The following is a 72,089-nucleotide window of genomic DNA, read 5'->3' as shown; positions in this document are numbered from 1 at the left end:
AATAGAACTAGTAAGTGTTTAATGTTTCACCTATATATGAACATATGTTAGATATTAGATATAAATTATATGTTAGATATATATTTCATTTAGTTATATGATATTTCATTATCTAATTAACATTTTATTATATAGAACTAGCTACCTTATTTTTAGTAGGAAAATTAATAGAACTAGTTTAGTTGAATTAATTAGTTGAACTAGTTAGTTGAATTAGTTCAATTAATTAGGTATATTCTTCGTAAGTGCTTAGTTGAATTAGTTCAATTAATTAGTTGAACTAGTTGAATTAATAGAATTAGTTGAATTAATAGAACTAATAAGTGTTTAATGTTTCACCTATGAACATAGGAATGTCGACTGACGACGGACACGATTTCATTATGTGCGAATACTGCGAAGACCAGCGCGGCCTGTGCGGCAGAAATTTTCTAGTTGATGATAGACGCTTCAGCATCAAGCTGGATGAGAACTTCGAAGTGGATACAGTAAGTCACAATGACAAGTCTTTTTTCGTAATTAAGCATGACTTATGCTTCATTTGCTTCACCTTTTAATTTTAATTTTTCACTATTCTACTAGCGTATCCCCTGCCATGCAAGAATTTTTGTCTTGGATAAGATATGTTTCAGTCCTAACGAAACTATAGAGGTAAAAAGAGTTTACTTGAAGACCGAGCATGGTTATACCTTCAACGTCAAATTATACAATGCAGACACATACACCTATTTTGAATGCAAAACTTGGCAAGCACTATGCAAGGCTTATGCATTTGAGCCTGATATGCTTATCACCTTTGATATTCGTCCGGAAGATGATATTGAAGGTAATAGAGACATCTGGGTCGATGTGCAGATGCCTCCAGTTCTACCATTATGTGAGTTTCTCAACCATATTTATGTCTTCGATATGAGATTATTTGAACCAGTTGAATAATTAATAGATCTCAATTTATATTGACAGCTTACTTCCAATCAAGCAAACATGTCCAGCGCTTGGTAGACAGGACCGTCCACTGTCCCGGGGCTGAACTAAACTGCGAGGAGACAAGTCATTATGTTTCATCGCTTGAGGATCTTGATGCTGTCAAGACAAATTTCTTTCCTGCACTTAGAAATTTTAGTACTCAAAACGTGCGACCAATAGTGTTCGTACTGAACTACGGTCACATATATTTAGGAAAGATGGTAAGATTTCTACTATTTCTCCTCAGTGCATCTTTTGCATACATTATTTTTTTAAGCTAAACTTCATTGCTAAGTATGTTACTATACGATGTTCTTCAACAGGGACTCCTGATGAATGTTGTGCCTGATTGGATCGAGACTAAAGGTACCATGAATATTGTTAGCTTACGTCCAAGATATCCTACAATGCACTTTAGTGCATTCAGGATTTCTAATAGCGAGGAATGCTTAATAGTAAAAGACTGGAGCAAAATTGTGAACGATCAGAGAGAAGTACTAGGGGCAGCAATCGGAAGCGCAACCCACGATTAGGAGACAGGTTCATCTGCATGCTCCAATATGATGAATCAGCAAAGCTATACATGTTCTATGCTATTTTACCTAAGAGATATGGCCTCGGAACACGGAGACCGAAAGGTCGAGCGTGAATCATATAGTAGATATGATCAACGTAGTGATGTTCACCATTGAAACTACTCCATCTCACGTGATGATCGGACATGGTTTAGTTGATTTGGATCACGTGATCACTTAGAGGATTAGAGGGATGTCTATCTAAGTGGGAGTTCTGAAGTAATATGATTAATTGAACTTTAATTTATCATGAACTTAGTCCTGATAGTATTTTGCAGATCATCTTGTAGATCAATAGCTCGCGTTGTTGCTTCCCTGTGTTTATTTTGATATGTTCCTAAAGAAAACTAAGTTGAAAGATGTTAGTAGCAATGATGCAGATTGGATCCATGATCTGAGGTTTATCCTCATTGGTGCACAGAAGAATTATGTTCTTGATGCACCGCTAGGTGACAGACCTATTGTAGGAGCAGATGCAGACGTTATGAACGTTTGGCTAGCTCAATATGATGACTACCTGATAGTTTAGTGCACCATGCTTAAACGGCTTAGAATCGGGATTTCAAAGACGTTTTGAACGTCATGGACCATATGAGATGTTCCAGGAGTTGAATTTAATATTTCAAGCAAATACTCGAGTTGAGAGATATGAAGTCTCAACCAAGTTCTATAGCTAAAAGATGGAGGAGAATAGCTCAAGCAGTGAGCATGTGCTCAGATTGTCTAGGTACTACAATCGCTTGAATCAAGTGGGAGTTAATCTTCCAGATAAAATGGTGATTGACAGAATTCTCTAGTCACCATCACCAAGTTAGTAGAACTTCGTGATGAACTATGATATGCAAGGGATAACGGAAACGATTCCCAAGCTCTTCGTAATGCTGAAATCGACGAAGGTAGAAATCAAGAAAAATATCAAGTGTTGATGGTAGACAAGACCACTAGTTTCAAGAAAAGGGCAAAGGGAAGAAGGGGAACTTCAAGAAGAACGACAAGCAAGTTGCTGCTCAAGTGAAGAAGCCCAAGTCTGGTCCTAATCCTGAGACTAAGTGCTTCTACTGCAAAGGGACTGGTCACTGGAAGCGGAACTGCCCCAAGTATTTGGTGGATAAGAAGGATGGCAAAGTGAACAAAGGTATATTTGATATATAGATTATTGATGTGTATTTTACTAGTGTTCGTAGCAACCCCTCGATATTTGATACTGGTTCAGTTGCTAAGAGTAGTAACTCGAAACGGGAGTTGCAGAATGGACATAGACTAGTTAAGGGTGAAGTGACGATGTGTGTTGGAAGTGGTTCCAAGATTGATATGATCATCATCGCACACTCCCTATACTTTTGGGATTAGTGTTGAACCTAAATAAGTGTTATTTGGTGTTTGCGTTGAGCATGAATATGATTTGATCATGTTTATTGCAATACGGTTATTCATTTAAGTAAGAGAATAAATTGTTGTTCTGTTTACATGAATAAAACCTTATATGGTTACACACCCAATGAAAATGGTTCGTTGGATCTCGATCGTAGTGATACACATATTCATAATATTGAAACCAAAATATGCAAAATTAATAATGATGGTGCAATTTATTTGTGGCACTGCCGTTTAGGTCATATTGGTGTAAAGCACATGAAGAAAATCCATGCTGATGGGCTTTTGGAATCACTTGATTATGAATCAGTTGATGCTTGCGAACCATGACTCATGGGCAAGATGACTAAGACTCCGTTCTCTAGAACAATGGAGCGAGCAATAGATTTGTTGGAAATTATACATACTGATGTATGTGGTCCGATGAATATTGAGGCTCGTGGCAGGTATCATTATTTTCTGATCTTCACAGATGATTTGAGCAGAAATGAGTATATCTACTTGATGAAACACAAGTCTGAAACATTTGAAAAGTTCAAAGAATTTCAGAGTGAAGTGGAGAATCGTTGTAACAAAAATGAAAGTTTCTACGATATGATCGCAGAAGTAAAATATTTGAGTTACGAGTTTGGCCTTCAATTAAAAACAATGTGAAATAGTTTCACTACTCACGCCACCTGGAACACCACAGCATAATGGTGTGTCCGAACGTCATAACCATACTTTATTAGATATGGTGCGATCTATGATGTCTCTTACCGATCTACCACTATCGTTTTGGGGTTATGCATTAGAGACAGCTGCATTCACGTTAAATAGGGCACCATCTAAATCCGTTGAGACGACACCGTATGAACTATGGTTTGGAAGAAACCTAAGCTGTCGTTTCTTAAAGTTTGAGGTTGCAATGCTTATGTGAAAAAGTTTCAACCTGATAAGCTCTAACCCAAATCGGAGAAGTGCGTCTTCATAGGATACCCAAAAGAAAATGTTGGGTACACCTTCTACCACAGATCCGAAGGCAATATATTCGTTGCTTTGAATAGATCCTTTCTAGAAAAGGAGTTTCTCTCGAAAGAAGTGAGTGGGAGGAAAGTAGAACTTGATGAGGTAACTGTACCTGCTCCCTTATTGGAAAGTAGTTCATCACAGAAATATGTTCCTGTGACTACTACACCGATTAGTGAGGAAGCTAATGATGATGATCATGTAACTTCAGATCAAGTTACTACCGAACCTCGTAGGTAAACCAGAGTGAGATCCGCACCAGAGTGGTACGATAATCCTGTTCTGGAGGTCATGTTACTTGACATGACGAGCCTACGAACTATGAGGAAGCGATGATGAGCCCAGATTCCATGAAATGGCTTGAGGCCATGAAATCTGAGATGAGATCCATGTATGAGAACAACGTATGGACTTTGATTGACTTGCCCAATGATCGGCGAGCCATTGAGATTAAATGGATCTTCAAGAGGAAGACGGACGCTGATAGTAGTGTTACTATCTACAAAGCTAGAATTGTCGCAAAAAAGTTTTTCGACAAGTTCAAGGTGTTGACTACGATGAGAGTTTCTCACTCGTATCTAGTCATCTTGCCCATGAGGCATGGTTCGCAAGCATCAAGTGATTCATAATCAAGTGATTCCAAAATCCCATCAGCATGGAGTTTCTTCATGCGTTTTACACCAATATGACCTAAACGGCAGTGCTACAAATAAGTTGCACTATCATTATTAACTTTGCATCTTTTTGGTTTCAATATTATGATTATGTGTATCACTACGATCGAGATCCAACGAACTATTTTCATTGGGTGTGTAACCATATAAGGTTTTATTCATGTAAACAGAACAACAATTTATTCTCTTACTTAAATGAATAACCCTATTACAATAAACATGATCAAATCATATTCATGCTTAACGCAAACACCAAATAACACTTATTCAGGTTCAACACTAATCCCGAAAGTATAGGGAGTGTGCGATGATGATCATATCAATCTTGGAACCACTTCCAACACACATCATCACTTCACCCTTAACTAGTCTCTGTTTATTCTGCAACTCCCGTTTCGAGTTACTAATCTTAGCAACTGAACTAGTATCAAAAACTGAGGGGTTGCTATGAACACTAGTAAAGTACACATCAATAACATGTATATCAAATATACTTATGTTCACTTTGCCATCCTTCTTATCTGCCAATCACTTGGGGTAGTTCCGCTTCCAGTGACCAGTCCCTTTGCAGTAGAAACACTTAGTCTCAGGCTTAGGACCAGACTTGGGCTTCTTCACTTGAGCAGCAACTTGCTTGCTGTTCTTCTTGAAGTTCCCCTTCTTCCCTCTGCCCTTTTCTTGAAACTAGTGGTCTTATCTACCATCAACACTTGATGTTTTTCTCGATTTCTACCTTCGTCAATTTCCGCATTACGAAGAGCTTGGGAATCGTTTCCGTTATCCCTTGCATATCATAGTTCATCACGAAGTTCTACTAACTTGGTGATGGTGACTAGAGAATTCTGTCAATCACTATCTTATCTGGAAGATTAACTCCCACTTGATTCAAGCGATTGTAGTACTCAGACAATATGAGCACATGCTCACTAGTTGAGCGATTCTCCTCCATCTTTTAGCTATAGAACTTGTTGGAGACTTCATATCTCTCAACTCGGGTATTTGCTTGAAATATTAACTTCAACTCCTGGAACATCTCATATGCTCCATGACGTTCAAAACGTCTTTGAAGTCCCGATTCTAAGCCATTAAGCATGGTGCACTAAACTATCAAGTAGTCATCATATTGAGCTAGCCAAATGTTCATAACGTCTGCATCTGCTCCTGCAATAGGTCCGTCAGCTAGCGGTGCATCAAGGACATAATTCTTCTGTGTAGCAATGAGGATAAACCTCAGATCACGGATCCAATCCGCATCATTGCTACTAACATCTTTCAACACAATTTTCTCTAGGAACATATCAAAATAAACACAGGGAAGTAACAACGCGAGCTATTGATCTACAACATAATTTGCAAAATACTACCAGGACTAAGTTCATGATAAATTTAAGTTCAATTAATCATATTACTTAAGAACTCCCACTTAGATAGACATCCCTCTAATCCTCTAAGTGATTACGTGATCCAAATCAACTAAACCATGTCCGATCATCACGTGAGATGGAGTAGTTTCATTGGTGAACATCGCTATGTTGATCATATCTGCTATATGATTCACGCTCGACCTTTCGGTCTCCGTGTTCCGAGGCCATATCTGTATATGCTTGGCTTGTCAAGTATAACCTGAGTATTCTGCGTGTGCAACTGTTTTGCACCCGTTGTATTTGAACGTAGAGTCTATCACACCCGATCATCACGTGGTGTCTCAGCACGAAGAACTTTCGCAATGGTGCATACTCAGGGAGAACACTTCTTGATAATTAGTGAGAGATCATCTTATAATGCTACCATCAATCAAAGCAAGATAAGATGCATAAAAGATAAACATCACATGCAATCAATATAAGTGATATGATATGGCCACCATCATCTTGTGCTTGTGATCTCCATCTTTGAAGCACCGTCATGATCACCATCGTCACTGGCGCGACACCTTGATCTCCATCGTAGCATCGTTGTCGTCTCGCCAATCTTATGCTTCCACGACTATCGCTACCGCTTAGTGATAAAGTAAAGCATTACAGCGTGATTGCATTGCATACAATAAAGCGACAACCATATGGCTCCTGCCAGTTGCCGATAACTCGGTTACAAAACATGATCATCTCATACAATAAAATTTAGCATCATGTCTTGACCATATCACATCGCAACATGCCCTGCAAAAACAAGTTAGACGTCCTCTACTTTCTTGTTGCATGTTTTACGTGGCTGCTACGGGCTTAATCAAGAACCAATCTTACCTACGCATCAAAACCACAACGATAGTTTGTCAAGTTGGTGCTGTTTTAACCTTCACAAGGACCAGGCGTAGCCACACTCGGTTCAACTAAAGTGGGAGAAACTGTCACCTGCAAGCCACCTATGTGCAAAGCACGTCGGGAGAACCGGTCTCGCGTAAGCGTACGCGTAATGTCGGTCCGGGCCGCTTCGTCCAACAATACCGCCGAACCAAAGTATGACATGCTGGTAAGCAGTATGACTTATATCGCCCACAACTCACTTGTGTTCTACTCGTGCATATAACATCAACACATAAAACCTAGGCTCGGATGCCACTGTTGGGGAACGTAGTAATTTCAAAAAATTTCCTACGCACACGCAAGATCATGTGACGCATAGCAACGAGTGGGGTGAGTGTGATCTACATACCTAGTAGATCGACAACGGAAGCGTTTGGTTGATGTAGTCGTACGTCTTCACGGCCCGACCGATCAAGTACCGAAACTACGGCACCTCCGAGTTTTAGCACACGTTCAGCTCGATGACGATCCCCGGACTCCGATCCAGCAAAGTGTCGGGGAAGAGTTCCGTCAGCACGACGGCGTGGTGACGATCTTGATGCACTACTGCTGCAGGGCTTCGCCTAAGCACCGCTACAATATTATCGAGGACTATGGTGGCAGGGAGCGCCGCACACGGCTAAGGAATAGATCATGTGGATCAACTTGTGTCTTTGGGGTGCCCCTTGCCTCAGTATATAAAGGATGGAGGAGGAGGAGGAGGCCGGCCAAGGCAATTGGTGCGGCTAGGATGTGGAGTCCTACTAGGACTTGGACTCCAAGTCCTAGTAGGAGTCCACCAAGAGGGGAGGAAGGGAGAAGGAAGTGGAGGAGAAGGAGAGGTGGCCGGCCCCCCTTTCCCTAGTCCAATTCGGACTAGAGGGGAGGGGGGCGCAGCAGCCCCTTGGCCCTTTCTCCTCTTCCCACTAAAGCCCATCAAGGCCCATTGCTTCTCCCGTAACTACCCGGTACTCCAAAAAATACCTGAATCACTCGGAACCTTTCCGATGTCCGAATATAGTCGTCCAATATATCAATCTTTACGTCTCGACCATTTCGAGACTCCTCGTCATGTCCCCAATATCATCCGGGACTCCGAATTCCTTAGGTACATCAAAACTCATAAACTCATAATATAACTGTCATCGAAACCTTAAGCGTGCGGACCCTACGGGTTCGAGAACAATGTAGACATGACTGAGACACGTCTCCGGTCAATAACCAATAGCGGGACCTGGATGCCCATATTGGCTCCTACATATTCTACGAAGATCTTTATCGGTCAGACCGCATAACAACATACGTTGTTCCCTTTGTCATCGGTATGTTACTTGCCCGAGATTCGATCGTCGGTATCTTAATACCTAGTTCAATATCGTTACCGGCAAGTCTCTTTACTCGTTCCGTAATACATCATCTCACAACTAACTCATTAGTTGCAATGCTTGCAAGGCTTATGTGATGTGCATTACCGAGAGGGCCCAGAGATACCTCTCCGACAATCGGGGTGACAAATCCTAATCTCGAAATACGCCAACCCAACATGTACCTTTGGAGACACCTGTAGAGCTCCTTTATAATCACCCAGTTACGTTGTGACGTTTGGTAGCACACAAAGTGTCCCTCCGGTAAACGGGAGTTGCATAATCTCATAGTCATAGGAACATGTATAAGTCATGAAGAAAGCAATAGCAACATACTAAACGATCGGGTGCTAAGCTAATGGAATGGGTCATGTCAATCACATCATTCACCTAATGATGTGATCCCGTTAATCAAATAAAAACTCTTTTGTTTATGGTTAGGAAACATAACCATCTTCGATTAACGAGCTAGTCAAGTAGAGGCATACTAGTGACACTTTGTTTGTCTATGTATTCACACAAGTATTATGTTTCCGGTTAATACAATTCTAGCATGAATAATAAACATTTATCATGATATAAGGAAATAAATAATAACTTTATTATTGCCTCTAGGGCATATTTCCTTCACTAGTTTCTTTTGTTGAGCTTTCATATATTTATAGCTCTAGTGCATCCGTTTCATGGCAATCCCTACTCCTTGCATTAACATCAATCAGTGGGCATCTCCATAGCCCGTTGATTAGCCTCGTTGATGTGATACTTTCTCTTTTTTGTCTTCACCACATAACCCCCTCATTATATTCTATTCCACCCATAGTGCTATGTCCATGGCTCACGCTCATATATTGCGTGAAAGTTTATATGTTTGAGATTACTAAAGTATGAAACAATTGCTTGGCATGTCATCGGGGTTGTGCATGATGATAGCATTCTTGTGTGACGAAAATGAAACATGACTAAACTATATGATTTTGTAGGGATGAACTTTCTTTGGCCATGTTATTTTGAGAAGACATAATTGCTTAGTTAGTATGCTTGAATTATTATCATTTTTATGTCAATATGAACTTTTGTCTTGAATCTTTCGGATCTGAATATTCATACCACAATTAAGAAGAATTACATTAAAATTATGCCAAGTAGCACTCCGCATCAAAAATTCTGTTTTTATCATTTACCTACTCGAGGACGAGCAGGAATTAAGCTTGGGGATGCTTGATACGTCTCCAACGTATCTATAATTTTTTACTGCTCCATGCTATATTATCTACTGTTTTAGACATTATTGGGCTTTATTTTCCACTTTTATATTATTTTTGGGACTAACCTATTAACCGGAGGCCCAGCCCAGAATTGCTGTTTTTGCCTGTTTTAGGGTTTCAAAGAAAAGGAATATCAAACGGAGTCCAAACGGAATGAAACCATCGAAAACGTGATTTTCTCATCAGATAAGATCCAGGAGACTTGGACCCTCCGTCAAGAAAGCCACGAGGTGGTCACGAGGATAGGGGGCGCCCCCTGCCTCGTGGGCCCCTCGAAGCTCCACCGACGTACTTCTTCCTCCTATATATATCCACGTACCCCCAAACGATCGGGGACGGAGCCAAAAACCTAATTCCACCGCCGCAACTTTCTGTATCCACGAGATCCCATCTTGGGGCCTGTTCCGGAGCTCCGCCGGAGGGGGCATCAATCACGAAGGGCTTCTACATCATCATCCAAGCCCCTCCGATGAAGTGTGAGTAGTTTACTTCAGACCTACGGGTCCATAGCTAGTAGCTAGATGGCTTATTCTCTCTTTTTGGATCTCAATACAATGTTCTCCCCCTCTCTTGTGGAGATCTATTCGATGTAATCTTCTTTTTGCAGTGTGTTTGTTGAGACCGATGAATTGTGGGTTTATGATCCAGTCTATCTATGAATAATATTTGAATCTTCTCTGGATTCTTTTATGTATGATTGGTTATCTTTACAAGTCTCTTTGAATTATCAATTTGGTTTGGCCTACTAGATTGGTTGTTCTTGCATGGGAGAAGTGCTTAGCTTTGGGTTCAATCTTGCGGTGTCCTTTCCCAGTGAGAGAAGGGGCAGCAAGGCACGTATTGTATTGTTGCCATCGAGGATAACAAGATGTTTTTTTTATCATATTGCATGAAATTATCCCTTTACATCATGTCATCTTGCTTAAGGCGTTACTCTGTTTTTAACTTAATACTCTAGATGCATGCTGGATATCGGTCGATGAGTGGAGTAATAGTAGTAAATGCAGAATCGTTTCGGTCTACTTGTCTCGGACATGATGCCTATATGCATGATCGTACCTAGATATTCTCATAACTATGCTCAATTCTTTCAATTGCTCAACAGTAATTTGTTCAACCACCGTAGAATACTTATGCTCTTGAGAGAAGCCACTAGTGAAACCTATGGCCCCGGGTCTCTTTCTCATCATATCAATCTCCATTACTTTATTATTGCTTTGCTTTTACTTTATTTACTTTGCATCTCTATACCAAAAATACCAAAAATACCAAAAATATTATTTATCATCTCTATCAGATCTCACTTTCGTAAGTGACCGTGAAGGGATTGACAACCCCTAAGCGCGTTGGTTGCGTTGAGCTATTGTTTTTGTGTAGGTACGAGGGACTCGAGCGTAGCCTCCTACTGGATTGATACCTTGGTTCTCAAAAACTGAGGGAAATACTTATGTTGCTTTGCTGCATCATCCCTTCCTCTTCGGGGAAATCCAACGCAGTGCTCAAGAGGTAGCAGTCCTCGTGAACAGTCCGGTCAGGGCCTGAACAGAAGAGAGAAGGAAAAAATTCTAACCAAACTCCTCACTTTCCCTTTATATATCCGAAATAACCGACACTCCAATATATGTGTCAAAATATGGGAAGGCCCGGATGCGTCTGGACACGTCATCCACATCAACACCCCCCCTTCTCATGTCGCCGCCGCTTTGAGAGGACACCGTTGTGCGCCGGTTGGTGAAGCGCCGAATCACGCCGCCCCCTGCTGCGTGCCTACATGCAAGCTACCTAGATGTTGTGTGCGTGTGCAGCCAGTGGCAGAGCCAGAAACTCAATATAGAGGGGGGGCCAAGCATGTTATATAATGCTAGACAGGGCCAAATCATCTAAATCTTGCTAATTTTCTTTGACAAACGGAGGATTAAGAGCACATATAGTTGTGTTTCTGAGAGCATAGGGGGGGGGGGCTTGGCCCCTGCCAGCCCCCCCTGCCCCCGCCACTGTGTGCAGCCGTGTGTTGGAGCTGGGTGGTGCTTGTTGGGCACGAGCCAGCGAGGCGCTGCGTGCTCACCGCAACTGTCGTGCTTGTTGGTCGCGTGTGTGCGTGCATGCTTGCGCCCGTGCCCGCGGAGCTCGCCACCAACACCGCCTCTGTTGGTTACAGGCTGGAGGGTCGGCCATCCAATGTTCATTGTTGCCACGTGCTTTGGAGAGGTAGCACATAACATGCTCATTGGAATTCCTTAAAGTGGGGAGGAGAAGTTGGGGGTAGGGTGGGGTTAGTAGAGAAATGGGGGCTCAATACGGACACGCCAGGTCGGTGTTGAGACGTAGCCGACAAACGCTTGAAGGGTCAGCTTTACCCGTTGTGGTTCTAGGTGCCCTTAGTCGGTTCAATCCCTAAAGTAGGTTGCGCATTACTGCCTCACCCTTATACTAATCCGATTTGTGAATGATAGGTGTTTTCTACATCCTTCTGACTTTGGTTTCGTAGGAGCAAATCCGAAAAATTGAGAAACATAACCATTTGATTTATTTAGTTCCCAATAACTATGTGATGAGCAATTTAGGATGATCCTTTTTACATGTGTAGTATTTGAAAGATGAGAACCCATCATGAACTATTGGACGTATGCCCTTTTGTGGCAAACATTGTTTCACGCTCGCTACATCAAAAAAAAATTAGGACTAAGCTAAGCTTTATTGATCATAATCCACATGAAGTGGGATACAAGTCGGATTGTGAGGGTTAGCCAACCATATATGGCGCCCCACACCGAGAGAGAGTGCATGCTTAGCTAAACTATGAGCTTCATCGTTTGAAGAACGGTTTTCAAAAACGAAATTACAAGTAAAGTCCACAGATCGAAGTTTAATTTCTGTTATCACCGAACCATAAGATCCCTGGTTCCTGAGCTTGATGTCATCAACAACCTGCTTGCAATCCGACGCCACAATTATGTTCCCTTGGAGAAGATCTTCAGCCAAAGCAAGGCCTTCTCTGCATGCGATTGCCTTCAATGTAGCTGGGTCAATGCTTCCTGGCAAAACCAAAGCCGGACTCCCCAGATAGTTTCCCACTTAGTCCCGGCAAACCGCCGCCACAGCTCCTCGTCGGTCGCGAAAGACCGCGCCATCAACATGTATCTTTGCAAATCCAGTTGGTGGCGCTTTTGGCCTTGCATGTGTTGCTCTGATCATCCGAGGGGCTCCCTGCAAATTACTGTGGGGTTTTGCATGGATGAGCTCTAGTTCTTTGATGAACCTGCTCACGAAAAGAGAAGTGGCCCGCGGGCTTTGTGTCATTCCCTCGTGTATGTACTTTCGCCTAGCCGTCCAGATAGACCACAAGGTGACCGCCACCCGAATGAAACTGATGTGATTCAAAGACGCCATTAGAGTGAAGATCCATTGTTTCGCATTTGGTTCTGTCGTGGCAATCAACTGGTCCAGCGTCTCACCATCTTCTAACGCCCAAACACATCTAGCCACCGAACACTCGAGCAGGTAGTGTCTTCATGAGTCATGCGAGCCACAGAAGCAACAAGAGGCGGTGGTAGACATATTGCGGTGAGCTCGTACGTCTTCTGTGGGGAGAGATTGTCTTGCTAATCGCCATAGAAATATTCTGATCTTTGCTGGTACCTGAACATGGAAAAATATATATGAGACCAGGTCTCACGGTTAGCAGGTGAGACCCGCTCTGATGAATGACACGTGGCATTCATCAGGATGGGTCTCGCGTGAGACCTGGTCTCATAGAATTCTTTTCCCCTGAACATGCCTGAGTTGCTTCCACGACTTTTCATCAGTATGCACATTCGAGGGTCCTGCCGCTCCTACAAGCCACCATCATTCTGTATGCTGAGCGTACTGAAAACTGGTCGTTCCTCTCGAAGTGCCAAGCCCAGTAATCGTCAAAGTTGTGTGTGCATATTGGGATCGCGCTCCTCTCGAAGTGCCAAGCCGAGTAATCGTCAAAGTTGTGTGTGCATATTGGGATCGCTAGGATTGCTTCAACGTCCATAGGCATAAAAGTTTGCTTAACTTTCTGCTTGTCTCATGATGCCGTTAGCTAAGTTGAAGTGGTCGGACGCTAGCCTTGGTGGGTTGGCAATCTTGCTTCGATATGCTCGCTACATCAAATAGCAGGTAGATCGCACATGTAGGCAACGATGGGCCGGGGCCTATTAACTTTAGATGGTTTCTTCTACGGTGGGTTTTTTCTATTTTTTAATTTGTTATATATTATCCTGCAATTTTTTTCTTTCTGTCTTTTTGTTTGCCTATTTGTTATTGGGAGGGGGGGGGGTTCATTCTTTCTTTCAGTTTCTTTCCTTTTTTTGTTTTCTTATTCTCCCCCTTGCTTATTTTTCCGTGACCATTCTGAAAAGGGGCGTGCTACGCGTCCGTTGTTGATAGATCGGCCAGGCCGAGAATAGTTAGATTTGACCCGTCAAGTGGCCAAGTGTTACCTTCCACCATTGCAACACATGCCTTGGTTCAAAAATTTCTCGCAACAGGCATCTTGTTGCAGAATTTTTTGCAATAAACATCTTGTTGTAGATTTTTTTTTTTTTTCAATAGAACTCTTATTGCAGATTTTTTTAGAATGTTTTTGCAACAACCATCTTGTTGCAGATTTTTTCTTGCAACTGAGTACTTGTTGCGGTATTATTTCTACAAAACGAAACCGCGTCGCATCACAGTAGTCGTTCACCGCCAAGATTTACAACAACATCGTTCTTGTTGAAACAGGCACCTGCATTTGGTTTCGTGCTGAGGGCGTGGCGGGCAACGGAGGCGGCGGACACACCGTAATTATCAGTTGGCTGAGGGCAATCATTTTCCTTCTCAAAATGTGTATTATTCTAAAATTTATAAATACTTTGAACATTAGTGATATTTTTAGAACTGGTGACATTTTCAAATACAAAGCTGAGATCAATTTTTAAATTGACCAGTATTTATAAAAAGTCTCAAACGTTTTTTAAAGTTTGATAAATTTATTAAATTCTATAATAGTTTTAGAAAATAAAAAAATATTTCGTTAAGATTGTAGTTTTTATGAAAAATAGCAGGAAACTAATAGAAAAACCAATGCAATTTAAAAATGTATAAATCGCCGAAAAACTATACGACAGAGGGGTTTGGTAAGGCACCGACTGGTCTGTCCTAGAGATTAGGGGTCGGTCCGCTAAATATGACTTGTTCGTCCATTTGCGATAAATGCAGGCCGAGCCCGCGCTTGTTGCATACCGGCCTTCTTCTTGGGCCACTTCCAACACCACGCCGAGATAGTGCGTGCATCTGTTATATTCATATTTCTCAAAAAAAAAATCTGTTACATTCTTCTTCTCAAAAAAAAAATCTGTTATATTCATGTTCCTCAAAAAAAAATCTGTTATATTCATAGTGATTTCGTCTAGTGTGTACATTGGTTCTCAAGCCCTGCTTTTATTTAGAACACTCAGGCGCTGCTTTTTTTTTAGTAAAACTCAGGCGCTGTTTCTTTTAAGGGGTAAGGCCGAACTTTATTAATCAAAGTCCACAAACAGTGAGATACAATTTGTGTCATGTGGTTCCAGACATGACGACGCGGAGCTAAAAAAAGGCGAAAATCTAGCTAAACTATGTGCGTCAACATTAACCGCACGACCTTCAAAATTAAAGATACAATTAAACGCCACCCCTGCAAAAAAAAATTAAACACCGCTGCTCTGGTTTTGATCTCTGTGAGTATTACTCCAGCTTTTTCATGACTCCCTTGGTTGATCTCTCCTACCAGTCGTTTTGAGTCAGATGTTATGACAAGATTGTATAGATGAAGGTCTTGTGCTAACGAAAGAGCTTCTCGGCATGCCATTGCCTCGAGCACCATTGGGTCGTAAACTCCTGGTACTATCAGGGAAGAGCTCCCTAGATAGTTTCCGTCACTGTCTCTACACACAGCCGACGCGGATCCATCTCTGGCCTAACAGAACTCAGGCGTTGTTGTGTACCCATTGTTGCTAGCCATACGCGGGTGTCGCCTACATCTCCCACGCGTCGCTCGCTTCTCTCGCTTGAGATGGGCCTGGCCTAGCTAGATAGTGCATGTATGTTTTTGTTCCGTTTTTTTTGGCTCAGTTTGAATTATAATTTGAAAAATAATGCAAATAAAAAAATTGTCCATTCAGAAAAATATATTCACGCATATTAAAAATTGTTCAAGAATACGAAAAATGTTTTGGCAGATGGATCGGAACATTCCCGGAGAAAGACAAGAAACTTGTTCTTGTTGTTACTTCGGCCTTGTTCCGTCCATCTAAAATTTTAGAAATAACATTGTTTTTGATAGAAAGAAATTCTATGGCCCAATGGTACTTGTGAAGGTAATGCGTAACTGGTTCACTGATTGGTCTATACAAAGGACCTAGGAGGAAGACTACTGATCCTGGAGCCTGTGGGCAAAACTCATCGAACAAGTAGCAAGTGAAGTTTATTGAGCGTCTCCAGTGTGGCGTCCAAGAGTGCCTAGACTGCCGAGGAGTTCTCTAGGGCTTCGCTAGTTGCTCTTCATTTGGGGTGTTGCGTTTTGGTTTATGGCATACTTGTTTGGCAATGGCAGTCTCTCGATGGTTATCTTTCCCTTGGACTCAGTTGCCTATCTGCACTAGAACTTAAATCGAGCTCCCGGAGTTGGAGCTATTTTCTGTTCTGTTTTCTTTTTCGGGATTTAGTGTCGATTAGTAGGTCCCTGTGAGGAAGCGGATTAAGAGCACTCGGGTGCTCCACCCTCTATATTCAAAAAAACATCAAAAAAATTCTGGATATATTTTTGAACCGAATATGACTAGATATTGTACTCATATAAAAAGTTTGGTCAAGGAATGATTCTCGTTAACTTCAGGATAAAAAAGACAAATTTATGAAGGCAATATAGCATGAATAGTTACTTGTAACTAGCATTTTTCAGGAAATCTTTAAACCCGGATACAATAAAAGTCATTCCTTGTTTAATCTTTTTGTACGAGTGCAATACTTGGTCATGTTTGATTCCATAAAAAGTTTCGGGATTTTTGACTTTTTTTAATTACTAAATTATTTTTGAATATAGGGGGGCATTGCACCCGAGAGCTCCTATGCATTTTCGGTCCCTGTGACTGCTATATAACAAGACCGTGTGGTTTCATTATGGGTGTGGCTAGGTCTCAGTCGACTGAGATTTAACTAAGTCTCAGTCAAGTGGCATAACATGCAAAAAAGAAACTGAAAAACTGGAAATAAAATTCTACACCGATCTCAATGTAACATATAGCGGATACAACATTGACTGAGACTTCGTCAAGTCTTAGTGGACTGAGACTTAGCAAGACTGTTTCATTATATGGAATCGGAGAGGGAGGCCTCTCTTTTGCTGGAAAAAAAAAGGCCACGCGCCCACGCACCTTGCTATCCACCCAACTGATCACTCTGAGTCTCCGCTACTCCTGCACCAGTCCATGGTTGACTTGACACACTAGCCAGCTAGCCTAGCCCCCAACCAAATAGGATTCGGGTCAGCTCTCAGCTGCATGCCAAATTGGACCGAAGAAAAGTGCAGACGGAGGCGACGACGAAGTGCGAACGAGGAGCGAGAACATGTGGTTCGGACGGCGCGCCGCATGCGAGAGCCCGGCCGGCCGGCCGGCCGGCCTTCTTTTTCCAAGCTAGTGTGCATCTCTGCAGTTCACTCCAGCGATGACCATCCGTCCACAGGAACGGACGGAGCGTCACTCTCTTGAGCGCCAGGTCGAGCCGCCGGACTTGAACCGCAGGTCCTTGGTTGTACCCTTAACCGCGCCGTTTGATCTGAGGCAGGCAAGAACATGGCCGGCACATCACATGCGGCTGGAGCTGGACGAAGGCCAGCCTTCTGATCTTTCCTGTTACTCCGTCGTCGATCCATTCTCATGCATGGATTCTTGATTACGCCCAACCGCCCCCGGTGGATGCGTAGACATGTCGCGGACCAGCCAGCTGCACCGCACCGCACATATTATATGCGGTCGATGCTCTATCTTTTTTTTTTTTGAGAATCAATATAATGCTCTATCTGTGTCTAGCTAGCTGGCTGCACATTGCCGCAGCTGAATCGGATTCCGGGGGCGGGGCACTGTTGTCCAGCCAATTCGGGCGTCTCGTGGTTACGCGTCGAGATCATGGGCACCGGAGCACGTCAGAAAGTGTATAAATAAAAAGTCGATGCAAGCCACGGCCGTGCACATGCAGCCATGTATATATGATACGCACCGGCCGGCGTACGCGATGCGATCACGTACGATACGTCCGTCGCTCTCATGCATCCTGGAGTGCTACCTTTGACGTGCTACGTGATGGTGATCTGCAGCTAGCCTCGATCGTTCGTCTCTTCCGGCTCCGTTCAACCTTGTCCGGTTCTCCTGGCCCGGCCGGATCTGCTACAGGAGCTACTATATCTATCTTCTGACGACCTCAAATTTCAGCTGAGCGGTGGGGTGCGCTCCAGCTCTGTTGTTGATTCTTCTCCGTTCGGCAGCTGGCACCAAAACCTTGACCAGAAATAACATGGGTGACGCTTTCCTCCATCGGAGATGCAAATTAATTCACAGAAACATCTCTAAGAGCAACTCCAATGGGAGTACCCATTTCGTCCTTCGCCGTTGTTTGGGTCAGCATGGACAAAAACGACGGCCCAACACAGAGATCCATTTTTATTTTGTGTTCGCTTTGTGACCGCGCGGACCTATTTTCGACTCAAATTTAAGACATATTTAGATCCTAAGCAGACACTTTCTACGTCTCTCTCATCCGCCTCCGCCCGTCGCCGGTCCCGCGTGACTCATCTGCCATCCATTCACATAATACTTTTTCTTTCTCCCCTCTCTCTCGCGCTAGCCATGGCACATGTGCTGCCACGCCGCCGCGCTCGCCCTGCCGAGGGCAGTACAAGCATCCACGCGAGCTAGCTAGCTTAGTTGCATGGATGCCAGCCTGTGCATGGCGCCCCACGCTAGCTATCTAGCTAGCTTCGATACATTGTGGGCGCCGGCTCATGGCAGCGCTCGAGCCACTCGAATGCCACTCTGCACTTCCGCCATGACTTGGAAGCTCTCTTGCATGTCTCGGCCACGTCGCCGCTCGCGTCTGACCCGTCCTCGCCCTGCCATGCAGCCGCACGAGCTCGCCATGCACTATTAGGGAAAAGCCTAGCAGTAGCGCTGGTTTTTAACCTATCAGTAGCGCGGGTAAGCGCGTTACTAATAAGGCGCTACAGCTAATGCTTAGCAGTAGCGCCTACTGGCACTCACTACTGCTATATCTACTTAGTAGTAGCACTTTTCAAGTCAATCGCTACTGCTAATTATTAATAGCGCTTTTGAAAACAACCGCTACTACTATTATTCCCTATTCCATTTCTTTTGAATTTTAGGTCGTATTCATATACTCTGTATACAATTTTTCATACAGTAGCAATTTAGAGATTGTTTTTACATCGTAATGAGTTATTAAATCACTAGGTGAAAGAACCTTGGATTAGTTTCAAGTGCATGGATCCAAAGTAACCAATGGTCACTTTGGATCCATCCGTTTGAAACTAATCGGCCGTTCTTTCACCCAATGACATAATAACTTCCCATCATCATCATAATATCATTAACAACTTATCATCATAATATATCATTGTCATATAACTCCTCATAATCATCATTTTCGTCCATGATGGGACATCATATAACAACTTCGTGACTAGTTATAATAACAACTCGTCCTCATCATCATCATAGTACTCATAGTCACTACTCCTACTCAGCATCACCATCAAGTCTAAGACATTATAGTCATATATAATCAACACTAACTAATTGTTCTTAATACTTAGGACCTACTCCTCTCTCCTATCTAAAATACCATAAAACAGATAAACCGGTCCTTCACCATAATGAAGAATGGACATAAACCTATCTCCAACTTGTGGCTTGCGCACATTCATTTTGTCTCCAATTATTTGCGTGTGCGCATTCATCACTTTGCTCCATTCTTTGATTTTGAGCCTTCCATCGTTTGAAGAAATCGAGTATGCAGTATGGTAAGCCTCCGAAGGAGTTGGTCGTAAGCTAACCATATGCATATCACCTTCGGTAAATAGCATGTCAGGCACAACCTGCTTCGGGAGCCTCTGTTCAAAAATGAAATAGTAACATATATAGTTAGCAATGGTTTACTTAAGAATAATGTATGCAATGAAGTTATCATCATTAACAAAATCTTACCAAGTTTTTAGCAATGAAGTTATCATCAAGCAATGTATGGACTAGTGGCACGTATCTAGTATAATTTTGGCTGATAGAGTGACTGGTTTTGAAGGCCTCAACATCTTCTATGAATGAGACAAGATAACCTTTCTCCTCACAATTAAGCTTGGAGTCATAGCTGTAGTATGTGTTATCTACTATCTTCCGAGTATTTCTTGAAGATAAGAAATAAGCTGAAAATTATAAATAAATAAGTTTAGTATGAACGAACACCAAATATTTTTAAATTAACAACATAAATTACTGAACTTAACAAATTAGTTTGACAAACTCACATCTAGGCAAAACTGGAGGCATATCCATATCCACCCAGATATCGATATTATCATCATCATCATAATCTTCGGGACGAATATCAAATCTTATTCGCATTCCCTCCTCAAATCCATATGCCTTACAGAGAGCTTCCCATTTAGAGCAACCGAAATGGGAGCGATCGACCGCATTGTAGAACTTAACCAGAAACTCGTAACCATGTTTAGTTCTTAAGTGAGCCCTCCTCGTCTCCACATTCTCAAAGTCATCTAAACCAAAACCAAGCTTCTCCAATACATATGGTCTAGCATGGCACGGGATGTACTAATCGAATTGAAAAAAATCCATAAATTACACGTTGAACAAAAGAAGCACAAGTGATGATATTAATTACGATGAAATGCTTGTCGTTGCGTACCGTACAAACATCGAAGGTCTCTTCCAGCTTCACGGTGAAAAACCTATCATTTTGCAGGTGAGGAAACATGTCACACACACCCCGGTCATCATAGCAGTACCCGCACTCCGGGATCCCATCGTCATCAGACATCTCCTGTGTTCAAAATTCAGAAATTATAACTCAACAGCAAAACCCAAAAAAATCCGGCATGACCTTTGCTTAAAAAGGACACATCGAGCGCCTGAAATTTGCCGGAACGAAAATTAATCAACACTCCGGCAAAACATAGGCCACTTATCGATGGTCATTGCATTTCAATGATTCAAAATATGAAAAAAAAACATTCGAAAATATCTTATATAAAATCCTAACACTAATTAAACTAGTTTTATTAACTACTTACTAAATAAACTAGTTTTATTAACTACTTACTAAATAAACTAGTTCTATTAAGCACTTACTAAATAAACTAGGTCCATTAAGCACTTAATATAAATAAGCTAGTTATATTAATCACTTGCTAAATAAACTAGTTACCTACGATTTACAAAAACAATGACAAGGGAGGGAGGGAGGGAGGAGAGAGGAGGGGTAGGGGGCGGCCGAAGGAGGAGGGGGAGGGGCTGGCCGGAGGAGGAGGGAGGGGCGGTGGGAGGAGGAGGAGGAGGAGGGAGGGGCTGTGGGAGGAGGGCTGCCGGAGGAGGAGGGAGGAGGGGGCGGCCGCAGGCGGAGGGAGGAGGGACGGAAGATGGGAGTACCTCGGTGGCGGATGAACGACGGTGGCAGCGGCGACGAACGACAATGGTTATCGGCGCGGGCGAGAGTGACTGAGAGGGAGAGTGAGTGAGTGAGTGAGAGAGAGAGAGAGAGAGAGAGAGGGTCAGCCGCGTGGGGATAAGGTAGGGTTAGTAGTAGCGCGGGTATGAAAAGACGCTGCGGGTAAGGAGAATAGCAGTAGCGCGGTACGCTGTAAGGCGCTACTGCTATAACTAGCTGGACGGCGAGGTCATGGCAATTAGACCAGTAACGCGGTTTAGAGATGACGCGCTACTGCTATTTTTCTTTCAGCGGCGCGTTTTTCCGGCACGCGCTGCTGCTAAATAGCAGTAGCGTCGTATTTTGAAGAGCGCCGCTGGTAATATTCTATGTATAAGGTTTTCCCTAGTAGTGATGGCCTCATCCTGCCACGCAGAGCGGCAGCCTCTGTCGCTCACACGCTCGTTCCGGCCTCACCCTGCACGCAGCAGCAGCAGCAGCTCGCGTGCTCGGCCCGGCCTCGCCCTGCCCCGCAGCAGGAGGAGCTTGCCATGACTCGGGAGCGCACACGCTCGGCACGGCCGCGCCCCACCACGCAGTAGGAGGAGCTTGCACGCCCGGCACGGCCGCACCCCGCCACGCAGCAGGAGCGCGCGGGCCAGGGCGCCAGGCAGGGGCAGAGCAGCGGCGAGCCGCGACGCGGAGGGGCCTAGCTAGCGCGGCAGCCACGAGCTGTGGTGGGCGGAGCAAGCTAGCGAGGCGGCTGCGGCGGTCGCTGGGCTGGGGCGAGCCGCGGCGGGCACTGCGAGCGTCGGGCCTGGGGCCGGGGCGAGCGGGCGCCGGTGATACGTAGGGCGACGCGGGAGCTCGCTCACCAGATGTTCGACAGAATGCCGACGCGGACATACACAAAATGTACCTGCCTCTTGTTGGGCGTATAGACTGATCCAAACGAAAAAGCGGACACGAATGCGTGGACGGGCGATTCAAACAGACAAAAATAATGTCCGTGTGGGTCGGTTTGTTGGAGTTGCTCTAATTAACACGTCCTCGTACGTACGTTTCAACGTTTCTGCGGACCGATCGAGGCGGTGAAGTATAGACAGATAGCGTGCACCGGCATGGAATCGATTAATGCGGATCAAAGTCCACGCAGGCGCAGCTCGAGTAGCACCGTGCTCGCCATGGCATGCAAGATGCAGTGCCAAGCACTACTACCATATTCGCTTGATATGGTCATGGCGTTGTCGAGTACGAGTATTATTCCCTTTCTTTCTTTGATGAGAAAGAGTATTCTTCCTTCAAAGACATCCACAATTCTACACACACAAAAGTCGTTGTTATTATTCCTTCATCACTCATGAGTATCTCAACGCGTCCATCCATTCATGTGGAGCTTATCTGAAGAAGACGTGGACAAATGTAGCGCCGACTAGTCAAGCCGACTAATTCATATTATTGCTTGCAAGCGACGAGCCACGGATCCTAGAAAAACCGACTATATCGTACTAGTATTGTTGCTTACTACAAGAAGCGATGTATACAGAGTACGTGACAGTGAACCCCTTAGGCGTGCTCTAAGCTAAGTCTTAGGGCTAGTTTTTTGTGGCTTCTAGAATAAATTGCAATAAGCTGTCCCTTACGTAGTTAAGACTTAACTAGTAGACTTCTAAAAAGAAAATTTTGGTTAAATTTTTAAAATAAGTTGGATAGGGGTCAGCCTATTTTGAAAGCCAAAAAAGCTAGCAAAAGAACTAGCCCTTAATTATTTGGTCAACATCATTCCTCCTCGTCCAATTTTCGAGCCTCAAATGTCTCGCCTATTTCTAATAGAATCTCTTCGAAAAAAACAAGAATGATCAAGTTTGCAAAGAAAATTGGATCGAAAAAACTTAACAGCCCAAGGGCCAATACATCTTATCAAAGAAAAAAAAACAGTTGACAAGGACCACGAATAGTCATAGTCAAGGAGTTGTGTGACAGCCAACACCACACACGCACACACCGAAGGGTAGTCATTGTCTGATGCCAGAGTCCCAAAAAAACAAGGAGGAATGGGGTTCCGAGATTTACATTGTTTCAATTTGGCGTTACTAGCCAAGCAAGCGTGGCGTTTGCTTGATAATCCGGAATCGTTATGTGCCACAACCATGAGAGCTAAATATTTCCCGGATGGCGATTTAATGAATGCAAGTCTAAAGAAGGGTTCCTCTTTCACCTGGCAAAGCATTATGGCAGGGGTTAATTCTCTAAGGAACGGCTATATCTGGCGAGTTGGAAACGGACAAAAAATTGATATTTGTGAAGATGCATGGATCCCGAATTGTGCAAATAGAAAAATAATTACTCCTAGAAGGGGGCAACTTTTGTCAAAGGTTTCTGATCTTATTGATCCAATTACGAGTTATTGGGATGAAGACTTGGTGAGACAAACGTTGTGGCCAATTGACGCTCAAAGGGTACTTGCAATCCCCCTTCCGATACATGAAATGACGGATTTCATTGCTTGGAGTTTCACAAAAAATGGTTTGTTCACTGTTCGATCGGCTTATTGGGAGGAATGGAACAAACAACATGGAAGAAAATTACAATATATGTATGGTATGGGTAGATCCAATGTTAATCCTGTTTGGAGCAAGATCTGGAAGCTATCTTGTCCGGCAAAGGTAAAAATCTTCATCTGGCGTACATTGCATGGAACACTCCCATGTCGTGTTACGCTCGCCAATAGACATGTGAAGGTCCCTCCCATCTGCCCAACATGTTCAAAAGGGCTAGAAGACACGAAACACGTCTTGTTTTTGTGTCAGAAGGCGAAAAAGGTCTGGGATAATTTGGGTTTGTATGAGGTGATCAATAGAGCCTGTGTTGTTGACCGGGCAGGAGAGTGAAGGAAATATGCCCTAGAGGCAATAATAAAATTATTATTTATTTCCTTATATCATGATAAAAGTTTATTATTCATGCTAGAATTGTATTAACCGGAAACATAATACATGTGTGAATACATAGACAAACAGAGTGTCACTAGTATGCCTCTACTTGACTAGCTCGTTAATCAAAGATGGTTATGTTTCCTAACCATGGACAAAGAGTTGTTATTTGATTAACGGGATCACATCATTAGTTGAATGATCTGATTGACATGACCCATTCCATTAGCTTAGCACCCGATCGTTTAGTATGTTGCTATTGCTTTCTTCATGACTTATACATGTTCCTATGACTTGAGATTATGCAACTCCCGTTTGCCAGAGGAACACTTTGTGTGCTACCAAACGTCACAACGTAACTGGGTGATTATAAAGGAGCTCTACAGGTGTCTCCAAAGGTACATGTTGGGTTGGCGTATTTCGAGCTTAGGATTTGTCACTCCGATTGTCGGAGAGGTATCTCTGGGCCCTCTCGGTAATGCACATCACTTAAGCCTTGCAAGCATTGCAACTAATGAGTTAGTTGCGGGATGATGTATTACAGAACGAGTAAAGAGACTTGCCGGTAACGAGATTGAACTAGGTATTGAGATACCGACGATCGAATCTCGGGCAAGTAACATACCGATGACAAAGGGAACGACGTATGTTGTTATGCGGTCTGACCGATAAAGATCTTCGTAGAATATGTAGGAGCCAATATGAGCATCCAGGTTCCGCTATTGGTTATTGACCGGAGACGTGTCTCGGTCATGTCTACATTGTTCTCGAACCCGTAGGGTCCGCACGCTTAAGGTTTCAATGACAGTTATATTATGAGTTTATAAGTTTTTATGTACCGAAGTTAGTTCGGAGTCCCGGAAATGTTCACGGACATGACGAGGAGTCTCGAAATGGTCGAGACATAAAGATTGATATATTGGACGGCTATATTCGGACACCGGAAGTGTTCCGGGTGATTTCGGAGAAAACCGGAGAGCCGGAGGGTTACCGGAACCCCCCGGGAGAAGTAATGGGCCATATGGGCCTTAGTGGAGAGAGAGGGGCAGCCAAAGGTGGGCCGCGCGCCTCCTCCCCCCTGGTCCGAATTGGACTAGGAGAGGGGGGGCGGCGCCCCCCTTTCCCTCTCCCTCCCCACTTCCTTCCCCCTCATAGTAGGAGTCCTACTCCTACTAGGAGGAGGACTCCTCCTTGGCGCGCCTATAGGGCCGGCCGGCCTCCTCCCCTTGCTCCTTTATATACGGGGGCAGGGGCACCCCTAGACACACAAGTTGATCCACGTGATCATATTCTTAGCCGTGTGCGGTGCCCCCTTCCACCATAGTCCTCGATAATATTGTAGCGGTGCTTAGGTGAAGCCCTGCGACAGTAGTACATCAAGATTGTCACCACGCCGTCGTGCTGACAGAACTCTTCCCCGACACTTTGCTGGATCGGAGTCCGGGGATCGTCATCGAGCTGAACGTGTGCTAGAAGTCGGAGGTGCCGTAGTTTCGGTGCTTGATCGGTCGGGCCGTGGAGACGTACGACTACATCAACCAAGTTAACGCTTCCGTTGTCGATCTACAAGGGTACGTAGATCACACTCTCCCCCTCTCGTTGCTATGCATCACCATGATCTTGCGTGTGCATAGGAAATTTTTTGAAATTACTACGTTCCCCAACAGTGGCATCCGAGCCTAGGTTTTATATGTTGATGTTATATGCACGAGTAGAACACAAGTGAGTTGTGGGCGATATAAGTCATACTGCTTACCAGCATGTCATACTTTGGTTCGGCGGTATTGTTGGACGAAGCGGCCCGGACCGACATTACGCGTACGCTTACGCGAGACCGGTTCTCCCGACGTGCTTTGCACATAGGTGGCTTGCGGCTGACAGTTTCTCTAACTTTAGTTGAACCGAGTGTGGCTACGCCCGGTCCTTGCGAAGGTTAAAACAGCACCAACTTGACAAACTATCGTTGTGGTTTTGATGCGTAGGTAAGATTGGTTCTTGCTTAAGCCCGTAGCAGCCACGTAAAACTTGCAACAACAAAGTAGAGGACGTCTAACTTGTTTTTGCAGGGCATGTTGTGATGTGATATGGTCAAGACATGATGCTAAATTTTATTGTATGAGATGATCATATTTTGTAACCGAGTTATCGGCAACTGGCAGGAGCCATATGGTTGTCGCTTTATTGTATGCAATGCAATCGCGCTGTAATGCTTTACTTTATCACTAAGCGGTAGCGATAGTCGTGGAAGCATAAGATTGGCGAGACGACAATGATGCTACGATGGAGATCAAGGTGTCGCGCCGGTGACGATGGTGATCACGACGGTGCTTCGGAGATGGAGATCACAAGCACAAGATGATGATGGCCATATCATATCACTTATATTGATTGCATGTGATGTTTATCTTTTATGCATCTTATCTTGCTTTGATTGACGGTAGCATTATAAGATGATCTCTCACTAAATTATCAAGAAGTGTTCTCCCTGAGTATGCACCGTTGCGAAAGTTCTTCGTGCTAAGACACCACGTGATGATCGGGTGTGATAGGCTCTACGTTCAAATACAACGGGTGCAAAACAGTTGCACACGCGGAATACTCAGGTTATACTTGACGAGCCAATCATATACAGATATGGCCTCGGAACACGGAGACCGAAAGGTCGAGCGTGAATCATATAGTAGATATGATCAAACATAGTGATGTTCACCAATGAAACTACTCCATCTCACGTGATGACCGGACATGGTTTAGTTGATTTGGATCACGTAATCACTTAGAGGATTAGAGGGATGTCTATCTAAGTGGGAGTTCTTTTAAGTAATATGATTAATTGAACCTAAATTTATCATGAACTTAGTACCTGATAGTATCTTGCTTGTTTATGTATGATTGTAGATAAATGGCCCGTGTTGTTGTTCCGTTGAATTTTAATGTGTTCCTTGAGAAAGCAAAGTTGAAAGATGATGGTAGCAATTACACGGACTGGGTCCGTAACTTGAGGATTATCCTCATTGCTGCACAGAAGAATTACGTCCTGGAAGCACCGCTGGGTGCCAGGCCTGCTGCTGGAGCAACACCGGATGTTGTGAACGTCTGGCAGAGCAAAACTGATGACTACTCGATAGTTCAGTGTGCCATGCTTTACGGCTTAGAACCGGGACTTCAACGACATTTTGAACGTCATGGAGCATATGAGATGTTCCAGGAGTTGAAGTTAATATTTCAAGCAAATGCCTGGATTGAGAGATATGAAGTCTCCAATAAGTTCTATAGCTGCAAGATGGAGGAGAACAGTTCTGTCAGTGAGCATATACTCAAAATGTCTGGGTATAATAATCACTTGATTCAAATGGGAGTTAATCTTCCAGATGATTGCGTCATTGACAGAATTCTCCAATCACTGCCACCAAGCTACAAGAGCTTCGTGATGAACTATAATATGCAAGGGATGAATAAGACTATTCTCGAGCTCTTCGCAATGCTGAAAGCTGCGGAGGTAGAAATCAAAAAGAGCATCAAGTGTTGATGATCAACAAGACCACTAGTTTCAAGAAAAAGGGCAAAGGGAAGAAGAAGGGTAACTTCAAGAAGAACAGCAAGCAAGTTGCTGCTCAAGAGAAGAAACCCAAGTCTGGACCTAAGCCTGAAACTGAGTGCTTCTACTGCAAGCAGACTGGTCACTGGAAGCGGAACTGCCCCAAGTATTTGGCGGATAAGAAGGATGGCAAGGTGAACAAAGGTATATGTGATATGCATGTTATTGATGTGTACCTTACTAATGCTCGCAGTAGCACCTGGGTATTTGATACTGGTTCTGTTGCTAATATTTGCAACTCGAAACAGGGACTACGAATTAAGCGAAGATTAGCTAAGGACGAGGTGAGGATGCGCGTGGGAAATGGTTCCAAAGTCGATGTGATCGCGGTCGGCACGCTACCTCTACATCTACCTTCGGGATTAATATTAGACCTAAATAATTGTTATTTGGTGCCAGCGTTAAGCATGAACATTATATCTGGATCTTGTTTGATGCGAGACGGTTATTCATTTAAATCAGAGAATAATGGTTGTTCTATTTATATGAGTAATATATTTTATGGTCATGCACCCTTGAAGAGTGGTCTATTCTTATTGAATATCGATAGTAGTAACACACATATTCATAATGTTGAAGCCAAAAGATGCAGAGTTGATAATGATAGTGCAACTTATTTGTGGCACTGCCGTTTAGGTCATATCGGTGTAAAGCGCATGAAGAAACTCCATACTGATGGACTTTTGGAACCACTTGATTATGAATCACTTGGTACTTGCGAACCGTGCCTCATGGGCAAGATGACTAAAATGCCGTTCTCCGGTACTATGGAGAGAGCAACAGATTTGTTGGAAATCATACATACAGATGTATGTGGTTCGATGAATATTGAGGCTCGTGGCGGATATCGTTATTTTCTCACCTTCACAGATGACTTAAGCAGATATGGGTATATCTACTTAATGAAACATAAGTCTGAAACGTTTGAAAAGTTCAAAGAATTTCAGAGTGAAGTTGAAAATCATCGTAACAAGAAAATAAAGTTTCTATGATCTGATCGTGGAGGAGAATATTTGAGTTACGAGTTTGGTGTACATTTGAAACAATGCGGAATAGTTTCGCAACTCACACCACCCGGAACACCACAGCGTAATGGTGTGTCCGAACGTCGTAATCGTACTTTACTAGATATGGTGCGATCTATGATGTCTCTTACTGATTTACCGCTATCGTTTTGGGTTATGCTTTGGAGACGGCCGCATTCACGTTAAATAGGGCACCATCAAAATCCGTTGAGACGACGCCTTATGAACTATGGTTTGGCAAGAAACCAAAGTTGTCGTTTCTGAAAGTTTGGGGCTGCGATGCTTATGTGAAAAAGCTTCAACCTGATAAGCTCGAACCCAAATCGGAGAAATGTGTCTTCATAGGATATCCAAAGGAGACTATTGGATACACCTTCTATCACAGATCCGAAGGCAAGACTTTTGTTGCTAAATTCGGAAACTTTCTAGAGAAGGAGTTTCTCTCGAAAGAAGTGAGTGGGAGGAAAGTAGAACTTGACGAGGTAACTGTACCTGCTCCCTTATTGGAAAGTAGTGCATCACAAAAAAATGTTTCTGTGACACCTACACCAATTAGTGAGGAAGCTAATGATAATGATCATGAAACTTCAGAACAAGATACTACTGAACCTCGTAGATCAACCAGAGTGAGATCCGCACCAGAGTGGTACGGTAATCCAGTTCTGGAAGTCATGCTACTAGATCATGATGAACCTACGAACTATGAAGAAGCGATGGTGAGCCCAGATTCCGCAAAATGGCTTGAAGCCATGAAATCTGAGATGGGATCCATGTATGAGAACAAAGTGTGGACTTTGGTTGACTTGCCCAATGATCGGCAAGCAATTGAGAATAAATGGATCTTCAAGAAGAAGACTGACGCCGACGGTAATATTACTGTCTACAAAGCTCGACTTGTTGCAAAAGGGTTTCGGCAAGTTCAAGGGTTGACTACGATGAGACCTTCTCACCCGTAGCGATGCTTAAGTCTGTCCGAATCATGTTAGCAATTGTCGCATTTTATGATTATGAAATTTGGCAGATGGATGTCAAAACTGCATTCCTGAATGGATTTCTGCAAGAAGAGTTGTATATGATGCAACTGGAAGGTTTTGTCGATCCAAAGGGAGCTAACAAAGTGTGCAAGCTCCAGCGATCCATTTATGGACTGGTGCAAGCCTCTCGGAGTTGGAATAAACGCTTTGATAGTGTGATCAAAGCATTTGGTTTTATACAGACTTTTGGAGAAGCCTGTATTTACAAGAAAGTGAGTGGGAGCTCTGTAGCATTTCTGATATTATATGTGGATGACATATTACTGATCAGAAATGATATAGAATTTCTGGATAGCATAAAGGGATACTTGAATAAGAGTTTTTTAATGAAAGACCTCGGTGAAGCTGCTTACATATTAGGCATAAAGATCTATAGAGATAGATCAAGACGTTTAATTGGACTTTCACAAAGCACATACCTTGACAAGATTTTGAAGAAGTTCAAAATGGATCAAGCAAAGAAAGGGTTCTTGCCTGTGTTACAAGGTGTGAAGTTGAGTCAGACTCAATGCCCGACCACTGCAGAAGATAGAGAGAAAATGAAAGATGTTCCCTATACTTCAGCCATAGGCTCTATCATGTATGCAATGCTGTGTACCAGACCTGATGTGTGCCTTGCTATAAGTCTAGCAGGGAGGTACCAAAGTAATCCAGGAGTGGATCACTGGACAGCGGTCAAGAACATCCTGAAGTACCTAAAAAGGACTAAGGATATGTTTCTCGTATATGGAGGTGACAAAGAGCTCATCGTAAACGGTTACGTTGATGCAAGCTTTGACACTGATCCAGACGATTCTAAATCGCAAACCGGATACGTGTTTACATTAAACGGTGGAGCTGTCAGTTGGTGCAGTTCTAAACAAAGCGTCGTGGCGGGATCTACGTGTGAAGCGGAATACATAGCTGCTTCGGAAGCAGCAAATGAAGGAGTCTGGATGAAGGAGTTCATATCCAATCTAGGTGTCATACCTAGTGCATCGGGTCCAATGAAAATCTTTTGTGACAATACTGGTGCAATTGCCTTGGCGAAGGAATCCAGATTTCACAAGAGAACCAAGCACATCAAGAGACGCTTCAATTCCATCCGGGATCTAGTCCAGGTGGGAGACATAGAGATTTGCAAGATACATACGGATCTGAATATTGCAGACCCGTTGACTAAGCCTCTTCCACGAGCAAAACATGATCAGCACCAAGGCTCCATTGGTGTTAGAATCATTACTGTGTAATCTAGATTATTGACTCTAGTGCAAGTGGGAGACTGAAGGAAATATGCCCTAGAGGCAATAATAAAATTATTATTTATTTCCTTATATCATGATAAAAATTTATTATTCATGCTAGAATTTTATTAACCAGAAACATAATACATGTGTGAATACATAGACAAACAGAGTGTCACTAGTATGCCTCTACTTGACTAGCTCGTTAATCAAAGATGGTTATGTTTCCTAACCATGGACAAAGAGTTGTTATTTGATTAATGGGATCACATCATTAGTTGAATGATCTGATTGACATGACCCATTCCATTAGCTTAGCACCCGATCGTTTAGTATGTTGCTATTGCTTTCTTCATGACTTATACATGTTCCTATGACTATGAGATTATGCAACTCCCGTTTGCCAGAGGAACACTTTGTGTGCTACCAAACGTCACAACGTAACTGGGTGATTATAAAGGAGCTCTATAGGTGTCTCCAAAGTTACATGTTGGGTTGGCGTATTTCGAGATTAGGATTTGTCACTCCGATTGTTGGAGAGGTATCTCTGGGCCCTCTCGGTAATGCACATCACTTAAGCCTTGCAAGCATTGCAACTAATGAGTTAGTTGCAGGATGATGTATTACAGAACGAGTAAAGAGACTTGCCGGTAACGAGATTGAACTAGGTATTGAGATACTGACGATCGAATCTCGGGCAAGTAACATACCGATGACAAAGGGAACGACGTATATTGTTATGCCCTCTGACCGATAAAGATCTTCGTAGAATATGTAGGAGCCAATATGAGCATCCAGGTTCCGCTATTGGTTATTGACCGGAGACGTGTCTCGGTCATGTCTACATTGTTCTCGAATCCGTAGGGTCCGCACGCTTAAGGTTTCGATGACAATTATATTATGAGTTTATAAGTTTTGATGTACCGAAGTTAGTTCGGAGTCCCGGATGTGATCACGGACATGACGAGGAGTCTCGAAATGGTCGAGACATAAAGATTGATATATTGGACGGCTATATTCGGACACCGAAAGTGTTCCGGGTGATTTCGGAGAAAACCGGAGAGCCGGAGGGTTACCGGAACCCCCCGGGAGAAGTAATGGGCCATATGGGCCTTAGTGGAGAGAGAGGGGCAGCCAAAGGTGGGCTGCGCGCCTCCTCCCCCTGGTCCGAATTGGACTAGGAGAGGGGGGGGGCGGCGCCCCCCTTTCCCTCTCCCTCCCCACTTCCTTCCCCCTCCTAGTAGGAGTCCTACTCCTACTAGGAGGAGGACTCCTCCTTGGCGCGCCTATAGGGCCGGCCGGCCTCCTCCCCTTGCTCCTTTATATACGGGGGCAGGGGGCACCCCTAGACACACAAGTTGATCCACGTGATCATATTCTTAGCCGTGTGCGGTGCCCCCTTCCACCATAGTCCTCGATAATATTGTAGCGGTGCTTAGGCGAAGCCCTGCGACGGTAGTACATCAAGATCGTCACCACGTCGTCGTGCTGACGGAACTCTTCCCCGACACTTTGCTGGACCGGAGTCCGGGGATCGTCATCGAGCTGAACATGTGCTAGAACTCGGAGGTGCCGTAGTTTCGGTGCTTGATCGGTCGGGCCGTGGAGACGTACGACTACATCAACCAAGTTAACGCTTCCGTTGTCGATCTACAAGGGTACGTAGATCACACTCTCCCCCTCTCGTTGCTATGCATCACCATGATCTTGCGTGTGCGTAGGATTTTTTTTGAAATTACTACGTTCCCCAACAGAGAGGCGGTTCTTGAATTTTTATTACTTATGCCAGAGGAAGAAATATCTGTTTTGGGACTCCAGAATGCACGTGAATTGATCGTTATAACAACTTGGTATTTATGGTGGGATAGACGTAAACTGGTTCATGAAGGAAAGTCTCAAGATGCATATCAATCTGCGATGGGGGCCCGTGCTATAGCGGCAAATTATGTTAAAGCAAACTCCCCAAAGGCGATCAGTAAGAAAGGGGGATGGCTTATACCTCCTATGGGTTTTGTGAAGCTAAACATTGATGCTTCCTTTGACCATGATCTGCTTAGAGGCATGGCGGGGGCAGTCCTGAGAGATGACAAAGGAAGGTTCATTATTGGCGGTAGTTGGCGACTTGACTGGTGTGCGGATGTTCTAACGGCAGAAGCATTGGCACTGAGGTTTGGCCTTACCCTAGCACAGAAGGCGGGGTGCAACCGCCTTATTGTTAACTCTGATAATACGGAAGTGATTGACACGATGAAGAATGGAGGACAATCGGCGGGAGCGGCGACGGCAGTTTTCGATGATTGCTATTTTATGGCTTGCGATTTTACTATTACTAGATTGGAACATTGTAATAGGGAAGCAAATAAAGTTGCTCATGAAATTGCTAGGCTAGCGAAATATTCAGCGACTAAGGATTGGTTTGAGGAGCCCATGGTTGATATTGTATCTCTTCTTATTGATGATGTAACTGTTATTTCTAATCAATAAAGCTTAATGTTTTCAAAAAAAAGATTGGAGAGACTCTGGCTCAGACTAGTCACAATGGACAGTGACATACACTAGTAACATACACATATCCCTAGACTATGTTACTATCTTTATAGTGGGTAGTAACATAAGTGTGATGTCATGCAAAGCTTCATTTATTAGGTTATAGACTCATATTGCATGGGACATGTGATGTTACAGTAACTAGCTAAGTTACTCAAACTACCTCTCTCCTCATTAACTCATTGTCACACAAGCAAATTTGTTAAGTTGGACTCGATATTACTGCTGAAGTTACTCCCACTGTGGCTAGTCTCATGGAGCATGCCTGAAAGACACGCTCCCCACTGTCATTGCCTAAGAAAATGAGGAGAACAAGCAATGAATGATTTTCAATACATTGGAATTTGGAAAGTCACAAGTAATCCAAATGAAGGAATACTCTGTCAGGGCATCTCCAACGCAGTCCAACAGATCGGACACCCCAAACGTTCACAGACACGTTCCGACGTGTCTACGAACAACGGGTAGCGGGGCGGTCATCCAATCCTATGCATCAAATGGCCAGCCTATTTTATTTTCTACATTTGGAGCATTTAAAATAGTTAATCCTTCATCCATAATCTTGTTGTGTAAATATTCCAATGCAAAAATAATTCAAACATAAATATTACAATCCAAACAAGAACTTTTCTAATAAAATAGTTCAAATTTGAACTTCAACTTATTCGGACACATCTTTTTAGTTCTCCCCGCGAAGCGCCCACAAATGTGCTCATGAGTTGCTCGATGCCGATTCTATTGATGCATTTGAATAAAATCCTCAAACATCGCTAGATTTTGCTATGGAAGCGTTTAGTGGGATCACTCATGCGCTCAAATTTCTGATAGTGACGAACTCCATCACGCTCATCGTCTACGCATGTTGTGCATAATCACACAAGCTGTCATCACCTCCCCAGTGTCTATGGATCGCATATTTTTACATCTCCTCGAACAATTGCAAAAACGGGTTTGGAGCACTCCAAATGCATGCCCTCTCCACATCCTTTTTAGATTCTTCTTGTCTTTGGGAAAATATAATATTTTCTGCATCATGTTCGGCCTTTTCAGCTTCTTCTTATCTTTGTGTTGGAATCAATTGTGTTTCATGCAAAGTAAACAAGAAAACATCAATAAATTTGGCTATGGTGTTTGGCTGAACAATTGTCGGGGCGTGGTGTCCACCATGGGCTGCAATGTGTATGGGCAGAGGGTACCTAGGTGGCGGTCGAACCATGGATGGAAAGGAGGCGTAGGCAAGTCGGAGCTTGCGTCCGGGTGGAGCGGCGGAGGTCCGACAAGGCCTAGGCTACGAAGTGAGTGGTACAGCAGCAACATCGTTTTCCGGACTACGCGGGCAATGGCGGAGCTTCAAAGAAAAAGTTGGGCGGGCCAGGCTGAAAAAGAGCACACAATTTTGAGGCATTAGTCACTAATCAGCCCCTTTTGTTGTCATTAAATTTTCACCCTATGTTGACAAACAAGTTAGCAGCACGATACTCATCTTGTACCTTGTTATGCAAGCTTGTTTCAATTATCTTCATGCACTCAAATGCACTTAAGAAAAAATATGTAGCATTAGGTACAAACACCAACTGATTCACCAAAGAAAAATGCATTAGTTATGCTCGGTTCAACCAATTGATAATAGAAACACATGCTCCAGAGATAATTAGAAATCACCTAGCAACATCGATGTTAGGAGGTGAACATAGGCTCTACTCGGTAGTTGTCGGCGGAGGCCGAAGCCCGGAGGGGAGGGAGGATGGGGACATGGAGAGGTCGCATGGAGGCGAGCGGAGCCGTGGAGCAGGAAGAATGTTGAGGCTGACATTGTGGCGTCGGACAACAACTAAGGTGAGGTGACGCGTGTGAGCATTCTCGTGTCTGTGTTTAGCAGTGATGAAGCTGTGCTATCCGTGCGGTGGTGGGGTTGGTTGTGTCATGCAAGATCTGCGTCTGTGCGAGACACGGGCAGCGACGGCTGATCCTGCTGTGTGGTATACTCGATGGTGGACTGGGCTGAGTAAAGCATACATAGTAATAAAAAAAGTCATGGAAATCATGGGCGGGCCATGGCCCGGTTTTGTCCCAACTAAGCTTCGCCCGTGTACGCGGGTACAGACCAACCGGTGACAGAGGGGCGGAGTGATAAAAACTGGGCTCTGAATCGAGTTTTTGGTTGTGTCCGGGGTGTCGGATGCCTACGTGGCATAGGTCCGGACATGCATTGACCTTTCTCAGGTCTACTTTCAATTTATGACAATTCAGACGTTTAGACCGATCCACGACGTTTGACGCACGACCTTGAAGAATACATTGTTCGGACCACGTTTAGCAACACCTTCATGAAGGACGTGCAAATGTGACATGTGATCAATTCACGCCAATGTTGTGACAAAAACGTGCTCGCCGTCGCCGCCGGCCACACGACACCGCCGCCACCTCGTCTGCGGCTGCGAAATCGAATCGGAACAGACCCCGTAAAACCTTGAACATTCCTCGCGTCGCACAAGTGAAACCGACTGACAAGTTCAATTCTTCACTTGCACACGAACAAATTCTGAATTCTCCCCTCAAAAAAGAAAAGAGAAAGGATGAATTCTGAATTCGAAGCACAGACTGACAGACAGGCAGACAGAGTCAGCCAACCAAGTATGAGGTTGAACACCCCGCGCCACGGGCGCGAAATCCCCGAAACGCCCCGCGCTGACCGGGGATCCCGGCGCGTCCACACCCTCTGGCCCGAGGGCAAAACGGGGAAGCCAAGCACGAACGAGTTCCCCCTGCTCCCCCGTTGTTTTATTCGGCGCGACGCTCCGCATCAACCAAGAAACGGACGCCCGCGGCGAACGCGCGACGAGGGGAAGCCGGGACCCGAGCCAACCAACTCCTCCCTCCCTCCGGCGCTCCTTCCTGATCCGCTTCCTCCGCCGAGCGATCCCACTTCCGCTTTCCCACCTCTGTGCGCGTGAGAGAGGGCCGGGCCGGGTCGGGACTCGGGAGGAGGTAGCAATGGCGGACGCCTGGGGCCGGGCCAAGCGCGCGCTCGTCACCAAGCTCTGCATCCGCGTGCCGGACCGCCAGAGGGCCATCGAGGACGCCCCGCCGCCGCCGCCGCGACGCGACGCGCATCATCCACCGTCGGCCGCGGCGCCGGGCCCTGCGACGGGGGAGGAGGAGAGGGCCAGGTCGCCGTCCGTGTCCTCGCGGCGGCTCTCCAGCTCCGGCAGCCGGGGCTCCAAGGTGAGGGTTTCATCTTCTTGGCCATCTCCATCCATTTCCCAATCTTGTTTGTTCTTCCGTTCGCTCCGGCCCGTCCCAAACCGCGTGGAGACGTGGGGGAAAAGATCGTGCGGGGATTGGATTTGTTCCACGGTAGCAGTAAAAGATCGCCGCAGGAGTTTGACCGTGCTCGTCATCCTTCCAAAAAAAAACAGTGTTCATCATTTCCGTGTCTCATCTCTGCATGTACTAGTGAAAGATCACCGTGCGAGTTTGACGGAGTTCATCGTTTCCGTGTGCCATCTCCGTCAAACAAACAAAATCGGGAGAAATTTATTTCTTTTGGTGTGCCTTCTCTTATTAACATTAAAATTTATTTAAAAGATACTGTGATATTTATTGCCGTGATATTCACTGAATGTGCTCACCAATTTCCCAACTGTTTTTTCGTGAAATTCATCCTTCTCGAAGGAACAAGTTAATAGATAGATCCACAAGTCACGCCAATTCTTTTGCTTTCTCGCCTGTCACCAGCTACCTGCAGTTTTCAGTTACCAATTGTTTTCTCTTTGCTTGTCCTCATTTTGTTTTGACCAATCATCTGCCACCAAGGCGGTAAGTTTCCTCACAAGGAAATCGCCAAACTGAAAAGTCCTTCCAACTTGTACTACACCTTGTGAACACCAACTGAAATTAACATATGAGGATTATACTATACTAGTGTAGTTGCCCACGTGCCTAACATGTTATTTTAAATAAATATAAAATCCATGGGCCAGGGCATGGCTCACCGGATTGAGTTTGGAGGCTAGGCCAGAGCTGTAGCTGATGGATTGCATTTGTTTTCTTATTTGTTTTTTCTTTGATGAAAGATTGCATGTTTTTTCTACAGTTATACTGCCACTGAAGAACAACTGGAGTATTTCGTGGCTGCAGGCTTAACCTGTAATGCCCTCTGGTGCAGTTTGTTAAGTTTTAACTGTAGTATCATGGTCATGCAGTAACATTTTCATATTTATTCTTTTCCTGCCGTTTGTCTTTCCATGTGCGTTGACTGGTTGGTAGGCCGTCAGTTGGCTTCAACAACCAGAGTCCTTTATGCAACGTGGTGAATTACTTTGACTTATAAAAAATATTTTCTGACGCCAAATTGCCAACCCACTTTATATAGCGAAATAGTACTGTGTTAATTTTCCTCTGGTCAGTCACTTGGACTGCTCCCGAGCTCCTTCATGACTATGTTTACTGTGGTTTCATTCAATAAAATGGGTGGAACCAGGGGAAACCCCTTTCTTTCAAAAAAAAAAGAAAAAGAAAGAGTATGTTAATTTACTTTGGTTTTACTGCTCTGATTGTTAATGCTTGCCAAGAATGAAAGAAAGCAGAATACGGTGTTAGGATGTTCCGGTTCATATTTTCTGATATCGTATACCTGATGCCAATTTTCAAGCTATGCAAATTCTGGCTCTTGGACCTTCATGAGAAGTGTATAACCAACCTTTAGTTCTTCTCTTCTATTGCGTGACAAGTCCCTTCCATTTGATTGGTTGTACAGAGCCTCATGCAGTCTTGCTTATCCGCAGCATGCTGAATGAAAATCTGCAACACTGTTAGTGTGCTTGTCTGATGTGTACGTCAACACAAGTGTTTCAATGGCATTATTCTTCAGAGCACATTTTTTACGCATCATTCAGAGCACATTTTATAACCAATTGGGGTAGAAGCTATGTTTATTTTTGTGCTCAGTTGCAAGCTCTGATTCTATCATGCTAACTCCTTTGCGCTGGCTTTCTTGATTCCAGAGGGTATGCGCCATCTGCCTTGGCAGTATGAGGACAGGGCACGGACAGGCCCTGTTTACTGCTGAATGCTCCCATAAGTTCCATTTCCATTGCATCACTTCAAATGTTAGGCATGGCAACCATATCTGCCCAATATGCCGTGCCGACTGGAAAGAACTGCCCTTCCAGGGACCTCAACTTGCAGATGCCACTCATGGGAGAGCTAGAGTAAGCCCGGTAAATTGGCCCCAAGACGACGGACACATGGCTGTTATCCGCAGGCTTTCCAACTCATACAGTGGAAATCTGCTGGAGCAATTTCCTGTCTTCCGTACTCCTGAGGCAGACATTTTCAATGACGATGAGCCAATAGATATTCAGTCTGAAACTGTGGAGGAGAACAATGCAGTTACTGGTTTGGTTGAAATCAAGACATATTCAGAAGTGCAAGCCATACAGCAATCAGTGACCCAGAAGGTCTTTTCTATCTTGATCCATCTCAAGGCTCCAAAGTCCTTGGAGTCCGTGAGCTCCCGTGCACCTCTTGACCTTGTGACCGTGCTTGATGTCAGTGGCAGCATGAAAGGGGCCAAACTTGCGCTTCTCAAGAAGGCAATGGGCTTTGTCATCCAGACGCTTGGACCCAATGACCGGCTGTCTGTCATTGCCTTCTCATCTACGGCACGGAGGCTCTTTCCCCTTCGCCAAATGAACGTCAACGGACGAATGCAAGCCATGCAGGCTGTGAACTCCCTTGTTGATGGTGGCGGCACAAACATTTCTGATGGGCTAAAGAAGGGTGCTAAAGTCATTGAGCACCGTCGGCTGAAGAATTCTGTTTGCAGCATCATCCTTCTGTCAGATGGTCAAGACACATATTCAGTACCAACCTTTGACGACGGGGTTCAGACAAACCACAGCATGCTTGTTCCTCCCTCAATCCTGCCTGGAACAGGTAATCATGTGCAAATCCACACCTTTGGTTTCGGTGCAGATCATGACTCGGCTGCGATGCATGCTATTGCTGAGACATCTAGCGGCACATTCTCATTTATTGATGCTGAAGGCTCAATACAGAACGGATTTGCTCAGTGTATTGGTGGCCTCCTCAGTGTTGTGGTCAAGGAGATGCGGCTGGGCGTCGAGTGTGTAGACGAAGGCGTGGTACTTACCTCCATCAAGTCAGGCGGCTATGCAAGTGAAGTAGCCATGGATGGACGTAACGGGTCAGTCGATATCGGTGACCTGTATGCAGATGAAGAGAGGGGGTTTCTGATCACCCTACATGTCCCAGCTGCACAGGGGCAGCAGACTGTACTGATCAAACCAAGCTGTACATACCAAGATGCAGTTACAACAGAGAGCATTCAGGTACAGGGTGAAGAAGTGAGTGTTGAGCGTCCTGCATACTCTGTGGACTGCAAAATGTCTCCTGAGGTTGAGCGCGAGTGGCACCGTGTTCAAGCTATGGAGGACATGTCCGCTGCGCGGGCTGCAGCCGACGGAGGCGATTTCTCCCAGGCCGTGTCGATCCTCGAAGGCCGCACGAGGATCCTGGAGTCACAGGCAGCACAATCTTCAGACAGCCAATGCCTGGCGCTGATCACAGAGCTGAGGGAGATGCAGGAGAGGGTGGAGAGCCGGCGGAGGTATGACGAATCAGGAAGGGCCTTCATGCTGGCAGGCCTGAGCTCACACTCATGGCAGAGAGCCACGGCACGCGGCGACTCGACGGAGCTCAACACCCAAATTCACACCTACCAGACGCCGTCGATGGTCGACATGCTGCACCGCTCGCAGACTCTTGTGCCCGCCGTCGTCGAAATGCTGAACCGCTCCCCGACCGTTGCTCCTTCACGCGGCTCCGGCAGGTCGGTGAGGTCGACAAAATCTTTCTCCGAGCGGCTGGCGTGACGTGACCTGACGTTGCTTATTCATCAGAACCAAGTTTCAAGAAATAACCTGTGAAGTGGTTAGGTGATTTGAGACTATCCAAATTATTTTTTAGTTTGATTATTCCTACAGCTATTGCTTCGATATATTTATCTTAAATACTCTAGTGGCCTAGTGGGCATGGGGTTAGAAAAATTGATCTTGGGACATACAAGTACAAGTAGTTTGCTGTACATGATCAGCGACGCTCGAAAGGGAATGATAAATGTCATACCTGATAGCGGCAAAAATGTCACCCTTGAATTGATGAGGATGGTGAAAGCTTTTAAGCGTCGGTTAATAACAACATCCTTGTGCACTGCATTCTTGGCCGACAGTGTTGGTTATGTCTGTTCAATTTTCTGAATTTGGCTGGCTTGTGCAGAAAATATTATTATTTTCAAACTGAGGAGTAGAGTTTGCCTATTTCATTCGTCATGAAATTCATATGAGGTTCCTACTGAAGATCTCAGCCGCCACCTAAAGAGGCAGTTTTACTAGTTTAACTTGCAGAGCGCATATTCCTCTTCTCTAAGTAACAGGCCAAAAATCTAACGGGTGAGAAGCTTGATCAAGTACACTAGTAGGATCACAAGGGAAGATACGAAAGCAAGCCAAATACTCCCTCCGTCTCACAATATAAGATCGTTCTAGCTTGAAAAGTGATCTTATATCGTGGGACGGAGGGCGTAGCCCGTATCGCAAGAGCAACCCCTACAACAATTATCCCCTAATCTTTCCAGAGAGACTGAAAAAAAAATCCAAGAACATGGTTCATGATCCAACTCAAGTTCATCTTTATCCCAAACGCACAGCTCCCTCAAGTATATATACCTCGTTAGCGAGCAACAAATGAACTTGCAAGTGATCTGTATCTTCCGCGTAGTCACGGAAACTGCACTTCTAGTTCTCACTACCACTCCAACCTCTCTTATGGATGTCATCTTTAGTCAAAATACTACTATTCTTGAACATTAGCCGAAGAAAAACTTTAATTTTCAAAGGCACTTTTAGGAACCAGAGTGCCCTTAAAGGACTCTAGTTAACCTTGTAAGGCTTCCATCACTAGCTTAGATACATCGGCTTAGCTGCAATCTGGCCAAATACTCCCTCCGTCCCACAATATAAGATCGTTCTAGCTTGAAAAACGATGTTATATCGTGGGACGGAGGGAGTAGCTCGTATCGCAAGAGCAACCCCTACAACAATTATCCCCTAATCTTTCCAGAGTGATCTATATCTTCCGCGTAGTCACCGAAACTTCACTTCTCACCACCACTCCAACCTCTCTTATGGATGTCATCTTTAGTCAAAATGCTACTATTCTTGAACATTAGCCGAAGAAAAACTTTAATTTTCAAAGGCACTTTTAGGAACCAGAGTTTTCTTAAAGGACTCCAGTTAACCTTGTAAGGCTTCCATCACTAGCTAGGTACGTCGGCTTAGCTGTAATCTGGCCAGAAGAATTAAGCCCGGAGCCCCGGATCGACATCAGTCACTACAATTATGATCTTGCAGTTGCTTCCATAAGTCAGCCAACTCATCCCTCAAACTCCTCTCTAAACCTTGATGATCGATGTGTGTACAAGTGTATTAGCTACAGATAGATTTTGTTACTTAGATCGCCCGTGTTTCAGTCATTATGTACTGAATTCATATGGTGAGTTGAGCAACTCGGTCAAGCTCCTGTTCTCCCATATATGCACAGGAAAACATTAAGCATAAGGCCGATTGGATCATAATAACATGCTATATATCCACTGCCAAGCATTGAGTAACTATGTGTACGACTGAAAACCAATTGTGAAGATAGGTGTGCATGGCCATTTTTTGTACAGCTAATTAGCTACAAGGTGCATAAGATATTGCCAAGTGGATAGGGATCTGCACTGCTTGTTCATGAACCGAAGAAAATGTGCTTGATTGACAGAGAATCGTAAATATGTCTGAATCAAAATTACATGATGCTGCAATTTACAAGCTAGCTATGTTGACATGCTAACTGAAGAGGTTGGTAGTGGTACAGTGCACCTGATCATGGGCTCATCATGGCTCATGGTCATGGGTAAAAGGGTAAACATGTACACGAGACATGCATGAAGAAGAACTATTGGCATGCGTGCGTGATCATGCATGCATGATCCTTCCTAGATATCACCGCCGGGATCATATACCTGCGGCCAGTAGTACTGAAATTAACCTGCAGGCAGTATTGTATACCTCTCCTTCTTTCTTTCTTTACAGCGGGACACATGCACATTGCCGTAGTAGTGGTAGTAGCACACACACTAGCTAAGCTAGTACTCGCCTGAGTCACCTCCGCTGGAGCCGTCCTCCCCGTCGACGAGCCGCCAGAGGCTGTCCCACAGCGCGTCCTCGTCGTCGGCCGGGAGCGGGAGGTCGAGCACCGCCGACGCAGCCGGGCACGGGCAGTAGCACCCTGCAGTCTCCATGCTGTTCATGTTGTCGCCGGTGGTGATCACGGCCTGGTCCTCCTCCGGCGGGCTCTGCTGCTGCATCATCATCACCTGCTGCTGCTGCTGCTGGTGGTGGTTCTCCTGTAGCTGCATCTGCATCTCCTGCTGCTGCTGCTGGAGGAGGTGCAGCGCGTGGAGGTACTGGCGGTGCTGCTGCTGCTGCTGGAGCTGGTACTGGTGCAGCAGCTGCGCCCTGGCCCGCCTGGACGGCCGCGCCTTCTTGAAGTGCGTCCGCCAGTAGTTCTTGATCTCGTTGTCCGTCCTCCCCGGCAGGCACCGCGCGATCGCCGACCACCTGCATCCGTCCATCCATTCACCCACGCGTCGCTCAGTTAGGCACCGCCCAAGCACCCAAAGATACAGTACGTGGGCATCTACTACAGATGCTTGCACTGTACACGTTCGATAGATGGATGAAATGCCGTATGAAGCGTGCGTGCTTACCTGTTGCCGAGCATGGCGTGGAGCTGGAGGATGACGGTCTCCTCGTCGGCGGTGATCTTGCCCCGCTTCAGGTCCGGCCGGAGGTAGTTCACCCACCGGAGCCGGCAGCTCTTGCCGCTCCGCCGCAGCCCGGTGAGCTTGGCGACGGAGTTCCAGCTGCCCTCGCCCTGCTGCTGCACGTACTCCGTCAGCAGCCGGTCCTCCAGCGCCGTCCATGGCCCCTTCCTCCACGCCCCCTGCAGCACCGCGCTGCTCATCGCGTCCATGGCCATGCAGCTCCCTCCCTAATATACTATCACTCCTTCAACTGGCCAATCTCTATTGCTAGTTAATTAGCCACTAGGATTAATACTATTCGATGGCTGTGGCTACGCTATCTATTGCTGAGGTTGCTGGCTGCGGTTCCCGGCTTGTATGACAGCTAGAATCTCCCCGCGCCGTGCCCGCCATTTATACCGCCGGGCCGGGCTCCATCATCTCGATGGCGAGCTTGCCGGTTGAGGAGATCGGCGTCGCGTCCTTGTCACCAGCAGCGACTAACAATTCCACTCCCACTTGCTAAGCTTATCGACATATAATATTCCTCTTCTCGCTGACAAAAAGCTCCCCCTCTTCTATAGCTACTAGAATGTTGTGTGGTGAACTGGTGATGCAATGCAAGTTAAATCTCGCAAGCATCTTTACCCCACCTTTACTGTTTATAGTTTATTGTATCCTAAATTCTGATCGAGCTGATCAATCATCCCACATATGATGATGGTTATCGATCTGATGACCTTTTGCGCGTCTACGTACGTGTGGTGTCAAATACTACTATATATACTGTAAGCATCCACTGTATTTTCAAATGGAGATGCTAGCTGCTGGTCTTCTTCTCAAGTACTATAGTAACCTAGCTGGTATTTGACTGGCGCTTGTTTTTGTACAAGTCGCTGACTAGCGGGCCCCACAACACGTATTGGACCGGAGCTAAATTTTTTGCCGAAAGTGAAAAAATTAACTATGGTTAGGTATAGTCTTGTGATGCTGATTAGCTCGCTTCAAAAAGGAAAAGAAATTTTTTGTACGCTGCGACGCGTTGTTTTGAAGCATGCACTCTCACGAAGCAAATTATTTCGCTAGTCTTTGGATTATCAAATGTTGAGTTGCACGCTTACCTAACTGGTCTAGTAGTATATTCTACGAGACTATGAGTAAGATACTACTCTAGTTTTGCAAACACATTGTGAAGACGAAAAAGTAAAAGCGAAAGGTAAGATGTGTCTAGCTAAGCATGCATTGCAATTTTCAACCTGCAAGTGGAGCGGACAATCTTTTACATCAACGAAGCCAGGACGCGGTTAAAGTCAGTGTTAACTATAAGTAAACAACCATTTAGGGACTTACGGTCAATGCCCCAAAGTGGTACGTAGCTATATTGGGTAATGGAGGTCAATGTTGACCAGTCTTAAACGCGTACTTCATAATTAGTAGCTCAATCCAGAGGAAAGCTGCCACACAACTCATATTTTCAACCTAGTGGAGGAATCGATCCGTTAGTTTATATAGCAGCCTGTTTAATTAGTAGGGCTCGACCTTGAGCTTAAAGCAAATTAAGCTGCCCATGCAAACAAATAGTGTAGGCCGAAGGTTCTTCTTAGCAACAGTATTAGTTTTATTTATGTGTTTTCCAATAACCGCCTTGCATGGACGTGGATATTTTCCGAAAACTACAAACTGAGTTAAAGTAAAAAAAATCCAAAAAGCTACAGTGTTTAAATATTAAAGTGAGCCATGCACCAGCAAGGTTTTTTCGCAAAAAGAAATGTACCGGCAAGTTTTTTGTAAAAAAGTCATTGGTTTGCAGGCTTGGTACAAACACTGAGGAGTTAGAGCAACTCTAGCAGACCCGGCAAAACGCGTTTGCAGTTTCACAAACATCTCGTTTGTAGGTCGAAAACTAGCGCGGCCGAACAGAAACCGTATCTAAAACTGCATAATTTAAAAAAACAGTTTTGCAGGAAAAATTGCACCTCGTTGACGCGAGTAGTTCATCACATACTATATAGATTTTACGTGATCAAACACTACAAACGCTAGTTCATACTATATACTACACTAATACTAGTACTAGAGGGCTGGGGATCTGACGGCGGCGAGGTCATGGCCATGGACGACGCCATGGAGGAGCTCAATCCTCCTTGCCGGAGCTGCAGAGGTCGATGTACTTCGCGTCCTGCTCCTCGCGGATGCGGCGCCACTCCTCATCCTTCTCCTTGGCGACGAGGTTGGCGGCGACCGCCTGCCGCCTCTGGAGGTCTTCGAGCTTCTCCGCGTGGCGCCGGCGCTCCGCCTCCTCGCGCACGCTCCGCCTCCTCGCGCATGCTCCGCCTCCTCGCGCACGCTTCGCTCGACAATGGCGGCCGCAACCGCGTCGACGTCGGAGACAAGTCTTCCGGCCCGACGACTCCGCGGTGGCCGAGCGGAGCGGGCTCCTCGGGCTCCTCCTTGACGGGGACGAACTCGAAGTCGTCCGGCTCCTCCGACCACTCCCTCTTCACGGGGAGAAAGCCCGCGCCGGAAGAGGAGGAGCTCCCAGCGTAGGAAGATCTCGCCGCGGAGGAGAAGGACGCTCGCCGGCGGTCATACTCCTCCTTCTCGCGGACACAGAAGCAACACTATTAGTTTTATTTATGTGTTTTCCAATAACAGCCTTGCATGGACGTGGATATTTTCCGAAAACTACAAACTGAGTTAAAGTAAAAAAATAAAATCCAAAAAGCTACAGTGTTTAAATATTAAAGTGAGCCATGCACCAGCAAGTTTTTTTCGCAAAAAGAAATGTACCAGCAAGTTTTTGTAAAAAAGTCGTTGGTTTGCAGGCTTGGTACAAACACTGAGGAGTTGGAGCAACTCTAGCAGACTCGTAAAATCTCGACCCGCAAAACACGTTTACAATTTCACAAACATCTCGTTTGCAGGTCGAAAACTAGTGCGGCCGAATATAAACCGTATTTAAAACTGCATAATTTGAAAAATCAGTTTCGCGGGAGAAATTGCACCTCGTGGACGCGAGTTGTTCATCACATATTACATAGATTTTACATAATCAAACACTACAACGCTAGTTCATACTACATACCACATTAATACTAGTACTAGAGGGGTGGGAATCTGACGGCGGCGAGGTCACGGCCATGGACAACGCCGTGGAGGAGCTCAATCCTCCTCGCCGAAGCTGCACAGGTCGATGTACTTCGCGGCCTGCTCCTCGCGGATGCGGCGCCACTCCTCGTCCTTCTCCTTGGCGGCGAGGTTGGCGGCGACCGCCTGCCGCCTCTGGAGGTCTTCGAGCTTCTCCGCGTGGCGCTGGCGCTCCGTCTCCTTGCGCACGCTCCGCTCGGCAATGGCGGCCGCAACCGCGTCGACTTCAGAGACGAAGTCTTCCGGCCCGACGACTCCGCGGCGGCCGAGCGGAGCGGGCTCCTCGGGCTCCTCCTTGACGGGGACGAACTCGAAGTCGTCCGGCTCTTCCGGCTCCTCCGGTCACTCCCTCTTCACAGGGAGAAGGCCCGCGCCGGAAGATGAGGAGCTCCCGGCGTAGGAAGATCTTGCCGTGGAGGAGAAGGACGCTCGCCGGCGGTCGTACTCCTTCGTCTCGCGAACGCGGAAGCTCGCCGGCGGCGACAGGCCGCAGTTGGTCCACTTCCGGGTCCCGCGCTTCCTCGCGTCGTCCGACCGGACGCGCCGCTCACGCTCGGGGTTGCCTCCGCCGCCGGAGCTGCGTCCGGAGCTCCACATGCGGCCCCACATGGCGGCTGAGGCAGGGCGAGGTGGTCGCCGGTGGCGAGAAATGTGGAGAAGGGGGTGGGGGATTGCGTGGCTCGGCGGCGGCGGGGATAGGGTTTCGACTCGCAAACGCGCCGCGGAACCGTAGATATAGCGGTTGGGGCGTGCGGTTTGCGGGCCGCGGCAAATTTTTTTATGGGTCGGGTGAGTATGCGGACTCTGTTCAGGCCGGAAAATTGGGCCGAGCCCGCATACTCGCCGGAATTTTACGGTTCCGCGTGTTTTGCGGGGTCTGCTAGAGTTGCTCTTAGAGTAGCATTTTGGGTTGTGAAAAAAGTGCTTGGTTTTGGGTTTTTTCTTTCACAACTCACAAGTCAGCTGTTATTGTCACCAAAATTTGAAATCTAGAAACATACCGAGTCAATTGTTTTATTATTATTTTTCTATGAATGCACATTTCTTAAAAGGGCCATGTGATCCCAAGAAACAAATACGAGTTGTGGTGAACTTATGCCCTTTTTCATCGCCAACAAATGTACATGTGCATGTGCAAAGCACACACAACTAACTAAAACATAAGAAATGTTACAATCGTTTATCATTTGTAAATATATCATTTGTTACTATTTTGTACATCTTTTCTGACATCAATATTGAATTAATTATGCATGATAATAAAGATAGGCTGGTGTGTTTTAATTAAGCGTCCTTCAGGAACAATAAAATTGAAATTTATATCATTTTTTGTACAAAACATGTATACCTCAAATAATATCATGTGAAGAAACTCCATAGGCACGCAATATAACCCTTCTTGTGTGTGCAATGCAGATTAATTGGTGAGTAATTAGGAGGTGAGAAATACAATTAGGACCATGAGACTAAAAAAAGTTAGGTTTTTTTTTGTTGGCACATACTCTTTTTTACATCTAATTTCCTATTCATATGTTTTTCTATATATGTGTTTTCCATTTTTCCCTATCATGCATTTTTAGGACCACACGACTCAAAGAGACCTTGTTGAAGACAGTTCATGCATGACCCCACGAAAAGAAAAACAATACTAGTCATGTTCCAAATGATCACGAATTGGAGAAGTTTAACCCTAATTTAATGAGAACCATATATGCTCATCCTAAAGTTATTTGCCTATGAGAAGCTATGCAGTCTCTTTGGATTATAGGAGTGACACAAGAGTGGAATAAAAGCATGAACTTGACATGAGTTACTACAAATGCACAATAGAGGATCACAAAACACTTTAAGCAAAACCCAGGAGTGATCATTTGTATAAAACATAAAACAAACACTCTCCAAGCAAAACATAAAACAAACACGGAAAGAAGGCATCCATCCTACACAAATGAGTGGGAAAAAAGAGGTCTTAGTTGATGTTAAAGTTCCTTGCAAACTTTTTGTTGCAGCGAAAATCCTTCGAAATTAGAAGCATAGAAAAGTATAATCTATGAGAATTTTGCAGTGTTTGTCCTAATATAAACAAAAGGGTGTGGCTAGTTCTCAGTCGACTAAGACTTAACCAAGTCTCAGTGAAGTAATATACTCTATATAAGAAGAAGGAAAAAATGAAAAGATTTTTATTGTACGGATCTCCATGCAAGATCAAAGGCATATAGCATCGACTGAGACATACCGAAGTCTCAGTTAGCAAAACTGTAAACAAAATCATATATACCAGCCAAATAGGCCTCCGTAGAAAGCTAAGCCCTGCAGTGTACAACGACATCATAAGGCATGGCTTAAGGACTTGTATTACACCAATCATGGCAATCCTTAATAAGTACTTGCATGAAGTTCTAGTACCTGTACAGCGCATAGGTCTACTAAAAGATGAGCATATATATCCACCGGCCTTGCTGCGAATCAAATCTACTGGTATCATGCATGTTCTATGTATGTGCTGCGGCTGCATGCGCGAGCTCACCCCATGCCTCCATCCATCCACCCATCTGCATCTGCAACAGGATAGGTAGATAAACATACAGCGAAAAAGGAGCCCAGACAGGACCAAATGGCTTGGCCTCAATCAAAAAGACCCGATTAAACAAACGTTTTCCGTGGTGTAGCTTTTAGACCGATCCATCCATGGAAGACGAAAGGACGGAGGGGCAGCTGCTGCTGTTACGTTGTACTGTTGGCTCTGACGTTAATTAATCTGTTAGGCCGCGTAGGTGTCCAGCAAAACACGGCATCAATCGCTTTTTAATACGCTTTAATCGGTCGTCGTACAGAACATACATATGCATGCGTGGACGCCCATTGTGCATGTCCACATCCTCCGAAAGATGCAGAGTTGCAGACGCAGAGAACTTGAAGAAAAGTGATTTTGATCGACTGTTGTTGGTTTGACCAAGATGAACTTACACCTGGCCATGGCGCAGAGGCCGGATCGCAGGCCTAACTCGACTCATCCTCTGAAGAGTTCTGATGTGAGGTGAAATTGAACTGAACTCAACTCCATTGTGCTCATTCACCAGGCCAGTCAGAGAGTCGGCGTCAACGTACCCTAGCTAGGTCCCTAGCTAGCTTAGCTTAGCTATATGTGATTACTGATTAATCATTCATGTAAGCTAGCTTTACAAGCCTATCACACGTAGTAGATATTTATGTTTGTTGGTGCAATTTACGGGAAGGAGCCTATATACGATGTGTTAGTGCGTCTAGAATGAGCCAAAGCCAGTCTAAAAGGGGTTTATAAGTCTCCAAAAGAAGGAAAATGACAACCCGAGTGAAACACGACAAAACTTATCCGACTAACTATGCCGAGATATTTTGCCTATCCGTGGTGATTGATTAGATCAAGTTAGAGTTACCCATCCTTTTTCCTGTTCTTTTTTTACTTTCCTTTTTGCTAGTGTCTATTTTTAATTTCTTGAAAGTGACACGTCACTAACAAGCATGCATGAACACTCCATTTTCTCGGTTAATTCCTCCAGACAGGGCATATTCATCGATGTGGTACTTAGTACTATGCATAAAACAACATGCCAAGATCGTATTGGCGTAGTACATACATTAGTTAAAGTAATCTCCATCAAGCTAGAGATCTCCTTCCCATTCGAGCCGATCTACATGCCTGCTGTAAAGTGTATCCGCCTGATGATCCTTGCCTTTATTCCCAAAGGAGGAAGAACACAAGCGTAAAACAAACTAGATCGCATCAAATCCGACATCAACTTAAACAATTTTCGAACAATCTCATTGCGAACTTGAGAGGCTCCAGGTGTCACTTGGCTTTGCCACTCCGAGAGTTTTAAATACGCAGCTGAGGCATCGCCAGGAGATATCGCTCCAAGGCTGATTTGCTTAATTAGTGCATGGTGGCTTGACAGCAGCCACATGGCATATGGTCTCTCTCCACATAGTACAGGTATACAGCTGGACTTTGTCTCTGGCTGCGATTTGGGTCTTGATTAGTTTAACCTGACCACGTACGTACAGTGGTGCCTTTGCTAATGTGGCATTGGCGATTGATTTTCTTAATATAGATCAGTGGACGTACTGCCACACCAAAGAGAAAAGACTTGCTATAGTTTATGTTAGGGATACTCCATGCACAAATCATGTGCAAAGAGACGTTCTTTGCACACCTATACAACGCCCCTAGTGTCCACTGTCCACACAATTTAAAGCCGGCAGATGGCTAGCAGCCATGCATGCATTTTTGGGAATAGATATTCAAGTTAGGGAAATGACTGTAATTTCCTAAACCGAGAAAGTAAACTAAACATGAAATATATGGAAAACCAAACATTATATTACTCTCTTTATTATTTCAATGTAGCTATCGTTGTCCTATCACACACACAAACTAATTAGGAAGAGCACTAAATTTATGGAAAGTAAAAAAAATGGCCATGCATATTCCAGTGAATTAATATATGAGAATGTTAAGAATCGGACGTCAGATTTTTAAGCATGGCAAATAGGACATTTTTATGGCAAACTAGAATGATGCCCATGCGTTGCAACGGGATATAAATATTTTAATACGTTAGCTTGTGATTTACCTGTCAATAATAATGTGATTGTGTAAATAAATTTTCATCAAATTCTGACCGTGAACTACCTAATATTTTGATTAGAAGTTTGGTAAGTAAATTAAAGTAGAATTGATTCAGAAGGTAAGTAAATTAAGGTGATTGATTGTCATATACATGGAAGGTTGGACAAAAAGGTGGTGGAAAGAAAGGTGAAATGAGAATCTTATGTTAGTAGAGGAGAGATTACGTTGTCGTGGCATGGCAATTTAAAAATGTTTGATTTGTCATGCTTAAAAATTTGACATCAAATCTTTAGTGAAATCCATAATATAATGCGACGATTTACCCATTTTTAACATTAACTAGTAAATGCATATGTGCAATGCACGTTGATAGTTGCACGAGGAATTTAGGTAGGATATTATTTGTGTGTTAATTACGTTATTAGCGCCGGAATAAATATTTGGTATGATATCAATAACATGCTAAACGTGCCAAGCGCTCACCATTGAAGTAGCCTGAGTCGTTGGATTGATCTGCTTTGATTGCCGAGGTTTGTTGGATCTGCCCCTTTGCGTCTTTTTTATATTGGTATAGATATAGATATAGACAGGCGTATAGATGGGAGACAACAGAATAAGTACACTCTTCGTATCTTTTGTCAAATTATTTTAACACACAAGTTACCGAATTTGGCTAAATAATAGTGAAATGGATAATACTCCCTCCGATTCTAAATATAAGCCTTTTTAGCGATTTCAATGCGGACTATATATGGATGTATATAGACGTATTTTAGAGTGTAGATTCCCTCATTTTGCTCTGTATGTAGTCCAAATTGTAATATCTAAAAAAGGCTTATTTTAGAAACGAAAAGAGTATATTTAATAATAAATAATCTCTTGCACAAAGAAATACTAATCGTTCCGTTTCACGCAATGGGTGTAAAAATAGCACAAAGTGGAAACGATAGTGTACACTATTGACTGGTAATCCGATGTAAGAAGGACCTCACCCGCAAAAAAAGATGGAAGAAGGACCTGCGCGTTAATGTAAATTTGAAATGACTTAAACATCTCGATGTTCAAATCCTTCGCGTTTCTGTAAATGTTCATATAAACTCAGTTCATTTTTGTGCCAAGGCAAAACGAACAAATTTATTCTTAAATATCTACTTGGGAGTATTATGGAGGGCCAAGGCACTTTTTTGCTTGGTTAAGTAAAGGGGGTCTTTCTTCTTGAAAATTTACATGCATGTTTACTTGAATTCATACGTACTTAATCTTTTTATACTCTAGATGTTTTTTTACAGTTTTACTGTCTATCTTGTGTGTGGGTCCACCCAGAAGCTAATTCTCGCTCTTGTCTAATGATCAACCATTATTGTTTGCATAAACAGGGATAGTTAATGCGGATTATTCTCTAATATATTTACACATGGCAACAGAAAGTATGAGCAACATACAAACATGATTAGACTTAGCCCTGCATATATAATTGAAGGCAATCACTTTAGTCTTTTCTAGCGCGCGTATCAAAGTAGGAGTATATGCTAACTCTAGATAGTAGACACGTTTTGTGAGCTCTTGTAAGAAAGGGACAAATTTTGAACTGTGGATGGAACAGTTATACTCCCTCATGACTTTAGCTCAGCCTTAGTTCAAATTTGAACTAAAGCCACGTCAATTTTTTTTGGATCAGAGGGAGTACTTTATGCATTAGTATTTGAAAAGTAATAACTGCACTATATACATTCTACTCCTCCCATGCATAATTATAGAAAAATATCGAACACTTAATTTTGCATCTTATAGAACTCATATTCATATGCCAAAATAGGTCATAATTTGTGTCGGTGCCGTTGAGGCATAATCGTGATTACCCACCAAAAAAAGAAGCGTAATCGTGACTTGTACACATGGAAGAGCAACGCTCAGTGTTCTTGCACTCCAGCTACAGTTTAGTGACTTAGTCGATCTTCGTCCCTACATGTAGCTAGCATTTACCAATGCGGTCTAAAAAGGAGACCAGTCTCTTTCACTTTGCAGCAGATCGCTCAGGAGCCGCTAGTTTGATTAGCTCGGCCTATTGATCCATAATTCTCTCTACCTAGACTAGAAGCAACCACACAAGAGAAACCAGATCGACCCCACCACAGTGCTCATGTATGGATACATAATTCCTGTGCAGTACTGCACCGCTGTTGGACAGTCGAAGAAAGCGCGAGAACATTCTCGATCGATCGACGTACACAACAATTGAGAAGAAAGATCTGGATCCACTGGCGAAGCGATTGATCTTCTCACATCACGCCAGATTAGTTAATTAAGCACACTGTTTGTTCGTTCGTTTGTTTATGGGTGTCTGAACGCTGCTTGTGGTGATGCTGGATTGGTGATCATATGTGCTTCTGCTTTGGTTGGTAGAGGGTTAGTGTTACTGTTGCATGGATGGCCGCATAAACATATGCGTGAGAGGGACGAAATGCAAGCATGCGTCCGCAGGCATAGCTTAGCTTGATGCTACGTACTCCTAGTATTGTTTGTTGCTAGGCCGGTGGTCTACAAGTCTAGTTTAATTGGAGAGTGTTTTGTGCATGGTTGATGCTACTAGAAGGAATTTTTTTTCTATGAAAGCAGGCATGGTCTTCTCTCGGGTGCTATATTGTCTCTGGGTATGTAGAGATCACGACGCGTGTTAATTTATGCGCAGGTCATTTGTATGTATTTGTACTGTATTAGTTTCTTTTGAGGAATGTTTGTATTAATCTGTACTCCCCCGTCTCATAATATAAGACCGTTTTTTACGCTAATGTGGTGTAAAAAGCTCTTATATTATACTCCCTCCTTCCCACAATATAAGATGTTTTTGTAAGTTATGTTATTAACTTATAAAAACGTCTTATATTACGGGACGAAGGGAGTAGGACGGAGGGAGTACCAGCTAACAATACAAAAGACACATTGTATTTGTATACATGACCTGCTCTGTTGTTGCTACTCTGGCGTTCATTTCTTCGCTGACAGTTGGTAGCAACGTCTTATATTAAGAAAAATACTTGGGTGGGTGATCAGGCCCGTCAGGCACACAGTGTGTTTTTCGGGCACACGTTAGGCAAAACCTACCGCTATTTGATTTTAGCAGGCATCACTCTATCGATTCTGGGAAGGTTCTAGAACTTTCACAAACCGTTTTCTTTTCTTTTTATGTATTTTTATTTTCCACTTCGCAAACATTTTTTAAAATCCGTGCACACTTTTTGTTCATTTACTTCAAAAAAGTTCAAAACTTGCTCATTGAATTCAATTTGCTTTCATCAAATTCTGAATTTTAATAGTATTCAAATTTGTTCTTCAAATAAAAAATCATCAATATTCAAAACATGTTCAACATATATAAAACATGTTTGCGATTTTTTTAATTACGTGGGAAAGAAAATTGAATTTCATACGTTTTAACAATTTGTGAACATTTTTCAAAAATATGGTTATTTTTCCAATCCAAACCAGCGCTTCAGGCACTACCGAACGCGCTCGCGCTCATGCAACACTAAGGCGGGTCGCAGACCAAATAGCGCACAGCTCGGTCGCTCGGTGCGATTGGTTTAGCACCAAGCATGTGCATTGGGCAACTGAATCATAGAGTCGTTGTAAAAAACACAGACAGCTATTTGTTCAGAAAAAACTTCCAGTTTTCTATAGATTAAAAAAAATCATAGTTTCAAGAAATTATTGCACGTTTTGAAACAGTATATGAATTTGAAAATAAATAAATCCACGAACAAGAAATAAATCTTGAATTGATAACATGTGAATACAGAAAATGTTTGCGAAATTCAAAAATTATTTGTGAAAATTAAAAACTCTTTGTGAATTCAAATTGTTTTCATGAATTTTGAAAATGTTCAAAGATTTGAACAAAGTTCATGAATTAAAATTTCAATGATTTTGAAAAACATTCACGCATTTGAAAACATTCACGATTTTGAAAAAGTGCAAGAACTTGAAAAAAGTCCATTAATTTGAAAAGTTTTTGACTTTGGAAAATGATCATGAAATTATAAAAAGGTCATGAATTCAAACAAAAATCGAATCAAAGGAAAATAGTTTGAAATGGAAATACTTTCACGAATTTAATAAAATTTTGTGCATTTGAAAAACATTTGCGGATTTGAAAAGCTTGGGAATGTGAAAAATGTTTGCGCATTTAAAAAAGTTCATGGATTTCAAATTTTCATAAATTGGGGAAATGATCATGAACTCAAAAAAGTTCATGAATTCAAAAAGAATTCATGAGTTTTAAAAAGGAGTTTGCGAACTAAAACAGCTTACGGTTTTGAAAAATGTTCAATGGATTTGGATAAAGTTAGCGGATTAGAAATGGATAAATGGTTGAAGAATTTGAAAAATGTTCTTGAATTCCGAAAAAGTTATAGGTGTGAGCGGATTAGAAATGGAATCGGAAGAAACTGAACCCAAAGAACCAAAGTGAATCTTTTAAAACATTCCTAAATGATTGAGGGAAAAAATACATGGGCCCACCCATTAGAACTAACGAAGAATTGTGGTGTGACAGCTGCATATGAGAACATCTATAACTGGCACCGCCACTGCCGCCGCAAGGGAATTTTTGGGCCCCTCGCCTCCCGCCGCAAGGGGGGCCTCGCATCTTCAAGAGTTCTACGTTCTTTGTCATCGTCTAGTGATCATTGTATATTTGTGAGAATAAATTTACTCTCGTTCTTTTGACGGTACCATGAAGTTAGATAGTTTTCTGTCCTCGCACAGTTTATGTTGGCGTGTCAAACTCTTTTGTTGGTTGATTCTGTGTGGAGTTGAAATATTTTATCGACAGCATGGTGAAGATATTGTGATCCGACGGCCTACATTTCTAGGGGATCATCCTCGGTCCAAATACGTTCATCGATAAAGGCTTTCCATCTTTTTGGCTGTGCGAATCAAAGGGCTTTCAATAACTATTATTGGTAATGTTTGTGTGGGTGAAAGACTGACAACATCGTTGCTCCAGTCCAATTGCAGCCTCTTTATCAAAATCTTTGGAGTATTTCTTCTAGCGAATATTGATACAACAAAGTAGGTGTTTCCAAGAAATTACGTTGTAATTCTTAGTTATAGGAGTTACTTTATATTTTTTTGGATCTTAGGTCCAAATCAGTGTACCTGTAAACGTTATGAGTATGAAAAAATTACAAATGTTTCTGAAATAACCATAAGTGGCACTATAACCGCTAAATAGCGTTTGTAGCCACAATGAATGTGGCGCCGCCTCGAGGGAGCTTCTAATGTACATGTCTAGTATGAATCCTTTCAATGTTGGTTCGTTCGCTTTTACTCTTATTAGCTGTTGTCTACTATGCAACTTTGTTTTTGTAGACTTTGTTAAGCCTTCAAGCACAAAATTTTATAGAACATAAGCAAATTCCACTCAAGTGGATGGCCAATGATTTATCAATCATGAGATGTGTAGGGTGAAGGTGGTTCTCTCTCAAACAACCCTGCAATATACACTACTAGGGAAAACCATAGCAGTAGCGCGGGTATTTTGCCTATCAGTAGCGCGGGACGTTGCGCTACTGATAAGACGCTACAGCTAACGTGTAGCAGTAGCGCTTGTTGTCCAACGCTACTGCTATACATGGATAGCAGTAGTGCGCATTGGTGAAGAGCGCTGCTGCTAATATCTGCAGCGCTTTTTAGAAGGAACCGCTACTGGTAAGGCAGCGCTACTGCTAACTTTGTTCCACTCGCTACTGCTAGTTTTATTAGTTTTTTTTCTACATATTTGTTTTGTATTTGAATAGGCTTTATACAATAATCTTTAGCATATCATATACATACAAATGTAATCATAGCATATACATACAACTAGTCTCATCAAATCATGTCATCATCATAATCATCATCCAACACAAAGTGGTCTCTCGTCATCATCTCGAAAATAGCGATACAAGTCTCGATTACTTGCAACTACATCGTCATCCATATCTAAACAATGATATATGCGAGAAGAGCTATCACTTTGAGTGAGAGCGGAACTATCCCTCTCTCGCATTAGCGTGAACCTAAACTAACTACTGTCTGTCGCTCGGAAACCGGAAAGCGGTACACCTGGGCCTGACACTCTGGCCACTCGTCATATATATACTCATGGCGTAGCACTTCTTCCCCATCGATGATCTATGCACCTGCATCGTCACATGAGTTGATGATATGCAACATATATAGTTGAGCAACAGAAAGAGACAGACTTGGCAAAAATAGAAGCTGAAGGAAATATGCCCTAGAGGCAATAAGAAAGTTATTATTTATTTCCTTATTTCATGATAAATGTTTATTATTCATGCTAGAATTGTAGTAACCGGAAACATAATACATGTGTGAATACATAGACAAACATAGTGTCACTAGTATGCCTCTACTTGACTAGCTCGTTAATCAAAGATGGTTAAGTTTCCTAACCATAGACATGCGTTGTCATTTGATTAACGGGATCCTATCATTAGGAGAATGATTTGATTGACTTGACCCATTCCGTTAGCTTAGCACTTGATCGTTTAGTATGTTGCTATTGCTTTCTTCATGACTTATACATGTTCCTATGACTATGAGATTATGCAACTCCCGTTTACCGGAGGAACACTTTGTGTGCTACCAAACGTCACAACGTAACTGGGTGATTATAAAGGTGCTCTACAGGTGTCTTCGAAGGTACTTATTGAGTTGGCGTATTTCGAGATTAGGATTTGTCACTCCGATTGTCGGAGAGGTATCTCTGGGCCCACTCGGTAATGCACATCACTATAAGCCTTGCAAGCATTGTAACTAATGAGTTAGTTGCGGGATGATGTATTACGGAATGAGTAAAGAGACTTGCCGGTAACAAGATTGAACTAGTTAGTGAGATACCGACGATCGAATCTCGGGCAAGTAACATACCGATGACAAAGGGAACAACGTATGTTGTTATGCGGTTCGACCGATAAAGATCTTCGTAGAATATGTAGGAGCCAATATGAGCATCCAGGTTCCGCTATTGGTTATTGGCCAGAGAAGTGTCTCGGTCATGTCTACATAGTTCTCGAACCCGTAGGGTCTGCACGCTTAATGTTCGTTGACGATATAGTATTTATGAGTTATGTATGTTGGTAACCGAATGTTGTTCGGAGTTCCGGATAATATCATGGACATGACAAGGAACTCCGGAATGGTCCGGAGATAAAGTTTGATATATGGGATAATAGTGTTTGGTCTCCGGAAGGGTTCCGGAATTCACCGGAAGGGGTTCCTGATGTTTCCCGAAATGTTTGGGTACGAGAACACTTTATTTGGGCCAAAGGGGAAAGCCCACAAGGTTTTTGGAAAGCGCAAAAGGAAGTTTTGCGGAGTCAAGGGGCCAGACGCCAGGGTCCCTAGCGTCTGGGTCCAGACGCCGAGAACCCTGGCGTCTGGCCCTGGAGTCCGAGAAGGACTCTTGCCTTTTGGGTGAAACCGACTTTGTGGAGGCTTTTACTCCAAGTTTCGACCCCAAGGCTCAACATATAAATAGAGGGGTAGGGCTAGCACCCAAGACACATCAAGAAACACCAAGCCGTGTGCCGGCAACCCCGTCCCCTCTAGTTTATCCTCCGTCATAGTTTCCGTAGCGCTTAGGCGAAGCCTTGCGAAGATTGTTCTTCACCAACACCGTCACCACGCCGTCGTGCTGCCGGAACTCATCTACTACTTCGCCCCTCTTGCTGGATCAAGAGGGCGAGGACGCCATCAAGCTGAACGTGTGCTGAACGTGGAGGTGCCGTACGTTCGGCACTTGATCGGGACGAATCATGAAGGTGTACGACTATATCAACCGCGTTGATAAACGCTTCTGCTTACGGTCTACGAGGGTACATAGACAACACTCTCCCCTCTCGTTGCTATGCATCACCATGATCCTGCGTGTGCGTAGGAATTTTTTTGAAATTACTATGTTCCCCAACAGTGGCATCCGAGCTAGGTTTATGCGTAGATGTTATATACACGAGTTGAACACAAGTGAGTTGTGGGCGATACAAGTCATACTGCTTACCAGCATGTCATACTTTGGTTCAGCGGTATTGTTGGATGAAGCGGCCCGGACCGACATTACGCATACGCTTACGTGAGACTGGTACTATCGACGTGCTTTGCACACAGGTGGCTGGCGGGTGTCAGTTTCTCCAACTTTAGTTGAACCGAGTATGGCTACGCCCGGTCCTTGCGAAGGTTAAAACAACATTAACTTGACGAACTATCGTTGTGGTTTTGATGCGTAGGTAAGAACGGTTCTTGCTCAGCCCGTAACAGCCACGTAAAACTTGCAACAACAAAGTAGAGGACGTCTAACTTGTTTTTGCAGGGCATGTTGTGATGTGATATGGTCAAGACATGATGCTATATTTTGTTGTATGAGATGAACATGTTTTGTAACCGAGTTATCGGCAACTGGCAGGAGCCATATGGTTGTCGCTTTATTGTATGCAATGTAATCGCCCTGTAATTGCTTTACTTTATCACTAAGCGGTAGCGATAGTCGTAGAAGCAATAGTTGGCGAGACGAGAACGATGCTACGATGGAGATCAAGGTGTCACGTCGGTGATGATGGTGATCATGACGATGCTTCGGAGATGGGGATCACAAGCACAAGATGATGATGGCCATATCATATCACTTATATTGATTGCATGTGATGTTTATCTTTTATGCATCTTATTTTGCTTGGATCGACGGTAGCATTATAAGATGATCTCTCACTAAATTTCAAGGTAAAAGTTTTCTCCCTGAGTATGCACCGTTGCCAAAGTTCGTTGTGCCGAGACACCACGTGATGATCGGGTGTGATAAGCTCTACGTTCATCTACAACGGGTGTAAGATAGTTTTGCACACACAGAATACTCGGGTTAAACTTGACGAGCCTAGCATATGCAGATATGGCCTCGGAACACTGGAGACCGAAAGGTCGAGCATGAATCATATAGTAGATATGATCAACATAATGATGTTCACCATTGAAAACTACTCCATCTCACGTGATGACCGGACATGGTTTAGTTGAATTGTATCATGTGATCAGTTAGATGATTAGAGGGATGTCTATCTAAGTGGGAGTTCTTAAGTAATATGATTAAGTGAACTTTAATTTATCATGAACTTAGTCCTAGTAGTATTAGCATATCTATGTTGTAGATCAATAGCTCACGTTTAGCTCCCCTGTTTTATTTTTGATATGTTCCTAGAGAAAACTAAGGTGAAAGATGATAGTAGCAATGATGCATACTGGGTCCGTGATCTGAGGTTTATCCTCATTGCTGCATAGAATAATTATGTCCTTGATGCACCGCTAAGTGACAAACCTATTGCAGGAGCAGATGCAGACGTTATGAACGTTTGGCTAGCTCAATATGATGACTACTTTATAGTTTAGTGCACCATGCTTAACGGCTTAGAATCGGGACTTCAAAGACGTTTTGAACGTCATGGACCATATGAGATGTTCCAGGAGTTGAAGTTAATATTTCAAGAAAATATCCGAGTTGAGAGATATGAAGTCTCCAACAAGTTCTATAGCTAAAAAGATGGAGGAGAATAGATCAAGCAGTGAGCATGTGCTCAGATTGTCTGGGTACTACAATCACTTGAATCAAGTGGGAGTTAATCTTCCAGATAAAATAGTGATTGACAGAATTCTCTAGTCACCATCACCAAGTTAGTAGAACTTCGTGATGAACTATAGTATGCAAGGGATGACAAAAACGATTCCCGAGCTTTTCATGATGATGAAATCGATGAAGGTAGAAATCAAGAAAGAGCATCAAGTGTTGATGATTAACAAGACCACTAGTTTCAAGAAAAGGGCAAAGGGAAAGAAAGGGAACTTCATGTAGAATGGCAAGCAAGTTGTCACTTCCGTGAATAAGCCCAAAGCTAGACTAAAGCCTGAAACTGAGTGCTTCTACTGCAAAGGAAATGGTCACTGGAAGCGGAAATGCCCTGAATATTTGGTGGATAAGAAGGATGGCAAAGTGAACAAGGGTATATTTGATATACAGGTTATTGATGTGTAACTTACTAGTGTTTATAGTAGCCCCTGGGTATTTGATACTTGTTCGGTTGCTAAAAAATTAGTAACTCGAAAGAGGAGTTACAGAATAAATAGAGACTAGTTGAGGGTGAAGTGATGATGTGTGTTGGAAGTGGTTCCAAGATTGATATGATCATCATCGCACACTCCCTATACTTTCGGGATTAGTGTTAAACCTGAATAAATGTTATTTGGTGTTTGTGTTGAGCATGAATATGATTTGATCATGTTTATTGCAATACGGTTATTCATTTAAGTTAGAGAATAATTGTTATTCTGTTTACATGAATAAAACCTTCTATGGTTATACACCCAATGAAAATGGTTTATTGAATCTCGATCGTAGTGATACACATATTCATAATATTGAAGCCAAAAGATGCAAAGTTAATAATGATAGTACAACTTATTTGTGGCACTGCCGTTTAGGTCATATTGGTGTAAAGCGCATGAAGAAAATCCATACTGATGGGCTTTTGGAATCACTTAATTATGAATCAGTTGATGCTTCCGAACCATGCCTCATGGGCAAAGATGACTAAGACTCCGTTCTCCAGAACAATGGAGCGAGCAACTAACTTATTGTATATAATACATACTGCTGTATGAGGTCCGATGAGTGTTGAGGCTCGCGGCGGGTATCGTTAATTTCTAACCTTCACAGATGATTTGAGAAGATATGGGTATATCTACTTGAAGAAACATAAGTCTGAAACATCTAAAAAGTTTAAAGAATTTCAGAGTGAAGTGGAAAATCATTGTAACAAGAAAATAAAGTTTCTATGATCTGATCGCAGAGGCGAATATTTGAGTTACGAGTTTGGTCTTCAATTAACACAATGTGGAATAGTTTCACAAACTCATGCCACCTGGAACACCACAGCGTAATGGTGTGTCCGCACGTCATAACCGTACTTTATTTTGATATAGTGCAATCTATGATGTCACTTACCGATTTACCACTATCATTTTGGGGTTATGCATTAGAGACATCTGCATTCACATTAAAAAGGGCACCATCTAAATCCGTTGAGACGACACCGTATGAACTGTTGTTTAGCAAGAAACCTAAGCTATTGTTTCTTAAAGTTTGGGGTTGCGATGCTTATGTGAAAAAGTTTCATCTTGATAAGCTCAAACCCAAGTCGGAGAAGTGCGTCTTCATAGGATACCCAAAAGTAACTGTTGGGTACACCTTCTATCACAGATCCGAAGGCAAGATATTTGTTGTTGAGAATGGATCCTTTCTAGAGAAGGAGTTTCTCTCGAAAGAAGTGAATGGGAGGAAAGTAGAACTTGATGAGGTAACTGTACCTGCTCCCTTATTGGGAAGTAGTTCATCACAGAAATCTATTTCTGTGACTCCTACACCAATTAGTGAGGAAGCTAATGATGATGATCATGTAACTTCATATCAAGTTACTACCGAACCTCGTAGGTCAACCAGAGTGAGATCCGCACCAGAGTGGTACGGTAATCCTGTTTTGGAGGTCATGTTAATTGACCATGACGAACCTACGAACTATGAGGAAGCGATGATGAGCCCAGATTCCGCGAAATGGCTTGAGGCCATGAAATCTGAGATGGGATTCATGTATGAGAACAAAGTGTGGACTTTGGTTGACTTGCTGGATGATCGACAAGCCATAGAAAATAAATGGATCTTCAAGAGGAAGACGGGCGCTGATAGTGGTGTTGCTATCTACAAAGCTCGAATTGTCACAAAATGTTCTCGACAAGTTCAAGGTGTTGACTACGATGCGATTTTCTCACTCGTATCGATGCTTAAGTCCGTCCGAATCATGTTAGCAATTACCGCATTTTATGATTATGAAATTTGGCAAATGGATGTAAAGACTGCATTCCTGAATGGATTTCTGGAAGAAGATTTGTATATGATGCAACCTGAAGGTTTTGTCGATCCTAAAGGTGCTAACAAAGTGAGCAAGCTCCAGTGATCCATCAATGGACTGGTGAAAGCATCTCGGAGTTGGAATAAATGTTTTGATAGTGTGATCAAAGCATATGGTTTTATACAGACTTGTGGTGAAGCCTGTATTTACAAGAAAGTGAGTGGGAGCACTACAACATTTCTGATAAGAATGTGTGAATGGCATATTGTTGATCGGAAATAATGTAGAATTTTCTGGAAAGCATAAAGGAGTTTTTGAAAGGAGTTTTTCAAATAAAGACCTCGATGAAGCTACTTACATATCGAGCATCAAGATCTATAGAGATAGATTAAGACGCTTGATAAGTTTTTTCAATGAGTACCTAACTTGACAAGATTTTGAAGTAGTTCAAAATGGAACAGTCAAAGAAAGAGTTCTTACCTGTGTTACAAGGTGTGAAATTGAGTAAGACTCAAAGCCTGACCACGACAGAAGATAGAAAGAGAATGGAAGTCATTCCCTATGCCTCAGCCATAGTTTCTATAAAGTATGCCATGTTGTGTACCAGATCTATTGTATACCCTACACTGAGTTTAGGAAGGGGGTACAATAGTGATCTAGGAGTAGATCACTTGACAGCGGTCAAAATTATCCTTAGTGGAATAAGGATATGTTTCTCGATTATGGAGGTGACAAAAGGTTCGTCGTAAAGGGTTACGTCGATGCAAATTTTGACACTGATCCAGATGACTCTAAGTCTCAATTTGGATACATTTTTGAAAGTGGGAGCAATTAGCTAGAGTAGCTCCGTGCAGAGCATTGTTGACATAGAAATTTGCAAACTACATACGGATCTGAATGTGGCAGACCCGTAGACTAAACTTCTCTCACAAGCAAAACATGATCACACCTTAGTACTCTTTGGGTGTTAATCACATAGCAATGTGAACTAGATTATTGACTCTGGTAACCCTTTGGGTGTTGGTCACATGACGATGTGAACTATGGGTGTTAATCACATGATGATGTGAACTATTGGTGTTAAATCACATGGCGATGTGAACTAGATTATTGACTCTAGTGCAAGTGAGAGACTGAAGGAAATATGCCCTAGAGGCAATAATAAAGTTATTATTTATTTCCTTATTTCATGATAAATTTGTATTATTCATGCTAGAATTGTAGTAACCGGAAACATAATACATGTATGAATACATAGACAAACATAGTGTCACTAGTATGCCTCTACTTGACTAGCTCGTTAATCAAAGATGGTTAAGTTTCCTAACTTAGACATGAGTTGTCATTTGATTAACAGGATCACATCATTAGGAGAATGATGTGATTGACTTGACCCATTCCGTTAGCTTAGCACTTGATCGTTTAGTATGTTGCTATTGCTTTCTTCATGACTTATACATGTTCCTATGACTATGAGATTATGCAACTCCCATTTACCGGAGGAACACTTTGTGTGATACCAAACGTCACAACGTAACTGGGTGATTATAAAGGTGCTCTACAGGTGTCTCCAAAGGTACTTGTTGAGTTGGCGTATTTCGAGATTAGGATTTGTCACTCCGATTGTCGGAGAGGTATCTCTGGGCCCACTCGGTAATGCACATCACTATAAGCCTTGCAAGCATTGTAACTAATGAGTTAGTTGCGGGATGATGTATTACGGAACGAGTAAATAGACTTGCATGTAACGAGATTGAACTAGGTATTGAGATACCGACGATCGAATCTCGGGCAAATAACATACCGATGACAAAGGGAACAACGTATGTTGTTATGCGGTTCGACCGATAAAGATCTTTGAGGGAGTCCTGGATTAGGGGGTGTTCGGGTAGCCGGACTATATGTTCAGCCGGACTCCAGGACTATGAAGATACAAGATTGAAGACTTCGTCCCGTGTCCGGATGGGACTTTCCTTGGCGTGGAAGGCAAGCTTGGCGATGCGGATATTCAAGATCTCCTACCATTGTAACCGACTTTGTGTAACCCTAACCCTCTCCGGTGTCTATATAAACCGGAGGGTTTTAGTCCGTAGGACAACTTCATCATACAACAATCATACCATAGGCTAGCTTCTAGGGTTTAGCCTCCTTGATCTCGTGGTAGATCTACTCTTGTACTACCCATATCATCAATATTAATCAAGAGGACGTAGGGTTTTACCTCCATCAAGAGGGCCCGAACCTGGGTAAAACATTGTGTCCCTCGTCTCCTGTTACCATCCGGCCTAGACGCACAGTTCGGGACCCCCTACCCGAGATCCGCCGGTTTTGACACTGACATTGGTGCTTTCATTGAGAGTTCCTCTGTGTCGTCGCTTTTAGGCCCGATGGCTCCTTCGATCATCAACAACGATGCAGTCCAGGGTGAAACTTTTCTCCTCAGACAGATCTTCGTCTTCGGTGGCTTCGCACTGCGGGCCAACTCGCTTGGCCACCTTGAGCAGATCGAAAGCTACGCCCCTGGCCATCAGGTCAGGTTTAGAAGCCTAAACTACATGGCTGACATCCACGGGGACTTGATGTTCGACGGATTCGAGCCACAGCCAAGCGCGCCGCACTGTCTCGATGGGCATGATATAGCTCTGCCGCCGAGCAGCGCTTGGGAGGCCGCACACGCACCGGTTCCGACCATTGATTCGGAGCCTACTGCGCCGATCGAGGATCAGCGGTTAGACGCTGCCTCAGGGGCTGCGATCTCAGAGGCGATCGAGCTGAACTCCAGCCCCGCACTCCGCATGGCCCGTGACTCCGAAGAGCCGGATTCCTCTCCGAACTCCGTGCCCCCCGCGCCCCCGCCGATCGAATCCGATTGGGCGCCGATAATGGAGTTCACCGCCACGGACATCTTTCAGCACTTGCCCTTCGGCGACATCCTGAATTCTCTAAAGTCTCTCTCTTTATCAGGAGAGCCCTAGCCGGACTACGGTCAGCAAGGTTGGGATACAGACGATGAAGAAATTCAAAACCCACCCACCACCCACTTCGTAGCCACTGTCGATGACTTAACCGACATGCTCGACTTCGACTCCAAAGACATTGACGGTATGGACGACGATGCAGGAGACAACCAAGAACCAACGCCTATAGGGCATTGGACAACCACCTCATCTCACGATGTGTACATGGTGGATACCCCTAAAGGAAGCAACAACGAGGAAAACGAGGAGGGGGATCGTTCTCTCGAAAAACAATCAAAGCGTCGGCGTAAACGCCGACCTAAGCCCCGCCTCGATAAAGACCCAGCCACAGAGCAGGATGAGCCGGTAGACGACGAGCATGCCCTAGAGCAACCGTCCCAACAAGTCAACCCGGATAGAGAAACCGAACATTCCTCCCCCAGCGAAAATGGCATTCCGCACGACCCTACGCCGGACAAGCCCACAAAGCAGAAGAACCTCCACAAACGGCTCGTTGCAACCGCACGCAGCCTGAAAAAGCAGAAGCGGAAGCTAAAGACTGCGGAAGATGCACTCAGGATCAGATGGAGTAAAGTAATCAATACCGCAGACAAATACGGCGGCAGTCGCCGCACTAAAAGCTATCCGAGGACAAAACTACTGCTTGAATTCGACGAGGAGGCCTTAGAGCCCTCGCATTCAAAAAGTAAGAAAGCCACACGGTCGGATAGACGACCCCAGGGCCAGGTTAAAGCGGCAAGCAGCGCCGCACTTAAGCTGGCATGCGACCCACTTAAGGATTCGCATCACGGCCCAGCCAGGTCCATTTACGGGCCAAGAAAGCAAGCTCTCGTAAGCAATGCAATAAAGCCATTATCAGAATCCGGCACACCCAAATACAGGGGTGCCGCACACCCCCTATGTTTCACCGATGAGGTCCTGGATTATGAATTTCCAGCGGGATTCAAACCCGTAAACATAGAGGCATATGATGGAACAACAGACCCTGGAGTCTGGATCGAGGATTATATCCTCCACATACATATGGCTCGAGGAGATGACCTCCACGCCATAAAATACTTACCCCTCAAGCTTAAAGGGCCAGCCCAGCATTGGCTTAAAAGCCTTCCTGAAAACACAATCGGAAGTTGGGAAGAGCTCGAGGACGCTTTCCGAGCAAATTTTCAAGGGACCTATGTCCGTCCTCCGGATGCAGACGATCTTAGTCACATAGCTCAACAGCCCGAAGAGTCAGCTCGACAATTCTGGAATAGATTTCTTACTAAAAAGAATCAGATAGTCCACTGTCCGGACGCTGAAGCTTTAGCAGCTTTCAGGCATAATGTCCGAGACGAATGGCTCGCCAGACACCTCGGCCAAGAAAAGCCAAGAACAATGGCCACACTAACAAGCATCATGACCCGCTTTTGCGCAGGAGAGGATAGCTGGTTGGAAAGATGCAGCACCAGCGACCCAAGTACATCCGAAACTAGGGATGGAAACGGAAAACCGCGACGCAATAAGGACCGTCGCCGGACTAAGGAAAAAATTCCGAAGAGCACGGCAGTCAATGCTGGATTCAAAAGCTCATGACCGAATCAGAAAAAGCCGCCCCTCCAAGATAACAGGGACGACCTATCCAACCTAAACAAAATCCTGGATAGGATATGTCAAATACACAATACTCTCGGAAAGCCTGCTAACCATACCCACAGAGATTGTTGGGTTTTCAAACAATTCGGCAGACTCAACGCCGAACACAAGGGGCTCGACACACCAAGCGAAGACGAGGACGAACCCCAAAAGCAGAGTACCGGGAAACAAAAGAATTTTCCACAAGAAGTAAAAACAGTAAACTTACTCCACATAACAAAACGTGCGACGCCCATAAAGGTACGCGCCCCACGGTCTATCCCAAAGGAATCCCGCCACTGGTTGTCAAAACCAATCATCTTCGATCATCTGGATTATTCTAGAAGTATCAGGAACCCAGGCTGGACTGCCCTGGTACTCGATCCAATAATTGGCGGACTCCAGTTTTCAAATGTCCTTATGGACAGTGGCAGCGGACTCAACCTGATATATCAGGACTCAATCCGCCACATGGGGATCGACCCAAAAAGAATTCGCCACAGCAAAACCTCCTTTCAAGGAATAACGCCAGGTCCGGACACCCATTGCATGGGTTTTCTCCGGCTCGAGGTTATTTTCGGCTCTGCCGATAACTTCCGTCGCGAAAAGCTGACTTTCCACATCGTCCCATTCTCAAGTCGCTATCAAGCACTGCTGGGACGCGAAGCTTTCGCCCGCTTTAACGCAATACCGCATTATGCATCTCTTACGCTTAAGATGCCCGGTCCACGCGGCATCATCTCCTTAACGGGGAAGCATTAAGGGCGCCTCCCCCAAGCGGAGGATTGTGCGGCCGCTTTAACAGCCCCACAATACAATGGCTTCACTAGCCAGAACATCGGAACAGGTCATTAAGACCACGGACACGGATAGACGAGTCCGGCACAAAAGTATCATTGATAAAGGCTTAGTGGCCATATACCCCTGCACTAGGGGCTATAAAATAAGAGACAATAAAGCTCAATTTTCCATATTTTACTTTACACTTTGTTTATTTCATATAACTTTTCGGCACGCCCCTTTTTCAACTTAGTTGCTCTCTTTTTTACAGATGAACGTCGTGCTGCGCCCGTCCAGGATACGGCACAATGGAGACACAGGCGCAGACGTGCAGTAGGGACCCGTTCCAAGGATTCTTTTCAGATTAAGACCCTGCGCAAACCTTTTTTTACTGTCTCTTGTTGATACACATCCCCTGGTTCTATGACCAAGGAGGAGGCTAGCGTCTTGGCATGTGGCCACGTCAGAATTCTTGCGCGTACCTGGACACTAGGGGCTTATACCTTAGAGCGTTACTTAGCCCGCTCTCATAAAGACCGAATACCTTAGGGAGTGTTCGGCGTCACGAGTTTGGCCTTATATGCATCAGCTCCGAGTCATGATTTTGGTAAAATGTTGGGTTGCCCGGCTCCTGTGTTCGGCCGCCTTACGTTCCGCTCTATCGGCTAAGGCGGCACCAGGAGAACTACTGCGATTGTGCCCTGGTTCGGCCAGGCGAGCACCTCAGTAGAGAAAGCCGAAAACCGACTGTCATGATATGGCGTGAGACTGGTCAACCACTCGATGACTCTCCGGAATCTATAGGATTCCCCCGCGTTAACGAAGGGCCGTTTCCCGGCCAGGCACATACGCGCCCCGAATTCGGGCGAGCGCAGTCGCCACAGGGGCTACCTAAATAGTCCCATTGTCAAGCTCCTATGGCTAAGTGAAAGTGTTAAAGCATTATAGTCCGGTTGCCTAGCTCGCTGCGCTATCACCTCCTTTGTAGGACCAAGACGTTGGATTAAGTGTGAAAATGCGCCTTCTGCGAGCACCCCCGCACTATGTGCATGGGGGCTGAAGCCAACGACTGCCATCTTTCAGATTTTGTATGTATATCTTAAAACGGCCGCACAGGAGGTGTTCCACATACTTGCAGACACAAGTATAAAAGGCTACTACAATTCATCAAAATATTGCTTCATAATTACATATTCTATCAGAACATAGCATCCTTCGAGCACTGCGTCTCTATTACACGAGCGCCTTCAAGGACTTCCTGAAAATAGTGCTCGGAGGGTACTCGGCTTTGGTCCGAATCTCGGGATGCAACAACGGTGGTCTCCATCCCTGCCCAGTAGGTCTTGACACGGGCAAGAGCCATCCGTGCGCCCTCTATGCATGCTGACCTCTTCATCGCATCGATACGTGGCACCGCGCCAAGGAATTGCTGCACCAAGCCGAAATAACTCTTCGGCTCCGATCTCCCCGTCCTCGGATGACCCATGACGTACTTCATGGCGAGTCCAGACAATCTATTCAGTTCGGCCCATTGAGCCAGACGATCATCCACTGCCAGTGGACGCTCTGGATTGTGGAACTGTGACCAGAAAAGCCTTTCCACTTCGTGATCTTCTTGATCTCGAAAGTGTTCGGTCGCATCAGCAGCACTCGCTGCCAAATCCAGATAGGTGTCCTTCGCACTCCACATCCGGTCCAATGGAGCAAACTTTGGATCGCCAAACTTCCTCCGCAGCATAAAGGGCTTTCCAGCCGTAATCTGTTCGGCCTGACGCAGCTCCTCGTTCGCAGCTCTCATCGCAGAGCGAGCGTCCTTGGCATCAACAACGGCCTTCTCTAAGTCCGTTTGTCTCGCCCGGTCTTCTTTCTCAAGAGACTTGCAACGGTCAGCAGCGCTTTTTAACTTCACGGCCATCTCGGCCATATCCTTCTTGCTTCGGCAGTGAGCAGCCTGTTCGGCTCTCAGCTCTTCAAGTGCCTTCTCGGCAGCCGCATCACTTGTCCTGGCTTGTTCCTTAGCTCGGGAAAGTTCCGCTCGGAGACTCTCCACGGCGGCCGCACCATCTGCGTCAAGCACACACATTGTAAGATACTGGCATAAAAGCTCCTCTTACCAGATGCCGCCCGAGGAATTGCATACCTTGAGCATCATCAAGTCGCTCGTTGACGAGCGCGATGTTGGCATCTGCCACGTCAAGTTGCCGCTTTATCTCGGCAAAATCATAAGTTCGGCTCGATTCCGGACACTTCGCCACCTATATACAAAGGCGAAAATTTGACCTGGGATTATGATCCTCTGCGCGCCGTCAATTTTGACAACGCACAGAGTCTCAGGGGCTACTATCTACACTGGGCGTATCTTGTTTATGCGCAACTGACAAAGAAGTACATTATCAAACGTACCTCAAAACCCGTCAGCAAACTTCTGACGGCCTCGTGCAATCCGCTTTCCGCGGATGAAATCCTTCCAATCACCGTACCCATCAATGCACGGTGCTCCTCTGAGATAGAAGCTCGCCCCAGCAGAATCATCAGCTCCTCCGACCGCGCACCAGACGGTGCCGGACTCGTCCTATGACCTCCATCGAAGGCAGGACGCGGAGAACCTTGGGGGGCCATATGGCTACCTTCCACCCCTGCCGGATTCGGAGAAACCCTCCACGACGACACCTCAAGGTCGCCCGCCTCGCTAGGCGGTACGGCAGGGGGAGGCGTTCCACTCTCCATCATCTCCGGAAGAAGATCCCCCGAAGACGAGCTCTGCTGAGAAGGGCTGAGGTCCGAGCTACAAGGTAAAATTTCGGTTAATCTTATCAGATAAAAGTAAGGATTTCTCTCATCCCTCTAAAGGAAAATCTTTCTCTACACGGCTTGCTGGAGGGCTGATCCCTTTGGGGGCGTAGTTCGGCCAAGGATCTCCCCGGCGCCGGACCCTCTGACGAGGACTTCTTCCCCCGCTTTGAGGCCATGGTCTCCGGGTCGTCAGAGGCGGCCCTCTTCTTCCCCCTAGGAGAGGAATTGTCGGTTCCTCCCTTCGGAGCAGCCTCCTTCGAGGAGGCCATAGTTTCCTTGTCCTCCCCCTCACTTCCCTCCAAAGGCACGATCTTCAACATCCTGACTAGCACGGGATCCGGCCAAGTCTCAGGAAGGGGAGCCGGACACCTGATCAGCTTCGCCTTCGCTACCCACTCCTGTTTAAAAGCACAACTCTTTTAGGGGCGAGTTTATGACAATTTTACGGATAGCGAGTCCGGGCACAAGGTTACCTACTTGAGTATCTGGGCGATTGCAGCTTAAACCTGCGTCCTCGGTCAAATCCGGACACATTGCTTGTGATCCGAAGAACATTTTATACATCTCCACGGGCGTTGCGCCCATAAAATGTTGGAGAGCTCATGGTCCCTCCGGATTAAACTCCCACAGACGAAGGGAGCGACGTTTGCCGGGCAATGTTCGGCGAATCAGCATGACCTGCGTCACCTTGACCAGGTTGAGGTCTCCTTCTAAGAGATCCCTAATGCGGCCCTGCAACAGGGGAACGTCTTTGGATAAC

General features: G+C 44.5%; 2 protein-coding genes across 2 annotated transcripts; one reads left to right on the top strand and one right to left on the bottom strand.

Moving 5' to 3' along the window:
- The first annotated feature begins 36,381 nt into the window (after window positions 1-36,381).
- Window positions 36,382-40,843, top strand: LOC125511413 (E3 ubiquitin-protein ligase WAV3-like). Its single transcript, XM_048676776.1, has 2 exons — window positions 36,382-36,814; window positions 38,596-40,843. Exons 1-2 carry the CDS (start codon window positions 36,584-36,586, stop codon window positions 40,486-40,488), a joined length of 2,124 nt encoding a protein of 707 aa, XP_048532733.1. The 5' UTR covers window positions 36,382-36,583; the 3' UTR covers window positions 40,489-40,843.
- Window positions 40,844-42,369: 1,526 nt separating this feature from the next.
- LOC125506390 (transcription factor WER-like) lies at window positions 42,370-43,837 on the bottom strand. The gene is made up of 2 exons (XM_048671211.1): window positions 43,428-43,837; window positions 42,370-43,278 (listed from the first exon to the last, which is right to left on the bottom strand). The coding sequence occupies exons 1-2, from the start codon at window positions 43,697-43,699 to the stop codon at window positions 42,804-42,806; spliced, it is 747 nt and encodes a 248-aa protein (XP_048527168.1). The 5' UTR covers window positions 43,700-43,837; the 3' UTR covers window positions 42,370-42,803.
- Window positions 43,838-72,089: the final 28,252 nt, after the last annotated feature.

Source organism: Triticum urartu, chromosome 5 (assembly GCF_003073215.2).
Source record: "Triticum urartu cultivar G1812 chromosome 5, Tu2.1, whole genome shotgun sequence".
NCBI classification, from domain to species: Eukaryota; Viridiplantae; Streptophyta; class Magnoliopsida; order Poales; family Poaceae; genus Triticum; species Triticum urartu.
Note: the sequence above shows the minus strand (reverse complement) of the source record. Positions and strands in the feature narration are given on the sequence as shown.

Bases quoted from the DNA above. Each gene is read 5' to 3' on its own strand.
- LOC125511413 (XM_048676776.1), top strand. From the start codon at position 36,584: ATGGCGGACGCCTGGGGCCGGGCCAAGCGCGCGCTCGTCACCAAGCTC. The intron at 36,815-38,595 runs GTGAGGGTTTCA...TCTTGATTCCAG, and splicing joins CCGGCAGCCGGGGCTCCAAG to AGGGTATGCGCCATCTGCCT.
- LOC125506390 (XM_048671211.1), bottom strand. From the start codon at position 43,699: ATGGCCATGGACGCGATGAGCAGCGCGGTGCTGCAGGGGGCGTGGAGG. The intron at 43,279-43,427 runs GTAAGCACGCAC...GGACGGATGCAG, and splicing joins CACGCCATGCTCGGCAACAG to GTGGTCGGCGATCGCGCGGT.